This window comes from Pseudophryne corroboree, chromosome 4 (assembly GCF_028390025.1).
Source record: "Pseudophryne corroboree isolate aPseCor3 chromosome 4, aPseCor3.hap2, whole genome shotgun sequence".
Classification (NCBI taxonomy): Eukaryota; Metazoa; Chordata; class Amphibia; order Anura; family Myobatrachidae; genus Pseudophryne; species Pseudophryne corroboree.
This window is the reverse complement of record NC_086447.1, coordinates 426,150,980-426,223,068: the sequence shown is the minus strand read 5'-3', so window position 1 is coordinate 426,223,068 and position 72,089 is coordinate 426,150,980. Positions and strand designations below refer to the sequence as shown.

The window sequence follows — 72,089 nt, the reverse complement described above, 5'->3', positions numbered from 1 at the left end:
AGCGCTATATAATGCAGGGATTAACACTATAACTGAGTGATTTTTTCCCCCAATAGCTGCTTGTATAAACAATATTGCGCCTAAATTTAGTGCCCCCCCTCTCTTTTTAACCCTTTGAGCCTGAAACTACAGGGGAGAGCCTGGGGAGCTGTCTTCCAGCTGCACTGTGAAGAGAAAATGGCGCCAGTGTGCTGAGGGAGATAGCTCCGCCCCTTTTTCGCAGACTTTTCTCCCGCTTTTTTATGGATTCTGGCAGGGGTATTTATCACATATATAGCCTCTGGGGCTATATATTGTGATATATTTGCCAGCCAAGGTGTTTTTATTGCTGCTCAGGGCGCCCCCCCCCCCCAGCGCCCTGCACCCTCAGTGACCGGAGTGTGAAGTGTGTATGAGGAGCAATGGCGCACAGCTGCAGTGCTGTGCGCTACCTTGGTGAAGACTGATGTCTTCTGCCGCCGATTTTCCGGACTCTTCTTGCTTTTGGCTCTGTAAGGGGGCCGGCGGCGCGGCTCTGGGACCGAACATCAATGGCCGGTTCCATGCGGTCGATCCCTCTGGAGCTAATGGTGTCCAGTAGCCTAAGAAGCCCAAGCTACCACCAGTTAGGTAGGTTCGCTTCTTCTCCCCTTAGTCCCTCGCTGCAGTGAGTCTGTTGCCAGCAGATCTCACTGTAAAATAAAAAACCTAAAATATACTTTCTCTCTAGGAGCTCAGGAGAGCCCCTAGTGTGCATCCAGCTCAGCCGGGCACAGGATTCTAACTGAGGTCTGGAGGAGGGTCATAGTGGGAGGAGCCAGTGCACACCAGGTAGTCCTAAATCTTTCTTAGCTGTGCCCAGTCTCCTGCGGAGCCGCTATTCCCCATGGTCCTTACGGAGTCCCCAGCATCCACTAGGACGTCAGAGAAAATCCCGACGCCGGAATCCCGACCACACAATCCCGACAGGGGTGGCGAGCGTTACGCAGCCCCTTGTGGGCTCGCTGTGCTCGCCACGCTCGGCACACTAATTTATTCTCCCTCTATGGGTGTCGTGGACACCCACGGAGGGAGAATATGTCGGGATTGTGCCGGTCGGGATTCCGGCGTCGGTATTTTGACCGCCGGGATTCCGTCCGGCGGGATCTTGACAGCATCCCCCATGTAGGTAAAGAAGTTAGATGTCTTTAAAAAAAAAACCTCTATATGCACTTTTCTGGTTACCTGGGCTGGGCCTGTGGTGTTAGCGTGTGGCAGCAGTGGCAGGGCACACGTGGTTTGGAGCGCACTGGCAGGGCAGACATGCAGTGTGGCATCAACAGTGCCAGTCAGAGTGTAACGTCTGTCCCCCTCTGTGCGGCCGTATATACTGTATGTCATATGATACTCGGCGGCGCAGAGGGTTGTAGGCTGGGTACCGCCGGCGGCGTCCCGTGGGCTGCGGCAATCATCACAGACTGTGCCGCTGTAGGCAGCAGTCGTGGCGGGTCGGGGTTGCCGGATATTCACCCCCTGTGCGCACGCGTTCTTTCCCAATGCGGGTAGCGCGTATCGATTGTTGTCCTTAACAGGGAGTGCAGTATGCTGAGGCTGGGAAGGCATGCTAGACGATGACAGCGCCGCTGCCTTTCATACCATTTGACAGGCACTGCGCTTGTCAAATGGTATGACAGGCAGTGGCGCTGTCAGTGTCTAGCAGCAGATGCGAAATACAGTAGAGTTGCAGAGCGGGGAGAGCGCCTCCCTGCTTTGCAGACTCTGCTGACCAGTACAGAGGGATCCGTTGCAACTGGTGGCGGCATGAACTGAACACACAGGTGATTGATCAGGGTGGATGGCGCCTCTCTCATGTTTGGGGGGAGCGAGCTGCCCCCTCCCCCCCCCCCCCCATTCTGACGCCCCTGGGTACAATATATCTTTTTAGTAAGTGTGAGAAGAAGACATTATCTGATGTCAACTTTACTCCCCAGTTTAAAATACAAGTGCACTTGATATCATCATCCATTAATACAGAAATTATATCATCACGGTCACCTGATAAATACCAGTATCTGAACATTAAAAGTACAACTATTTCTCTGACGTCCTAGTGGATGCTGGGAACTCCGTAAGGACCATGGGGAATAGCGGCTCCGCAGGAGTCTGGGCACAACTAAAAGAAAGCTTTTAGACTACCTGGTGTGCACTGGCTCCTCCCACTATGACCCTCCTCCAAGCCTTAGTTAGATTTTTGTGCCCGGCCATGCTGGATGCACACTAGGGGCTCTCCTGAGCTCTTAGAAAGAAAGTATAATTTAGGTTTTTTATTTTACAGTGAGACCTGCTGGCAACAGGCTCACTGCAGCGAGGGACTAAGGGGAGAAGAAGCGAACCTGCCTGCTTGCAGCTAGCTTGGGCTTCTTAGGCTACTGGACACCATTAGCTCCAGAGGGATCGACCGCATGGAACTGGCCTTGGTGTTCGGTCCCGGAGCCGCGCCGCCGTCCCCCTTACAGAGCCAGAAGCAAGAAGAAGTCCGGAAAATCGGCGGCATGAAGACTTCTGTCTTCACCAAGGTAGCGCACAGCACTGCAGCTGTGCGCCATTGCTCCTCATACACACTTCACACTCCGGTCACTGAGGGTGCAGGGCGCTGGGGGGGGGGCGCCCTGAGCAGCAATAAAAACACCTTGGCTGGCAAAACAATCACAATATATAGCCCCAGAGGCTATATATGTGATAATTACCCCTGCCAGAATCCTTAAAAAAGCGGGAGAAAAGTCTGCGAAAAAGGGGCGGGGCTATCTCTCTCAGCACACTGGCGCCATTTCTCCCTCACAGTTCCGCTGGAAGGAAGCTCCCTGACTCTCCCCTGCAGTCTACACTACAGAAAAGGGTAAAAAAGAGAGGGGGGGCACTAAATTTAGGCGCAGTAAATATTATAGCAGCTATAGGGGACATAATTCAGTTAGTCCCTGCATTATATAGCGCTCTGGTGTGTGCTGGCATACTCTCTCTCTGTCTCCCCAAAGGGCTTTGTGGGGTCCTGTCCTCTATTAGAGCATTCCCGCTGTGTGTGCGGTGTGTCGGTACGGCTGTGTCGACATGTTTGATGAGGAAAATTATGTGGAGGCGGAGCAGATGCCCATAGAAGTGATGTCACCCCCTGCGGGGCAGACACCTGAGTGGATGGTTTTATGGAAGGAATTGCGTGCAAGTGTCGACTCCTTACACAAAAAATTTGACGACATGCCAAATGCGGGACAGCCGGCTTCTCAGCTCGTGCCTGCCCAGGTGTCTCAAAGGCCGTCAGGGGCTCTAAAACGCCCGCTACCTCAGATGGCAGACGCAGATGTCGACACGGATACTGATACCTGTGTCGACGATGATTAGTCAAATCTAATGTCCACTAGGGCCATTCGTTGCATGATTGAGGCAATGAAGGAGGTATTACACATTTCGGATATAAACCCAGGTACCGCTAAAAAGGGTATTATGTTTGGGGAGAAAAAACTACCCGTAGTTTTTCCCCCATCTGAAGAATTAAATGAAGTGTGTGAAGAAGCGTGGGCTTTCCCCGATAAAAGATTGGTAATCCCTAAAAAATTACTAATGGCGTTCCCTTTCCCGCCAGAGGATAGGGCACGTTGGGAAACACCTCCTAGGGTGGATAAAGCGCTCACACGCTTGTCTAAAAAGGTGGCACTTCCGTCTCCGGATACGGCCGCCCAGGCATTATACTTAGACCAGCTATTGCGTCAGCATGGATGTGCAGTGCTGCCGCTGCATGGTCAGATTCCCTGTCAGAAAATATTGACACCCTAGACAGGGACACTATTCTCCTAACCATAGAGCATATAAAAGACTCAGTCTTATACATGAGAGCTGCACAGAGGGAGATCTGCCGGCTGGCATCTAAAATAAGTGCATTGTCCATTTCTGCTAGGAGAGGCTTATGGACTCGACAGTGGACAGGGGATGCAGATTCCAAAAGGCACATGGAAGTTTTGAGGAGTTATTCGGGGATGGTCTCTCAGACCTAGTTTCCACAGCGACAGCTGGGAAATCAGCATTTTTACCCCAGGTTCCCTCACAGCCTAAAAAAGCGCAGTTTTATCAAGTACAGTCCTTTCGGACCCAGAGAAACAGGCGAGGAAAAGGCAGGTCCTTTCTGTCCAGAGGCAGAGGTAGGGGAAAAAGGCTGCAACAAACAGCAGGTTCCCAGGAGCAAAAGTCCTCCCCCGCTTCTTCCAAGTCCGCCGCATGACGGTGGGGCTCCACAGGCGGAGCCAGGTACGGTGGGGGGCCGCCTCAAAAATTTCAGCGATCAGTGGGCTCGCTCACAGGTGGATCCCTGGATCTTGCAAGTAGTATCTCAGGGGTACAAACTGGAATTTGAGGCGTCTCCCCCCCGCCGTTTCCTCAAATCTGCCTTGCCAACGACTCCCTCAGGCAGGGAGGCTTTGCTAGAGGCAATTCACAAGCTGTATTCCCAGCAGGTGATAGTCAAGGTGCCCCTACTTCAACAAGGACAGGGTTACTATTCCACACTGTTTGTGGTACCGAAACCGGACGGTTCGGTGAGACCCATTTTAAATTTGAAATCCTTGAACACATACATAAAAAAGTTCAAGTTCAAGATGGAATCGCTCAGGGCGGTTATTGCAAGCCTGGACGAGGGGGATTACATGGTATCCCTGGACATCAAGGATGCTTACTTGCATGTCCCCATTTATCATCCTCACCAGGAGTACCTCAGATTTGCGGTACAAAATTGCCATTACCAATTCCAGACGCTGCCGTTTGGACTATCCACGGCACCGAGGGTGTTTACCAAGGTAATGGCGGAAATGATGATACTCCTTCGAAAAAAGGGAGTTTTAATTATCCCGTACTTGGACGATCTCCTAATAAAGGCGAGATCCAGGGAGCAGTTGTTGGTAGGAGTAGCACTATCTCAGGAGGTGCTACACCAGCACGGTTGGATTCTGAATATTCCAAAGTCACAGCTGGTTCCGACAACACGTCTACTGTTCCTGGGAATGATTTTGGACACAGTCCAGAAAAAAGTGTTTCTCCCGGAGGAGAAAGCAGAGGAGCTGTCATCTCTAGTCAGAGACCTCCTGAAACCAAAACAGGTGTCGGTGCATCACTGCACGCGAGTCCTGGGAAAGATGGTGGCTTCTTACGAAGCAATTCCTTTCGGCAGGTTCCATGCCAGAATCTTTCAGTGGGACCTGTTGGACCAATGGTCCGGATCGCATCTTCAGATTCATCGGCTAATAACCCTGTCTCCAAGAACCAGGGTGTCTCTGCTGTGGTGGCTGCAGAGTGCTCATCTACTAGAGGGCCGCAGATTCGGCATACAGGACTGGGTCCTGGTGACCACGGATGCCAGCCTTCGAGGCTGGGGGGCAGTCACACAGGGAAGAAACTTCCAAGGACTATGGTCGAGTCAGGAGACTTCCTTGCACATAAATATTCTAGAACTAAGGGCCATTTACAATGCCCTAAGTCAGGCAAAACCCCTGCTTCAAAACCAGCCGGTACTGATCCAGTCAGACAACATCACGGCTGTCGCCCATGTAAACCGACAGGGCGGCACAAGAAGCAGGACGGCAATGGCAGAAGCCACAAGGATTCTCCGATGGGCGGAAAATCACGTGCTAGCACTGTCAGCAGTGTTCATTCCGGGAGTGGACAACTGGGAAGCAGACTTCCTCAGCAGGCACGACCTCCACCCGGGAGAGTGGGGACTTCATCCAGAAGTCTTCACACTGATTGTAAATCGTTGGGAACGGCCACAGGTGGACATGATGGCGTCCCGCCTAAACAAAAAACTGGAAAGATATTGCGCCAGGTCAAGGGACCCTCAGGCAATAGCGGTGGACGCTCTAGTGACACCGTGGGTGTACCAGTCAGTTTATGTGTTCCCTCCTCTGCCTCTCATACCAAAGGTACTGAGAATAATAAGAAAACGAGGAGTAAGGACAATACTCGTGGTTCCGGATTGGCCAAGAAGAGCTTGGTACCCGGAACTTCAAGAGATGATCTCAGAGGACCCATGGCCCCTGCCGCTCAGACAGGACCTGCTGCAGCAGGGGCCCTGTCTGTTCCAAGACGTACCGCGGCTGCGTTTGGCGGCATGGCGGTTGAACGCCGGATCCTGAAGGAAAAGGGCATTCCGGAGGATGTCATTCCTACGCTGATTAAAGCCAGGAAAGATGTAACGGTAAAACATTATCACCGCATATGGCGGAAATATGTTGCTTGGTGTGAGGCCAATAAGGCCCCAACAGAGGAATTTCAGCTGGGTCGATTTCTGCACTTCCTACAGGCAGGAGTGACTATGGGCCTAAAATTAGGCTCCATTAAGGTACAGATATCGGCTCTGTCAATTTTTTTCCAAAAAGAACTAGCTTTACTACCTGAAGTTCAGACATTTGTAAAAGGAGTGCTGCATATTCAGCCCCCATTTGTGCCTCCAGTGGCACCCTGGGATCTCAATGTGGTGTTGAATTTCCTAAAATCACATTGGTTTGAGCCACTAAAGACCGTGGATCTAAAATATCTCACGTGGAAAGTGGTCATGTTATTGGCCTTGGCTTCGGCCAGGCGTGTATCAGAATTGGCGGCTTTGTCATTTAAAAGTCCTTATCTGATTTTCCATATGGATAGGGCAGAATTGAGGACTAGTCCCCAGTTTCTCCCTAAGGTGGTATCTGCTTTTCACTTGAACCAACCTATTGTAGTGCCTGCGGCTACTAGCGACTTGGAGGATTCCAAGTTACTGGACGTAGTCAGGGCCTTGAAAATTTATGTTTCCAGGACGGCTGGAGTCAGGAAAACTGACTCGCTATTTATCCTGTACGCACCCAACAAACTGGGTGCTCCTGCTTCTAAGCAGACTATTGCTCGCTGGATTTGTAGCACAATTCAGCTGGCGCATTCTGCGGCTGGACTGCCGCATCCTAAATCAGTAAAGGCCCATTCTACAAGGAATGTGGGCTCATCTTGGGCGGCTGCCCGAGGGGTCTCGGCTTTACAACTTTGCCGAGCTGCTACTTGGTCAGGGGCAAACACGTTTGCAAAATTCTACAAATTAGATACCCTGGCTGAGGAGGACCTTGAGTTCTCTCATTCGGTGCTGCAGAGTCATCCGCACTCTCCCGCCCGTTTGGGAGCTTTGGTATAATCCCCATGGTCCTTACGGAGTTCCCAGCATCCACTAGGACGTCAGAGAAAATAAGAATTTACTCACCGGTAATTCTATTTCTTGTAGTCCGTAGTGGATGCTTGGCGCCCGTCCCAAGTGCGGATTGTCTGCAATACTTGTACATAGTTGTTGTTCACAAAAGGGTTATTGTTATGAGCCATCTGTTGAGAGGCTCAGTTAAATTTCATACTGTTAACTGGTTATGGTATCACGAGTTATACGGTGTGATTGGTGTGGCTGGTATGAGTCTTACCCGGGATTCAAAATCCTTCCTTATTGTGTCAGCTCTTCCGGGCACAGTATCCTAACTGAGGCTTGGAGGAGGGTCATAGTGGGAGGAGCCAGTGCACACCAGGTAGTCTAAAAGCTTTCTTTTAGTTGTGCCCAGACTCCTGCGGAGCCGCTATTCCCCATGGTCCTTACGGAGTTCCCAGCATCCACTACGGACTACGAGAAATAGAATTACCGGTGAGTAAATTCTTATTTTCTGAGGGACTTTACTAAATCAAGGGGACCTTTATATCGTATGATCCTCTCAATTTTATAATTGATATTCACCTCGAGGATCCTATTTATCATATACCCTCCATTTCATCAGTTATTGATTGGTTATTTGTGATAGATGTGCTTATATAAATTGATAAATGCATAATTAATTCAGTCTATAAATTCTATGTTATGGGTCATTTTAATAAATTTTTACCAATTATTTCAATCAATACGGTTTGTCTGTTTGTGCTCCCTATTCTTTCCTTCTATTTTGCATAGACAATGATTATGGGGGTCATTCAGATCTGATCGCTGCTGTGCATTTTCGCATAGCAGGCAATCAGATCTGAACTGCGCATGCGTATGCACCGCAATGCGCCGGTGCATCGCACAACAGCAACAGGCATCGGCGCCTAGCAACGGGATGGTGCGAAAATCAGAACGCACGAGCATTCGCAAGTTGATTGACAGAAAAAAGTCATTTGTGGGTGGCAACTGTTTTCCGGGAGTGTCCGGAAAAACGCAGGCAGGCTCAGGTGTTTTCAGGGAGGGTGTCTGACATCAGCTCCGGCCCCGATCAGCAGGAATTAATCGCACGGGAAGAGTAAGTTCTGGGCTGCGCAGAAACTGCCCAAAATCAGTTTGTGCAGCTCTGCTACACATGCGATCACACACTTGCACAGCGATTAAACCCTCCCCCTGTAGGCTGCGACTATCTGATCGCAGGGCTGCAAAAAACGCGATCAGATCTGAATTAGGCCCTATTTCTCCAACATTACTAAGTAATTTGAAATAAGAAATGTGCCTAACACATGTTAATTTTAATTCATCGGTCATCTTGTATTTTATAGCCTTTGTTTCACTGCAGTTCAACCTCATAAATGCTAATTTTAATCAATCAATCAATCAATCAATCAATCGATAGATCAATCATTTTTTTGCTGGTAGGCCTCACAGAGAATATTTAGTCAGTCACATCATTCTCTGCCCTAGTGGGCCATACAGTTGACTACCACAAAAATCAATCAATCAATTAAAAAAAATGTATTCTTCTTTTATTGTATTTTTGCCAATAGATCTCACAGAGACTATTTATTCATTCACATAAGTCTCTGCCCTTGTGGACTATACATTTTCCTACTACATGGACACACACCAATCAGTCATTTATTACTTCCATTTTCCTGTACTGCTCTCAGGTCTCTGAGCTAGTTCTTGATTAATTAATACATTCTTGGTTACTTTCTATGGGGTCATACAGTTTATTAAAATACAATTCTGCCTACCACTGCACTGCCACTCTGTTCCCCAGCTGTGCCATATTTGAAGTTGAAGAACTACGTGTGTGCTCCCACTAACTGCTGTTGCTTAGCTTAGCCAGCTAGCTCAGTGTAAACTATTGGCCTGAACTGGATGAAAACAATATTTTTGATTAAGCTGTTAGGTAGTCAGATTGAATGGAAATCAATGTTATTAAAGCTAATAATACTGTAGGAACCAAACAAAGTCCACATTATTTGATTTTAGCAGTTTTTATCGATTTAAAAAAAAAATACAGTTCCAAAAGCAAAACACATGATTGCAGTTTTGGCAAAATCAAAATGAAAACAAAGTTATTACAGGTGCAAAACCAAAACATGGGGGTTCAGCGCACATCCCTAGCAACAAGCAGGCCTCCTGCTGCTGTGGAACTATACATCCCAGCATGCCTTGACAGATTTAAAATGTGTCCCTGGTCAAACTACAGTATGGCATGGCATGCAGGGATGTGTTGTTCCACAGCAGCAGCTTATTGGTCACCCCTGGTCTAACACTAACAGCAAACTGAATTATGATGGTATAGATATGTAAAGAGCAAAAACTTACACTCACCGGAACGGGCCTGGGTTGGAGGATAGTCTGTGTCCTCTATTTGGGATCCCAGGAGAACTTCAGCTGGAATTATCTGCTTTAGTTCTTCTTCATAAGCAGTATACTGGATGGGTATTCTGCGCCGACCCACTGTACTGTGGGCCTCCCTAATTTCATCAGCCAACTTGGCCTTTAAGATGCCCTTTATATCATTAAAGTGCTTCTTTACATTGGCCACATCACGCTGGTTGGTGCTAATGGCATTTACTACTTCAGTGAAGCCCACCCACATTGCATACTTTCTTACCAGGGGAGTACAGTGAGCCTGAATACCAAGGAGGCAGTGAAATACAGGCACTATTGCATGAATGACCACACTGTTTTCTTCATATGCAGTGGCGGGTGTGTGGGCTGCACCCAGGTGTCACCCTACCATGGGGTGACACCAAATAGAGCCGCCCACTCACACCCGCACCCCCATCCCATCCACTGACCTGGCAGAGAGATACATCCACGGCGGGCGTCCACACCCCCTCCTCCCCGGCACCAAGTGCCGCAATCAAGCCCGCACCCCCACTGACTCCATGAGCCAGCTACACACCCGCCCACGGCTGGGTCTGTCCAACTGGCACACAGCCAAAAGTCTTCCTTGTGCAGTGCTGCGTGCTGGGAGCGCAGCATCATAGCAGGAAGGAAGAGCCGCTGCTTCCTCCTGCTGCATGCATGCCTGCCTTGCTTTGCCCAGAGTGGAGGGTAAGTGAGAGAGACACAGAGTTAAGGAGGGGGGGACGCAGGCTGAGAGAGACAGAATGAAGGTGGGGGGAATGCAGGCTGAGAGAGACGGAAAGAAGGAGGGAGGGATGCAGGCTGAGAGAGACAGAATTAAGGTGATGGGGGAATGCAGGCTGAGAGCGACAGATTGAAGAGGGGGATGCAGGCTGAGAGACAGAATGAAGGTGGGGCGCAGGCTGAGAAAGTTACAATGAATGGTGGGAACGCAGGCTGAGAGGCACGGAATGAAGGAGGGGGATGCAGGCTGAGAAACAGAGAATGAAGGAGGGGGAAATGCAGGCTCAGAGACACAGAATGAAGGAGTCGGGGAACGAAGGCTGAGAGACGCTAGGGGGAGATGACGGTGTGGCTGAGAGATGCAGTGGGAATATAATGGTGTGGCTAGGAGAAGCAGGGGAGAGGATAATGGTGTAGCTGAGAGAGACAGGGGGTAGAAGGTGACACAGCTGGTATAAATCTTAACTTTGGTTATATTCCTACACAAACAGGCATTTTCCGGACCATGTGATTTCCTACATGAAAAGTGAATACCGACTTAAGACGCTGTCTGACCAGGTAGGATACATTTCTTCAGAGGTTCTCCATTCTTCAGAGAGACCACCATAAAGGTAAGGTGCATATGGAATGTAAATTAATGTTCCCAGAGTGATGAAAAAGGGGGGCGTGTCATGTTGACATTAGAGATGAGCGGGTTCGGTTTCTCTGAAACCGAACCCGCACGAACTTCATGTTTTTTTCACGGGTCCGAGCAGACTCGGATCCTCCCGCCTTGCTCGGTTAACCCGAGCGCGCCCGAACGTCATCATGACGCTGTCGGATTCTCGCGAGACTCGGATTCTATATAAGGAGCCGCGCGTCGCCGCCATTTTCACACGTGCATTGAGATTGATAGGGAGAGGACGTGGCTGGCGTCCTCTCCATTAGAAATTAGATTAGAAGAGAGAGAGAGATTGTGCAGAGTCAGACAGAGTTTACCACAGTGACCAGTGCAGTTGTTGTTAGTTAACTTTTATTTATTTTAATATAATATATCCGTTCTCTGCTATATCCGTTCTCTGCCTGAAAAAAAACGATACACAGCAGCAGCCAGTCACACAGTGTGACTCAGTCTGTGTGCACTCAGCTCAGCCCAGTGTGCTGCACATCAATGTATAAAAGGCAAAGCTTATAATAATTGTGGGGGAGACTGGGGAGCACTGCAGGTTGTTATAGCAGGAGCCCCCAGGAGTACATAATATTATATTAATTTAAAATTAAACAGTGCACACTTTTGCTGCAGGAGTGCCACTGCCAGTGTGACTAGTGGTGACCAGTGCCTGACCACCAGTATAGTAGTATATTGTTGTATGTATTGTATACTATCTCTTTATCAACCAGTCTATATTAGCAGCAGACACAGTACAGTGCGGTAGTTCACGGCTGTGGCTACCTCTGTGTCGGCAGTCGGAACTCGGCAGGCAGTCCGTCCATCCATAATTGTATTACAATATATACCACCTAACCGTGGTATTTTTTTTTCTTTCTTTATACCGTCGTCATAGTGTCATACTAGTTGTTACGAGTATACTACTATCTCTTTATCAACCAGTGTACAGTGCGGTAGTTCACGGCTGTGGCTACCTCTGTGTCGGCAGTCGGCAGGCAGTCCGTCCATCCATAATTGTATTATTATTATAATATATACCACCTAACCGTGGTTTTTTTTTCATTCTTTATACCGTCATAGTGTCATACTAGTTGTTACGAGTATACTACTATCTCTTTATCAACCAGTGTACAGTGCGGTAGTTCACGGCTGTGGCTACCTCTGTGTCGGCAGTCGGCAGGCAGTCCGTCCATCCATAATTGTATTATTATTATAATATATACCACCTAACCGTGGTTTTTTTTTCATTCTTTATACCGTCGTCATAGTGTCATACTAGTTGTTACGAGTATACTACTATCTCTTTATCAACCAGTGTACAGTGCGGTAGTTCACGGCTGTGGCTACCTCTGTGTCGGCAGTCGGCAGGCAGTCCGTCCATCCATAATTGTATTATTATTATAATATATACCACCTAACCGTGGTTTTTTTCCATTCTTTATACCGTCGTCATAGTGTCATACTAGTTGTTACGAGTATACTACTATCTCTTTATCAACCAGTGTACAGTGCGGTAGTTCACGGCTGTGGCTACCTCTGTGTCGGCAGTCGGCAGGCAGTCCGTCCATCCATAATTGTATTATTATTATAATATATACCACCTAACCGTGGTTTTTTTTTCATTCTTTATACCGTCGTCATAGTGTCATACTAGTTGTTACGAGTATACTACTATCTCTTTATCAACCAGTGTACAGTGCGGTAGTTCACGGCTGTGGCTACCTCTGTGTCGGCAGTCGGCAGGCAGTCCGTCCATCCATAATTGTATTATTATTATAATATATACCACCTAACTGTGGTATTTTTTTTTTCTTTCTTTATACCGTCGTCATAGTGTCATACTAGTTGTTACGAGTATACTACTATCTCTTTATCAACCAGTGTACAGTGCGGTAGTTCACGGCTGTGGCTACCTCTGTGTCGGCAGTCGGCAGGCAGTCCGTCCATCCATAATTGTATTATTATTATAATATATACCACCTAACCGTGGTTTTTTTTTCATTCTTTATACCGTCATAGTGTCATACTAGTTGTTACGAGTATACTACTATCTCTTTATCAACCAGTGTACAGTGCGGTAGTTCACGGCTGTGGCTACCTCTGTGTCGGCAGTCGGCAGGCAGTCCGTCCATCCATAATTGTATTATTATTATAATATATACCACCTAACCGTGGTTTTTTTTTCATTCTTTATACCGTCGTCATAGTGTCATACTAGTTGTTACGAGTATACTACTATCTCTTTATCAACCAGTGTACAGTGCGGTAGTTCACGGCTGTGGCTACCTCTGTGTCGGCAGTCGGCAGGCAGTCCGTCCATCCATAATTGTATTATTATTATAATATATACCACCTAACTGTGGTATTTTTTTTTCTTTCTTTATACCGTCGTCATAGTGTCATACTAGTTGTTACGAGTATACTACTATCTCTTTATCAACCAGTGTACAGTGCGGTAGTTCACGGCTGTGGCTACCTCTGTGTCGGCAGTCGGCAGGCAGTCCGTCCATCCATAATTGTATTATTATTATAATATATACCACCTAACCGTGGTTTTTTTTTCATTCTTTATACCGTCATAGTGTCATACTAGTTGTTACGAGTATACTACTATCTCTTTATCAACCAGTGTACAGTGCGGTAGTTCACGGCTGTGGCTACCTCTGTGTCGGCAGTCGGCAGGCAGTCCGTCCATCCATAATTGTATTATTATTATAATATATACCACCTAACCGTGGTTTTTTTTTCATTCTTTATACCGTCATAGTGTCATACTAGTTGTTACGAGTATACTACTATCTCTTTATCAACCAGTGTACAGTGCGGTAGTTCACGGCTGTGGCTACCTCTGTGTCGGCAGTCGGCAGGCAGTCCGTCCATCCATAATTGTATTATTATTATAATATATACCACCTAACCGTGGTTTTTTTTTCATTCTTTATACCGTCGTCATAGTGTCATACTAGTTGTTACGAGTATACTACTATCTCTTTATCAACCAGTGTACAGTGCGGTAGTTCACGGCTGTGGCTACCTCTGTGTCGGCAGTCGGCAGGCAGTCCGTCCATCCATAATTGTATTATTATTATAATATATACCACCTAACTGTGGTATTTTTTTTTCTTTCTTTATACCGTCGTCATAGTGTCATACTAGTTGTTACGAGTATACTACTATCTCTTTATCAACCAGTGTACAGTGCGGTAGTTCACGGCTGTGGCTACCTCTGTGTCGGCAGTCGGCAGGCAGTCCGTCCATCCATAATTGTATTATTATTATAATATATACCACCTAACCGTGGTTTTTTTATACCACCTAACCGTGGCAGTCCGTCCATAATTGTATACTAGTATCCAATCCATCCATCTCCATTGTTTACCTGAGGTGCCTTTTAGTTCTGCCTATAAAATATGGAGAACAAAAAAGTTGAGGTTCCAAAATTAGGGAAAGATCAAGATCCACTTCCACCTCGTGCTGAAGCTGCTGCCACTAGTCATGGCCGAGACGATGAAATGCCAGCAACGTCGTCTGCCAAGGCCGATGCCCAATGTCATAGTACAGAGCATGTCAAATCCAAAACACCAAATATCAGAAAAAAAAGGACTCCAAAACCTAAAATAAAATTGTCGGAGGAGAAGCGTAAACTTGCCAATATGCCATTTACCACACGGAGTGGCAAGGAACGGCTGAGGCCCTGGCCTATGTTCATGGCTAGTGGTTCAGCTTCACATGAGGATGGAAGCACTCAGCCTCTCGCTAGAAAACTGAAAAGACTCAAGCTGGCAAAAGCACCGCAAAGAACTGTGCGTTCTTTGAAATCCCAAATCCACAAGGAGAGTCCAATTGTGTCGTTTGCGATGCCTGACCTTCCCAACACTGGACGTGAAGAGCATGCGCCTTCCACTATTTGCATGCCCCCTGCAAGTGCTGGAAGGAGCACCCGCAGTCCAGTTCCTGATAGTCAGATTGAAGATGTCAGTGTTGAAGTACACCAGGATGAGGAGGATATGGGTGTTGCTGGCGCTGGGGAGGAAATTGACCAGGAGGATTCTGATGGTGAGGTGGTTTGTTTAAGTCAGGCACCCGGGGAGACACCTGTTGTCCGTGGGAGGAATATGGCCGTTGACATGCCAGGTGAAAATACCAAAAAAATCAGCTCTTCGGTGTGGAGGTATTTCACCAGAAATGCGGACAACAGGTGTCAAGCCGTGTGTTCCCTTTGTCAAGCTGTAATAAGTAGGGGTAAGGACGTTAACCACCTCGGAACATCCTCCCTTATACGTCACCTGCAGCGCATTCATAATAAGTCAGTGACAAGTTCAAAAACTTTGGGTGACAGCGGAAGCAGTCCACTGACCAGTAAATCCCTTCCTCTTGTAACCAAGCTCACGCAAACCACCCCACCAACTCCCTCAGTGTCAATTTCCTCCTTCCCCAGGAATGCCAATAGTCCTGCAGGCCATGTCACTGGCAAGTCTGACGAGTCCTCTCCTGCCTGGGATTCCTCCGATGCATCCTTGCGTGTAACGCCTACTGCTGCTGGCGCTGCTGTTGTTGCCGCTGGGAGTCGATGGTCATCCCAGAGGGGAAGTCTTAAGCCCACTTGTACTACTTCCAGTAAGCAATTGACTGTTCAACAGTCCTTTGCGAGGAAGATGAAATATCACAGCAGTCATCCTACTGCAAAGCGGATAACTGAGTCCTTGACAACTATGTTGGTGTTAGACGTGCGTCCGGTATCCGCCGTTAGTTCACAGGGAACTAGACAGTTTATTGAGGCAGTGTGCCCCCGTTACCAAATACCATCTAGGTTCCACTTCTCTAGGCAGGCGATACCGAGAATGTACACGGACGTCAGAAAAAGACTCACCAGTGTCCTAAAAAATGCAGTTGTACCCAATGTCCACTTAACCACGGACATGTGGACAAGTGGAGCAGGGCAGGGTCAGGACTATATGACTGTGACAGCCCACTGGGTAGATGTATGGACTCCCGCCGCAAGAACAGCAGCGGCGGCACCAGTAGCAGCATCTCGCAAACGCCAACTCTTTCCTAGGCAGGCTACGCTTTGTATCACCGCTTTCCAGAATACGCACACAGCTGAAAACCTCTTACGGCAACTGAGGAAGATCATCGCGGAATGGCTTACCCCAATTGGACTCTCCTGTGGATTTGTGGCATCGGACAACGCCAGCAATATTGTGTGTGCATTAAATATGGGCAAATTCCAGCACGTCCCATGTTTTGCACATACCTTGAATTTGGTGGTGCAGAATTTTTTAAAAAACGACAGGGGCGTGCAAGAGATGCTGTCGGTGGCCAGAAAAATTGCGGGACACTTTCGGCGTACAGGCACCACGTACAGAAGACTGGAGCACCACCAAAAACTACTGAACCTGCCCTGCCATCATCTGAAGCAAGAAGTGGTAACGAGGTGGAATTCAACCCTCTATATGCTTCAGAGGTTGGAGGAGCAGCAAAAGGCCATTCAAGCCTATACAATTGAGCACGATATAGGAGATGGAATGCACCTGTCTCAAGTGCAGTGGAGAATGATTTCAACGTTGTGCAAGGTTCTGATGCCCTTTGAACTTGCCACACGTGAAGTCAGTTCAGACACTGCCAGCCTGAGTCAGGTCATTCCCCTCATCAGGCTTTTGCAGAAGAAGCTGGAGGCATTGAAGAAGGAGCTAACACGGAGCGATTCCGCTAGGCATGTGGGACTTGTGGATGCAGCCCTTAATTCGCTTAACAAGGATTCACGGGTGGTCAATCTGTTGAAATCAGAGCACTACATTTTGGCCACCGTGCTCGATCCTAGATTTAAAGCCTACCTTGGATCTCTCTTTCCGGCAGACACAGGTCTGCTGGGGTTGAAAGACCTGCTGGTGACAAAATTGTCAAGTCAAGCGGAACGCGACCTGTCAACATCTCCTCCTTCACATTCTCCCGCAACTGGGGGTGCGAGGAAAAGGCTCAGAATTCCGAGCCCACCCGCTGGCGGTGATGCAGGGCAGTCTGGAGCGACTGCTGATGCTGACATCTGGTCCGGACTGAAGGACCTGACAACGATTACGGACATGTCGTCTACTGTCACTGCATATGATTCTCTCAACATTGATAGAATGGTGGAGGATTATATGAGTGACCGCATCCAAGTAGGCACGTCACACAGTCCGTACTTATACTGGCAGGAAAAAGAGGCAATTTGGAGGCCCTTGCACAAACTGGCTTTATTCTACCTAAGTTGCCCTCCCACAAGTGTGTACTCCGAAAGAGTGTTTAGTGCCGCCGCTCACCTTGTCAGCAATCGGCGTACGAGGTTACATCCAGAAAATGTGGAGAAGATGATGTTCATTAAAATGAATTATAATCAATTCCTCCGCGGAGACATTGACCAGCAGCAATTGCCTCCACAAAGTACACAGGGAGCTGAGATGGTGGATTCCAGTGGGGACGAATTGATAATCTGTGAGGAGGGGGATGTACACGGTGATATATCGGAGGGTGAAGATGAGGTGGACATCTTGCCTCTGTAGAGCCAGTTTGTGCAAGGAGAGATTAATTGCTTCTTTTTTGGGGGGGGTCCAAACCAACCCGTCATATCAGTCACAGTCGTGTGGCAGACCCTGTCACTGAAATGATGGGTTGGTTAAAGTGTGCATGTCCTGTTTTGTTTATACAACATAAGGGTGGGTGGGAGGGCCCAAGGATAATTCCATCTTGCACCTCTTTTTTCTTTTCTTTTTCTTTGCATCATGTGCTGATTGGGGAGGGTTTTTTGGAAGGGACATCCTGCGTGACACTGCAGTGCCACTCCTAGATGGGCCCGGTGTTTGTGTCGGCCACTAGGGTCGCTAATCTTACTCACACAGCTACCTCATTGCGCCTCTTTTTTTCTTTGCGTCATGTGCTGTTTGGGGAGGGTTTTTTGGAAGGGACATCCTGCGTGACACTGCAGTGCCACTCCTAGATGTGCCCGGTGTTTGTGTCGGCCACTAGGGTCGCTAATCTTACTCACACAGTCAGCTACCTCATTGCGCCTCTTTTTTTCTTTGCGTCATGTGCTGTTTGGGGAGGGTTTTTTGGAAGGGCCATCCTGCGTGACACTGCAGTGCCACTCCTAGATGGGCCCGGTGTTTGTGTCGGCCACTAGGGTCGCTAATCTTACTCACACAGCTACCTCATTGCGCCTCTTTTTTTCTTTGCGTCATGTGCTGTTTGGGGAGGGTTTTTTGGAAGGGACATCCTGCGTGACACTGCAGTGCCACTCCTAGATGGGCCCGGTGTTTGTGTCGGCCACTAGGGTCGCTTATCTTTCTCACACAGCTACCTCATTGCGCCTCTTTTTTTCTTTGCGTCATGTGCTGTTTGGGGAGGGTTTTTTGGAAGGGACATCCTGCGTGACACTGCAGTGCCACTCCTAGATGGGCCCGGTGTTTGTGTCGGCCACTAGGGTCGCTTATCTTTCTCACACAGTCAGCTACCTCATTGCGCCTCTTTTTTTCTTTGCGTCATGTGCTGTTTGGGGAGGGTTTTTTGGAAGGGACATCCTGCGTGACACTGCAGTGCCACTCCTAGATGGGCCCGGTGTTTGTGTCGGCCACTAGGGTCGCTTATCTTACTCACACAGCGACCTCGGTGCAAATTTTAGGACTAAAAATAATATTGTGAGGTGTGATGTGTTCAGAATAGGCTGAAAATGAGTGTAAATTATGTTTTTTGAGGTTAATAATACTTTGGGATCAAAATTACCCCCAAATTCTATGATTTAAGCTGTTTTTTAGGGTTTTTTGAAAAAAACACCCGAATCCAAAACACACCCGAATCCGACAAAAATAATTCGGTGAGGTTTTGCCAAAACGCGTTCGAACCCAAAACACGGCCGCGGAACCGAACCCAAAACCAAAACACAAAACCCGAAAAATTTCAGGCGCTCATCTCTAGTTGACATGCCCTGTTTTCACTGACAATTACCCTTTGTAGCACATGTCCATGCCCATTTTTTCGGGCTCGCACGCACAGTACCACTAAGACTTTTTTTTTCTACTTGCACTACTGGAGGCAAGCAATGTTCCTGAATGGATTTTGGGCTTAATTCAGACTGGAGATGAGTGGGTTCGGTTCTCCGAGATCCGACCCCCCCCGAACTTCACGTATATTACACGGGTCCGAGGCAGCCTCAGATCTTACCGCCTTGCTCGGTTAACCCAAACGCGCCCGAACGTCATCATCCCGCTGTTGGATTCTCGCAAGATTCGTATTCTATATAAAGAGCCGCGCATTGCCACCATTTTCACTCATGCATTGGAGATTGAACGGAGAGGACGTGGCTGCGTTCTCTCCCTGAAAAGCTCCGTAATCTGTGCTCAGTGTGCTGCAAATATCTGTGCTCAGTGTGCTGAAAATATCTACATTCTCTGCCTGAAAACGCTCCATATCTGTGCTCAGTGTGCTGCAAATATCTGTGCTCAGTGTGCTGCATTGTGGGGACTGGGGACCACCAGTATATAATTATAGTAGTACAGTACAGTAGGCCATTGCTGTATCTTGCAGCTCTGTGTCAAGTATACTATCTCTGTGCTGCATTATTGTAAGCAGTATATAGTAGAACAGTGCAGCATTTTGGTGACCAGCAGTACACATATATAGTACAGTACAGTACAGTAGGCCATTGCTGTATCTTGCAGCTCTGTGTCAAGTATACTATTTCTGTGCTGCATTATTGTGAGTAGTATATAGTAGGACAGTGCAGCATTTTGGTGACCAGCAGTACACATATATAGTACAGTACAGTAGGCCATTGCTGTATCTTGCAGCTCTGTGTCGAGTATACTATCTCTGTGCTGCATTATTGTGAGCAGTATATAGTAGGACAGTGCAGCATTTTGGTGACCAGCAGTACACATATATAGTACATTACAGTAGGCCATTGCTGTATCTTGCAGCTCTGTGTCACGTATACTATCTCTGTGCTGCATTTTGGTGACCAGCAGTATACATATATAGTACAGTACAGTAGGCCATTGCTATTGATATATTACTGGCATATAATGCCACACATTAAAAAATGGAGAAAAAAAATGTGGAGGGTAAAACAGGGAAAGATCAAGATCCACTTCCACCTTGTGCTGAAGCTGCTGTCACTAGTCATGGCCGGGATGATGAAATGCCATCAACGTCGTCTGCCAAGGCCGATGCCCAATGTCATAGTAGAGAGCATGTAAAATCCAAAAAACAAAAGTTCAGTAAAATGACCCAAAAATCTAAATTGAAAGCGTCTGAGGAGAAGCATAAACTTGCCAATATGCCATTTACGACACGGAGTGGCAGGGAACGGCTGAGGCCCTGGCCTATGTTCATGGCTAGTGGTTCAGCTTTACATGAGGATGGAAGCACTCATCCTCCCACTAGAAAAATTAAAAGAATTAAGCTGGCAAAAGCACAGCAAAGAGCTGAGCGTTCTTCTAAATCACAAATCCCCAAGGAGAGTCCAATTGTGTCGGTTGCGATGCCTGACCTTCCCAACACTGGACGGGAAGAGGTGGTTCCTTCCACCATTTGCACGACCCCTGCAAGTGCTGGAAGGAGCACCCACAGTCCAGTTCCTGATAGTCAAATTGAAGATGTCACTGTTGAAGTACACCAGGATGAGGATATGGGTGTTGCTGGCGCTGAGGAGGAAATTGACAAGGCGGATTCTGATGGTGAGGTGGTTTGTTTAAGTCAGGCACCTGGGGAGACACCTGTTCTCAGTGGGATGAATATGGCCATTGACATGCCTGGTCAAATTACAAAAAAATCACCTCTTCGGTGTGGAATTATTTTAACAGAAATGCGGACAACAGGTGTCAAGCCATGTGTTGCCTTTGTCAAGCTGTAATAAGTAGGGGTAAGGACGTTAACCACCTAGGAACATCCTCCCTTATACATCACCTGGAGCACATTCATCAGAAGTCATTGACAAGTTCAAAAACTTTGGGTGACAGCGGAAGCAGTCCACTGACAACTAAATCCCTTTCTCTTGTACCCAAGCTCCTGCAAACCACACCACCAACTCCCTCAGTGTCAATTTCCTCCTTAGACAGGAACGCAAATAGTCCTGCAGGCCATGTCACTGGCAAGTCTGACGAGTTCTCCCCTAACTGGGATTCCTCCGATGGATCCTTGAGTGTAACGCCTACTGCTTCTGGTGCTGCTGTTGCTGCTGGGAGTCGATTGTCATCCCAGAGGGGAAGTCGGAAGACCACTTGTACTACTTCCATTAAGCAATTGACTGTCCAACAGTCCTTTGCGAGGAAGATGAAATATCACAGCAGTCATCCTGCGGCAAAGTGGATAACTCTGGACTTGGCAGCTGTGTTGGTGTTAAACGTGTGTCCGGTATCCACCGTTAATTCACAGGGAATTAGAGAATTTCTTGAGGTAGTGTGTCCCCGGTACCAAATACCATCTAGGTTCCACTTCTCTAGGCAGGCGATATCGAGAATGTACACAGACGTCAGAAAAAGAGTCACCAGTGTCCTAAAAAATGCAGTTGTACCCAATGTCTACTTAACTACGGACATGTGGAAAAATGGAGCAGGGCAGACTAAGGACTATATGACTGTGACAGCCCACTGGGTAGATGTATTGCCTCCCGCAGCAAGAACAGCAGCGGCGGCACCAGTAGCAGCATCTCGCAAACGCCAACTCGTTCCTAGGCAGGCTATGCTTTGTATCACTGCTTTCCATAAGAGGCACACAGCTGACAACCTCTTACAGAAACAGAGGAACACCATCGCGGAATGGCTTACCCCAATTGGACTCTCCTGGGGATTTGTGACATCGGACAACGCCACCAATATTGTGCGTGCATTACATGTGGGCAAATTCCAGCACATCCCATGTTTTGCGCATACTGTACATTTAATTTGGTTTTGCAGAATTTTTAAAAAAATGACTGGGGCGTGCAAGAGATGCTGTCGGTGGGCCGAAGAATTGCGGGCCACTTTCGGCATTCAGCCACTGCGTGTCGAAGACTGGAGCACCAGCAAACACTCCTGAACCTGCCCCGCCATCATCTGAAGCAACAGGTGGTAACGAGGTGGATTTCAACCCTCTATATGCTTCAGAGGATGGAGGAGCAGCAAAAGGCCATACAAGCCTATACATCTGCTACGATATAGGCAAAGGAGGGGGAATGCACCTGACTCAAGCGCAGTGGAGAATGATTTCAATGTTGTGCAAGGTTCTGCAACCCTTTGAACTTGCCACACGTGAAGTCAGTTCAGACACTGTCAGGTCATTCCCCTCATCAGGCTTTTGCAGAAGCAGCTGGAGAGATTGAAGGAGGACCTAAAATGGAGCGATTCTGCTCGGCATGTGGGACTTGTGGATGGAGCCCTTAATTCGCTTAACCAGGATTCACGGGTGGTCAATCTGTTGAAATCAGAGCACTACATTTTGGCCACCGTGCTTGATCCTAGATTTAAAGCCTACGTTGTATCTCTCTTTCCGGCAGACACAAATCTGCACATGTTCAAAGATCTGCTGGTGAGACACTTGTCAAGTCAAGCGGAACATGACCCGTCAACAGCTCCTTCTTCACATTCTCCCGCAACTGGGGCTGCAAAGAAAAGGCTAAGAATTCCGAGCCCACCCACTGGCGGTGATGCAGGGCAGTCTGGAGCGAGTGCTGACATCTGGTTTGGACTGAAGGACCTGCCATCTATTACTGACATGTTGTCTACTGTCACTGCATATGATTCTGTCACCATTGAAAGAATGGTGGGGATTATATGAGTGACCGCATCCAAGTAGGCACGTCAGGCAGTCCGTACGTATACTGGCAGGAAAAAGAGGCAATTTGGAGGCCCTTGCACAGACTGGCTTTATTTTACCTATGTTGCCCCCCGGCCAGTGTGTACTCCGAAAGAATGTTTAGTGCAGCCGGTAACCTTGTCAGCAATCGGAGTACGAGGTTTCTTCCAGAAAATGTGGAGAAGATGATGTTCATCAATATGAATTATAATCAATTCCTCCGTGGAGACATTCACCAGCAATTGCCTCCAGAAAGTACACAGGGACCTGAGATGGTGGATTCCAGTGGGGACGAATTAATACTCTGTGAGGAGGAGGATGTACACAGTGAAAGGGGTGATGAATCGGACGATGAGGAGGAGATGGACATCTTGCCACTGTAGAGCCAGTTTGAGCAAGGAGAGATTGATTGCTTATTTTTTGGAGGGGGCCCAAACCAACCAGTCATTTTAGCCACAGCCCTGTCGCTGAAATGATGGGTTTGTTAAAGTGTGCATGTCCTATTAATACAACATAAGGGTGGGTGGGAGGTCCCAAGGACAATTCCATCTTGCACCTCTTTTTTTTTTTTTTATCTCTGCATCATGTGATGTTTGGGGCTAATTTTTTAAGCGCCATCTTGTCTGACACTGCAGTGCCACTCCTAGATAGGCCAGGTGTTTGTGCCGGCCACTTGGGTCGCTTAGCTTAGTCATCCAGCGACCTCGGTGCAAATTTTAGGACTAAAAATAATATTGTGAGGTGTGAGGTGTTCAGAATAGACTGGAAATGAGTGGAAATTATGGTTATTGAGGTTAATAATACTATGGGATCAAAATTACCCCCAAATTCTATGATTTAAGCTGTTTTTGAGGGGTTTTTGAAAAAAAAACACCCGAATCAAAAACACACCCGAATCCGACAAAATAATTTCAGGGAGGTTTTGCCAAAACACGTCCGAATCCAAAACACGTCCGCAGAACCGAATCCAAAACCAAAACCCGAAAAATTTCCGGTGCACATCTCTAATTCAGACCTGATCGCAAAAGGAAAATCTTTCTCTAATTGGCAAAACCATGGCCCTCATTCCGAGTTGATCGGTCGCAAGGCGAATTTAGCAGAGTTACACACGCTAAGCCGCCGCCTACTGGGAGTGAATCTTAGCTTCTTAAAATTGCGACCGATGTATTCGCAATAATGCGATTACTAACTACTTAGCAGTTTCAGAGTAGCTCCAGACTTACTCTGCCTGTGCGATCATTTCAGTGCTTGTCGTTCCTGGTTGACGTCACAAACACACCCAGCGTTCGCCCAGGCACTCCCACCGTTTCTCCGGCCACTCCTGCGTTTTTTCCGGAAACGGTAGCGTTTTCAGCCACACGCCCCTGAAACGCCGTGTTTCCGCCCAGTAACACCCATTTCCTGTCAATCACATTACGATCGCCGGAGCGAAGAAAAAGCCGTGAGTAAAAATACTTTCTTCATAGTAAAGTTACTTGGCGCAGTCGCAGTGCGAACATTGCGCATGCGTACTAAGCGGATTTTCACTGCGATGCGATGAAAAATACCGAGCGAACAACTCGGAATGAGGGCCCATGTGCACAGTAGGTGGGGCAGATATAACACGTGCAGAGAGATTTAGATTTGGGTGGGTTATATTGTTTCTGTACAGGGCAAATACGTCTGCTTTTTTTTTTTTCAATTCAATTTAGATTTCAGTTTGAACACACCCCACCCAAACCTAACTCTCTCTGCACATATTATCTGCCCCCCCTGCACTGCACATGGTTTTGCCCATTAGACAAAAAAATTGCTTTTGCGATCAGGTCTAAATTAGGCCCTTTGTTGGCTGTGGGAGGCTATGGCATGCTGCGATGCAGCAGCACCAGGATAATCTGCCTCCCGCAGCAAGAGTGTAAGAGGACACATCTGTAAGTGCAAGTCTGCAAATGCATTTTTTTTTAAATAAAACAGACTTCTGCATGAATGTGCATACCTGAAGGTGGCCATACAAAAATTAAAAAGATGAATTGCATGTGATGATTACATGTTATTTCCCTAACCTTTTACTCCCCAGAGGCTCCCCAGCAGTCCTGGACTCACGATATTGTGCACATGTGATCTAAAACTAAAACTAGTACAAAAACATTACTAAGGGTTCCGTGTGGTGTGATATGGAAGGAGGTCCATGGGGGTGACACCATGAGTTACCATACCGGGTGACACCAACCCTAGTGACGCCTCTGCTCATATGTTCATTTTCCCAGGCAAAGGAGCAGGTGGCTCATCATCATCTTCCGCATTCTCATTCTCCTCCACTTCCTCCACCTGTCTGTCCTGTTATTCCTCCTGTGCCTCCTTGCAGAGTTGGATTTAGATCACATGGGGCCCTAAGCAAGATACCGATTTGGGGCCCCCTCCCTCAAATAATCCATAGAACTATATTTTCATTCCGATATATGCCCCTTACATTATCTGTCATTTTTCCTCCTTTAATATTCTATTACTTTCCCCCTCAACCGATTGCACTATGTCACCTCCTCTTAATTTCCATTATTACACCACTTAATGTGTGCTCATTACACAGCACAGTAGTGTCCGTTACTTACATTACACAGCACAGTAGCGTCCGTTAATCACATTACACCGCACAGTAGCGTCCGATACTCACATTATACCGCACAGTAGCATCCGTTACATTGCACCGCACAGTGGCATCCGTTAGATTACACCGCACAGTAGCGTCCGTTACATTACACTGCACAGTAGCGTCTGTTACATTACGCCACACAGTAGCGCCTGTTACATTACACAACACAGTAGCGTCCGTTACATTACACTGCACAGTAGCGTCTGTTACATTACACCGCACAGTAGCGTCTGTTGCATTACACCGCACAGTAGCGTCCGTTGCATTACACCGCACAGTAGCGTCCGTTACATTACACGTACAGTAGCATCCGTTACATTATGCAGCACAGTAGCATCTGTTACATTACACCGCACAGTAGTGTCCGTTACATTACACCGCACAGTAGCGTCCGTTACATTACACCGCACAGTAGCGTCCATTACATTACACCGCACAGTAGCGTCCGTTACATTACACTGCACAGTAGCATCCGTTACATTACACCGCACAGTAGTGTCAATTACATTACACTGCACAGTAGCGTCCGTTACATTACACGTACAGTAGCATCCGTTACATTATGCAGCACAGTAGCATCTGTTACATTACACCGCACAGTAGTGTCCGTTACATTACACCGCACAGTAGCATCCGTTACATTACACCGCACAGTAGCGTCCATTACATTACACCGCACAGTAGCGTCCATTACATTACACCGCACAGTAGCGTCCATTACATTACACCGCACAGTAGTGTCCGTTACATTACACCGCACAGTAGCATCCGTTACATTACACCGCACAGTAGCGTCCGTTACATTACACCGCACAGTAGCGTCCATTACATTACACCGCACAGTAGCGTCCGTTACATTACACCGCACAGTAGCATCCGTTACATTACACCGCACAGTAGTGTCAATTACATTACACTGCACAGTAGCGTCCATTACATTACACTGCACAGTAGCGTCCGTTACATTACACAACACAGTAGCGTCCGTTACATTACACCGTACAGTAGCATCCGTTACATTATGCAGCACAGTAGCATCTGTTACATTACACCGCACAGTAGTGTCCGTTACATTACACCGCACAGTAGCGTCCGTTACATTACACCGCACAGTAGTGTCAATTACATTACACTGCACAGTAGCGTCCATTACATTACACTGCACAGTAGCGCCTGTTACATTACACAACACAGTAGTGTCCGTTAGCTTACACGTTACATTACAGTAGAGCATAATGCAATGCTATAGCCCATAATACAAATTACACATTGCCCACCCCTAGAACGGCCACTGACTGGATAAACTAGACTTAATTATAAATGGCATAACTAGTGAGAAAAACAGTGGTGGTGGAGACAGAGGGGAGAGAGAGGGGGAGATGGGAGGGAGAGAGAGAAAGGGGAGAGAGAGAAAAGGGGGTGAGAGAGGAGAAAGAGAGAGAGAAGAGTGAGAGAGAGAGAAAGGGGAGAGTGAAGGGGGGGTGAGAGTGAAGGGGGGGTGAGAGAGTGAAGGGGGGTGAGAGAGTGAAGTGGGGGTGAGAGAGAGAGAGAGAGAGGAAAGAGACCTTCTCTGACATGGTACCAGCTACCTGCCCCATGTCCCTTCTGCAGCTATTTGCCTATGTGTCCCACAGCAGGTCATCTCCCTATGTTCCCTTCCCCCAGAACCCTCAAACCCATGTCTTGTGTGAGTCACAGGAGTGGAGGGCCAGGCGGAGGAGGAACTGCCACCATGGATCCGCTGGGAGCCGGCAGACAGGCACATAGATGGGTGGAGGAGCACGTTGAGCCGCTGGGTTTCGGCGGGTGGGCACACAGGTGGGTGGGAAGGTAGGGCTGCGCGGAGGAGCACCGTGGAGCTGCGTGCTGTACAGTGAGTGAAAGTGACTCACTCGCTGTCAGCAACAGCAGCCCCCCATATGTATGCATCAGGCTGGCACTGAATAAGACACCTGCACACACTGTAATAGCCTCGGAGCAGAGAGCACAGAGAGCGCGGCACCCGGAGCGGGCACAGACACCAGTAGTGTCTCTCTCCCAGGCAGCAGCAGCAGCAGTCACAAGTGGGAGGGCCATGTCATGCCCATTGCTCTCCCCATTCTCATCATCCACTCTCCCATTAAATGAAAGTCCTCTGCAGCGCGGCTCCTTATCACCATCAGTGGGCGCGGCTGGGCCCTAAGCACGTGCCTCGGATGCGTAGCAGTAATTCCGCCCTTGCCTCCTTGTCATCACTACCTCCCTCCTCCTGCTTCCTCTCACCCTGCCTCACAAACACCTCCTCTTCCTCCTCTATCTTCTGCTGAAGAACAGCTCTTCTCCTGTATGACATGCTGCTGCTTTTTCTCTGCTAATAACTCTCTTCTCCTTCACAAAATGCCTCACAACATATTAAAGGATAAAATGGTGGATCATGGGCTTACTGTATATAGGGTGTGTGAGGTACAAACCATGGGACTTTTGGGTGCCAGTTGGTGACTTTGGGGTCTGTTCATGAAGCAGTGAAAAGATTTGAGAAGTGAATCAGAGGAAATGTTGCCCATGGCAACCAATCAGCTGCAACATATAATTTTATAGAATTCACTTGATAAATGTTACCTCAAAGCTCATTGGTTGCCATGAAAACTTTTCCACTGGTCCACTTCTACACTGCTTTCGCTGTGCCATTAATCTACCCGTTTATATTAAACAGGGCAACTCACACAGTGAAATTCAGTCTCTGGTTGGTCTAAAAACTTAGATGCTTCCTGGTGTGAATTCTCGCGAGAAGTCTTATGCGAGTTGCATTTGTGCCTGAAAACTTACACCCTATTACATTGTGGGAGTTGTGGGACAAACTCAAATCTTCCAAATGTACAAGAAGGTGCAAGTTTGAACTCACACAAAAACTCGGACCCTGTTACATTTGACCTTAGGTGTTTCAGGACATATCTGTAAACCAGAAAGATCTTGGAAGAAACTCTCGTGTGTGAAAATGGCATTTCAGGTGGGGCAACTGTGTGATAATGTTGTGGTCGCATGCAAGAGATCTGTTGTGGGTATGTAGCTATATTTCCATGGTACTCTGAGTCATTCATACAGTAAAGGGAAACCTGTTTCTGATGGATCACAACTGCTGACACTAATGATAGCAGTAGTGGATGGAAAAATGGGCATTACGGCTTCCTGATTGAAGCAGCATGGATACTTGGTGATATGTCCTATTGGCATAGAACAACAGACAGCAGTGTAATGTGATATGCAGTTGAGGCCAGTTTAACCTTCAGCAGTCTGGAGGTTTATTTAGGAGTTGGTTATCAGAGTGACAGAGTAAGCGATAGTGTTACCAGAGACAGTGGTAGCATTATCGGTAATGCTGCTAAGAGTATCAGTAACAAGACTTCCCCATAGGAACACGTGCTGCATGCTGCTGCAGTGTATCACATCCATGAAGGCATCTATGATGGCACAAGGGCATGGGGTTACATATGCTCAGTAGAGATTGCAGCGGCCAGCTTGTTTAAGGTGGTTGCCTGGCTTTACGGTAAAGGAGCAGGAGATGGTAATAGAACACACTCCTCTTTAACAGTACTCTATCTCCAGCACCATCACGCAAAGTGAGACACTTTACATCCAACTCAGAATCAAGCCCAGAGTGTCCAACTCTATGTGAGCCCCAATGTGGTCTGTATGTTAAAAAAAATACAGTTTCCAGAGCAAAGCAAAGAGGAATCACTAGTACCCTAAAGATGGCTACATGTCTGTAATGTTTGGAGGAATGAGTTGAAATTCTAGTAAACTCATTCTTGGTTTCAAACTTGCTATCTTAATCTTCAATAATGTTTATGGTTTAGTTCTCGGGTCATAATCTCACATATTTGTTTTACGGGGGTAATTCTGAGTTGATCGCAGCAGCAAGTTTGTTAGCAATTGGGCAAAACCATGTGCACTGCAGGGGGGGCAGATATAACATTTGCAAAGAGAGTAATTGGGTGGGTTATTTTGTTTCTGTGCAGGGTAAATACTGCAAATTAGATTGCAGATTGAACACACCACACCCAAATCTAACTCTCTCTGCACATGTTAAATCTAACTCCCCTGCAGTGCACATTGGGGATAATTCCGAGTTGATCGCAGCATCAAATTTGTTAGCAGTTGGGTAAAACCATGTGCACTGCAGGGGGGAAGATATAACATTTGCAGAGAGAGTTAGATTTGGGTGGGTTATTTTGTTTCTGTGCAGGGTAAATACTGGCTGCTTTATTTTTACACTGCAATTTAGATTTCAGATTGAACACACCCCACCCAAATCTAACTCTCTCTGCAAATGTTATATCTGCCCCCCCTGCAGTGCACATGGTTTTGCCCAACTGCTAACAAATTTGATGCTGCGATCAACTTGGAATTACCCCCATGGTTTTGCCCAACTGCTAACAAAATTCCTGCTGCGATCAACTTGGAATTACCCCCTACATTCCAACAAACTGATGTGCATACTAAGTGATGCAAAGCTCCACTTTCCTTGACACCGCCAAAAGCTATATTGAATTTAAAATATTGTTGTCATACACATGATAAATGTTAACATTAAATCAGACAAGCACTTAAAATTTTAAGAATTGCAAAGTTGGTGCTGCTTTTCTATCTTCGTGTCAGTTATGTGGTCTTTTGCAAAGTATGGCTCATAATATTTTAATGAGATATATAATATAGACTGTGGAACATTGTATACCGCAGGATTTAGAACACTCTTTGTAACCTCCAGCCTTTTTTGCAATTACCACAATGAGTTGAAACAATAATTATCATACATACTGAATGAGGTGTACAGTACAGCACTAGTCATAGCATTAGTAAATTGAATATTTTTGGGAGAGTTTCACTACCATTTAATGCATATTTTATTTTATACTGTAAGCTGATTTTTTTTAAGTTACCAAATGATACCATTGCTGTTTGGTTTATGAAAAACTTTCTGTCTGGCACACAAGCATGCAATTTTAAAACAAGTAATAAAAAAAAAATATATATAGTGTTTAGTAAAGAACAGTACTTTTTTTTTTTAATGCCATAGAAGTATTTCAAATACTTGATACTGTATATTTATTTTTATAAATATTTGTGCAACATCATTAACACCCCCTTCACACAGAACTGAGAGCGTGGCTTAGTGCCAGGGCAAGCCAATGTGAGCCATGTCCAGGCTCGGTGTGAAAGGGTCAGCCTGGTCATGCATCCTCGGTCTGTCCCCGGTCCACTACCTGGGTCATGACTTGTGTTATTCTGGGGTCTGACATGGGTCGAGTGCAGTGTTAAAGGCAGACATGGGTCATTGATGACCAGAGTCATGTCTAAAAGCCAATAGACTGGCTCAGGAAAGCTTGGGCATCACATCATCTCCAAGCAATCTGTGTGAGCGGTGATAACCCGGGACCATCTGGCGGTGTGAAAGGGGTAAGTATATCCCATGTACAGTATCCTGGGTTGGACAGGGGTTAGAGCTGGGGCTCCAGTGTGAAGAGGGTATAACTGATCAGATTTCATGCCACCTGCAAAACTGCTTTAGGAACAGAAAACTAATAAATAAAATTAAAATAATACTAAAAATCAGTTTAAATATTGATGTTAAAGATTCATATACACTGATATACAGTATTTACTGAGCATGAATTCATCCAAACATTTCCATTTTTTAATATTAATATAATATATACACAGAAATACGTGCAGGTGGTCAGTGCCATAGCAAGGCTCAGAGGAGCCAGGTGCGGAATGCTTGTCCTCTGCTCATGGGATATCATACAAATTATACCACGAAGATGGTGCTGGGTGTGTCTATAGATGCACCCTGCATTTTTCTCTGTAACACAGTGCCACCCCAGGCACCCAGCCAGCTGTAAATATGTATTGTCATTTGTCAAACAGCAACCGTGTCACCCACTCAGTATTTCACCCTGCGCAGTGGCATAAGTTGCACACCCCTCATAACAGCCCTTTATGGTCAGCTCAAGCACACCCTAATGTGAACTAGAATATTGGTAGCGTCTTCATAAATAAAGCAAACTAACAACTTCAGTGGTAAAGTTAGATCTGTTTTGGTGCCAGCACAATATTTCCACAGCTTTTCATCTGGAGGGAGGTCAGGGGTCATCTGGGTTCCAATCAATTGTATCCTGACCCTTTTACTGCTTCTTCTCTTCTGCTACCATGCTACATCTGTGAACTGTCCTCCTCTCACTAAAGCAAGGAGTGAAAAACTGAAGGAAAGTAAGTGTGTATTAGGGGTAAATTTACTAAGAAATGTGTTTCACCCTTGTTTGACCAAGATCAAATATGGGTGATTTTGATCAGACAATGTTGGTGTTTGGCTGCAGTGTTTGCCAGCAGCCAAATGTAACCCTGATTTAGGGTTTAAACAACACTTATACTGAGGTAGTTATAATATGGTGATTAAAATGGAGTATAAGCATATATATTATTCATATAAAAGTTAATGGATGTTGTAATACTGTATGCATGTTTTGAGGTAAATAATATACTTCACATATATGTAATTGTATGTACATTGATGTAAATGTAGTGTTGAATACAATTAAGGTTTATTTTATGGTTTCACGGTGTATCTAAAGGGTTAATGTCCTTGTGCTCCTAACTGTCAATCACCTAGTGGGGTGATTGCCAGTGGGCGGGGCATCACCTCAGAGTGGGTCATGTGATTACTAGAGAGGGGTGGATAGGCCACCCGTGCTGTGAGTGTAGCTGAGGGAGAGACTGCATATCTCTTGGTGAGAGGACAGAGTTTTTTGTTGCTCCGGCCGTCGCCCGCATTAGAGCTGAGCGGTATATATTTCGGCGGCCGGAGGGGGCTTAGTGTGTGTAGCCAGAACAGGGCTTCCTTACTGTAAAGGTGGTGACAGCAGCATTGAGACTAAGAACTGTTCATAGAACCCGGCATCAGCGCTAGTCAACTCACCCAGCAGTATTGGAAGGGCGCATCTGTGACAGGGAGACAGAGAGGGTTCCTTCCTACCTATTACCGGCACAGACTCTGACAGCCACAACAAAGAAGCCAGGACCAGCAGCAGAGGCTCCATTCTGTGTGGCTGTAAGTGTAAGGGAGGAGTCGGGGGAGAAGCCTGCAGCAGCATCACTAGATCGTAGAAGTGTGAGTGTATAATCCAGCCATTTATATTACACCTACACTAAGTACAGCAAGCCATAGGTGACTATTGTACATAGTCAATTTCATATTGGGACTAAGGACTCCAGGGCTAGGCCGCAATAATGGCTATTAAGCAGGAGGATAGTAATGGGTCACAGTAGTCAGAGTGACCTATAATGACAGTTCCATGTATGGCTTAATCATAGTGCTAAGGAGAAGGTAGAAAGCACTGGGTATATATATGTAACAGGAGGAGTGGAGTGAAACTTGAACTGTTTAACGCTTCATAAATAGTTTTAAAGCTCCCCCATATATCAGCATCACATCAGTCAAAGGAGAGCCAGAGACATTGTTCCGCAGCGCTAAATAGAAAGTAACACCCTAAAGCTGCCACCTAATGTGTGTATTTATGCCCCTGAATTAGCAGAATTAGAGTCAAGGACATTAAAGGTAGCCAAACTACAGTGACATTGGATTAATATTAAAGCCTCTTAGCCACAAAGGATTAGACTATCATCCCGATTCAAGGACTAGCTTGTGGCACTTTAATACTACTGTGTTATATGTATATTCGTGAACCCGTAAGAAGGACTGACACGTAAGAGACTATTAGTTATAAAGTTAAAGGATTTGAGTTCACTGTGACTATGAAAAGAGAAACCATCTCTTGCAGATATATTTAATATAGACTCATCGTAAGAGACAACAATAATTTGAGCCATACAGGAATCGAAAAGCTATATATGCTCTGAAATATAGAAAGCATCAGCTACTTCAAATGGACACAAGGACGCAGCATAACAAAGGTTTATCATACCAGCTTCTAAGGAGTTTAGTTTAATACTGGACAACTACTGTTACATTTTTACTGAGGAAAGGCTACAGATCCCTTGGTAATCAACTGTTGATGTTACTATCTATGAGCTAAATAGATACTTTCTGTTATCTGCCAATGAGGAACTATAAGTAACCTTATAGGAGAAAGTAATCGCTACCATAAGTAGACTGAGCCAAACATCTTTCTCTTTAACTGAAGGGAGAACTGATAGTTGATACTAAAACATAGTGTCAGACATTCTGTATTAACTGCTGTTATTTTTAGGAAATTTATGGGCCCTTATAGTGCACTATCATATTAAGAGTACCCGGGTCACTCTAACACCTAAGGGTGTATTGAAAAGAAAAAGGATTTGTTGTATTGCATGCAGGTGCTGTGTATAGGCCTAATTGACCGGGGGTTAGCATGGATTAATGACTTAAAGGGGAATGTGTAATTGATGAAATGTTAATGTATACTTAATCCATTTGGTACTGGTCATTAAAGTGTTATACTTGCCATGTGTGTCTGGTCCGTCTGGAAGTTGATCTGAAGATCCTGGAAGAAAGAGACAGGTATATTAGATAATATATCTATGATATAAGGGAATCATCCCCTAAGGATAGAGATCAGGCTTACTCAAGCAAGCCTTAACAGTAGTTAAATACTACACATAGCTTGAGTGGAGGCACAACTATTAGGTAACCATCCCTTAATAGAATACATAGACAGCTCTTGTTCAAGGTATTGAGGGTAGGGTTACACAAACACTACCATATATGAAGCCTGCACAGATCAGTGAGATCCATACAGAGTTCTGTATTAAAATTTGTAAAGAAAAAAGGTTAAAAATAGGAAATAAAGCTGTGTGAGGTCCCCCATAAGCATAACCAGTCATGGGCTCTTTGAGACAGTCCTGGTTCTAAAATACAGAGGAAAAAATGTATGAGGTCCCCCTGTATTTAAAGAACCAGCACTGGGCTCTTGGAAATGTCTTACTGTAGTTCCAAGAATACGGGATTTTTGAAACCAGCACCGGGCTCCATTAGCCAGGGAGGTAATTCTACAGCCAGAGGACACGTGTATATTAGTCCCAGCGACTGTAGCATTACCACCCAACTAGTCAGCCCTTGCCAGGGGAGTGGGGCACCCCAATAAAGGGGTCCCCTCCTCCAGGGCACCCAAGACCAGGGCTGAAGCCCGAGTTTATCCCCGGCACCCTTGGGCAGTGGGAACAGAGTTGATAGCAATTCAGATGTAAAAAAATAGAATTTATATAGGTGGTAATTCAGACCTGATCTTAGCAGCAAATTTGTTAGCAGTTGGGCAAAACCATGTGCACTGCAGGGTGGGTAGATATAAAATGTGCAGAGAGAGTTAGATTTGGGTGGGGTGTGTTTAAACTGAAATCTAAATTGCAGTGTAGAAATAAAGCAGGCTGTATTTACTCTGCACAGAAACAAAATAACCCACCCAAATCTAAATCTATCTGCAAATGTTATATCTGCCCCTCTTGCTGTGCACATGGTTTTGCCCATCTGCTAACAAATTTCCTGCTACGATCAGGTCTGAATTACTCCCATTGTCTTTTATCAGTGAGATCTGTGCATGCTTCTATGATCATGCTACTGAGAGGGATGTCTATTTGAAAAGTGCATTTTGATCTGAGTTTGCTCAATTCACAGGTGTGTTTGCAGAAACAATTCTAGGTAAATTCCTGTATTTCAGCGTTGTTCATGGAAATTATATAGTAGTTTGTCCAATGGTGTATGTGGTCATTGGTCCCTGTCCACCCATATTTGAGACTTCTTTTTCACCTAACATTACTGTGTTTGGTAAATTTCCAAGTTTTTAAAAATGGTCAAATACTCCCATATTTGCCAACTTGGGCAAACAAGCTCTCTGCACATGTTATATCTGCCCCACCTGCAGTGCACATGGTTTTACCGAAGTGCTAACAAATTTGCTGCTGCGATCAACTCTGAATTACCCCCAATATCAACCCACTTCATGAGTGTCTGTAGGCACTGCATAATCTAAGCCTGATTTTGTTATAGCTTCTCGACTCTGGCAAGAAGATGCTCTAGCTGCTTATTTGGTGACAGATTACCAGCGACATCAATGTTCGCCAAGAGTATTCTGTCACAAACCATGGATTAATAAATGAATGCTAACCATACTTTGGAATTGACTGAGACCCAGAACAGAGGCGCTTGTTGGTTAGTGTGCTGGTGGGGTTCACCAGGGGCCCCCGCAAGGAGGTTTGGGCTTCACTGTGCCCAACACACAGGTTGCTGCTCTCTGTCTGGTTTCTTAGTATGAGGCTGCTATGCATTGGAGCTGGCATAGGTAATTTGCTGTGAAATGAATAGACATGGGGACGACAGACAGACTGGGTTTGAGAGACATGGGGGATAGATAGAGGTAGGGGGAGAGAGAGATGGGGAGAAAGCTAGAGAGACAAGGGCACAGAGACATGGAGAAAGGGAGATAGTAGCAGAATAAGACTGGGGAGAAGAGCTTACACTCAGAGCTGTGGATTTGCCAGGTAGAGCAGTTATCTGGAGGTCTCTGGGAGCAGGCCACATAGTCTCTCTGGCCAGGCACCTGGAATATGCAGTGGTTCTGGTGGGCTCCCGGGCCGTCACACACCTATAGGCAGCAATTCAGGCTGTACTCAGCCTGGCAAAGCCTACTCATCCGGGGGGCCCATTGCAGGACTGTGTGATTGAGGAGAGGAGCCCGCTTGCCTGCCAGTGATGTTTTGGGCATGGTGTCGCAGACTTAGGGAAGGAAGTAGAGATGTAGATCTATGAGAGCTGGTCATGGAGGAGAGAACAACCATTGAAGTTTGATCAGGTTTAATCATTTTTGTTAAACATCTGAATAATGAACATTTGTTAAATTATGCATTCAATTAATAATCCAGTTTGCACACAGACACAGTAATGGGTATTGAGACACAGTTTGTCATGGATTCCTTATTAAAATGTAACATACATTAATGGTGAAGTGCTGGAAAAATAATCAGAATTCCAACACGTTATGGTCACACATTTTATTTTTTACCTTCATAGCGGTGCACTGGAAAACGTGCTGCGTTATCTACCATATTGAATTTCACTGCCTGGCATCCCTGAGCATTGAATAGCCCCCTAAAAGGCTAATTTATCCCTGTGGGATGACCTTGCTTATTAATAGCATGACATAAAAAAAAAAGTGCTACATGCAATCTCTGGGTGTTTCTAGATATGCCCCTTGGTGGTTTTGACACCCCCATAGGTGGAGCTAGACACTCCAATTTTTCAGTCCATACCTAATGCAATGTGATGCACACACCTCTGAGTGGTATACTGAGTTGTTGTGCCTTCTTTGTTTACCACAGGTGACACTCTTCCAACCCACAGTACTCATTGTACTAATCAGAATTTGTTCATTGCAGGAATAAGAGGGGCAACTGATATGGTCGATTATCTTACAATTTTCACACACTCATATCACTGTGCAGACATTGTATGTATAATACTATATCATAACAAATATGAAAATTGTTTAATTTGTAAATAGAAATCCAACAGATAAACTAGAACCAGGCAAATTGAATATTCTTATTATTGTGTTATCAAAGTGTTAAAGTGTTTTAAGTAGTGATGAGCGGGTTCGGTTTCTTGGAAACCGAACCCCCCCGAACTTCACCCATTTTACACGGGTCCGAGGCATACTCGGATTCTCCCGTATGGCTCGGTTAACCCGAGCGCGCCCAAACGTCATCATCTCGCTGTCGGATTCTCGCGAGATTCGGATTCTATATAAGCAGCCGCGCGTCGCCGCCATTTTCACTCGTGCATTGGAAATGTTAGGGAGAGGACGTGGCTGGCGTCCTCTCCGTTATTGTTGAACTTGATTGTGCACTATTGCTTAATTGTGGGGAGGGCTGGGGAGCAGCTGTATAATATAGGAGGAGTACAGTGCAGAGTTTTGCTGATCAGTGACCACCAGTTATCCGTTCTCTGCCTGAAAAAAATGCTCCATATCTGTGCTCAGTGTGCTGCATATATCTGTGCTCACACTGCTTAATTGTGGGGACTGGGGAGCAGCTGTATTATATAGCAGGAGTACAGTGCAGAGTTTTGCTGACAGTGACCACCAGTATACATTGTCTGCCTGAAAAACACTCCATATCTGTGCTCAGTGTGCTGCTTTATTGTGGGGACTGGGGACCACCAGTATAATATTATATAGGAGGAGTACAGTGCAGAGTTTTGCTGACCAGTGACCACCAGTATATAATATATAGCATTACGGTACAGTAGGCCACTGCTGTACCTACCTCTGTGTCGTCATTAAGTATACTATCCATCTAGATTCTATACCTGTGGTGCATTTCAGTTGTGCAGTTTGCTGACACAGTGACCACCAGTATATATAGCAGTACGGTACGGAAGGCCACTGCTGTACCTACCTCTGTGTCGTCATTAAGTATACTATCCATCTACATTCTATACCTGTGGTGCATTTTAGTTTTGCAGTTTGCTGACACAGTGACCACCAGTATACTATATATATATAGCAGTACGGAAGGCCACTGCTGTACCTACCTCTGTGTCGTCATTAAGTATACTATCCATCTACATTCTATACCTGTGGTGCATTTTAGTTTTGCAGTTTGCTGACACAGTGACCACCAGTATACTATATATAGCAGTACGGAAGGCCACTGCTGTACCTACCTCTGTGTCGTCATTAAGTATACTATCCATCTACATTCTATACCTGTGGTGCATTTTAGTTTTGCAGTTTGCTGACACAGTGACCACCAGTATACTATATATAGCAGTACGGTACGGAAGGCCACTGCTGTACCTTCCCTTTGTGTCGTCATTAAGTATACTATCCATCTACAGTCTATACCTGTGGTGCGCCTCTTTTTTTTCTTTGCATCATGTGCTGTTTGGGGACAATTTTTTTGAAGTTCCATCCTGTCTGACACTGCAGTGCCACTCCTAGATGGGCCAGGTGTTTGTGTCGGCCACTTGTGTCGCTTAGCTTAGTCACACAGCGACCTTGGTGCGCCTCTTTTTTTCTTTGCATCATGTGCTGTTTGGGGACAATTTTTTTGAAGTGCCATCCTGTCTGACACTGCAGTGCCACTCCTAGATGGGCCAGATGTTTGTGTCGGCCACTTGTGTCGCTTAGCTTAGTCACACAGCGACCTTGGTGCGCCTCTTTTTTTCTTTGCATCATGTGCTGTTTGGGGACAATTTTTTTTAAGTGCCATCCTGTCTGACACTGCAGTGCCACTCCTAGATGGGCCAGGTGTTTGTGTCGGCCACTTGTGTCGCTTAGCTTAGTCACACAGCGACCTTGGTGCGCCTCTTTTTTCTTTGCATCATGTGCTGTTTGGGGACAATTTTTTTGAAGTGCCATCCTGTCTGACACTGCAGTGCCACTCCTAGATGGGCCAGGTGTTTGTGTCGGCCACTTGTGTCGCTTATCTTAGTCACACAGCGACCTTGGTGCGCCTCTTTTTTTATTTGCATCATGTGCTGTTTGGGGACTATTTTTTTGAAGTGCCATCCTGCCTGACACTGCAGTGCCACTCCTAGATGGGCCAGGTGTTTGTGTCGGCCACTTGTGTCGCTTAGCTTAGCCATCCAGCAACCTCTGTGAAAATTTTAGGACTAAAAATAATATTGTGAGGTGTTCAGAATAGACTGGAAATGAGTGGAAATTATGGTTATTGAGGTTAATAATACTATGGGATCAAAATGACCCCCAAATTATATGATTTAAGCTGTTTTTTTAGGTTTTTTTTAAAAAAAAACACCCGAATCCGACAAAAAAATTTCGGTGAGGTTTTGCCAAAACGCGTCCGAATCCAAAACACGGCCGCGGAACCGAATCCAAAACCAAAACACAAAACCCGAAAAATGTCCGGTGCACATCACTAGTTTTAAGGAGATTATATGGACTTTCATCAAAATTTAAATTTATTGATTATTATTTTACATGGGAATTCTTGAACGTTTGAATCCAAAGGGAAAACTTGTATTACTTAGTCCAAATTGAAATTCCCTTAATTTGTATAAGAAAGGATAATCCTCACCAGAGCTGCTTTTTTTAACCCGATGGGAGACCCAAGACAGATCTTTTTTTTATGTATAGTGAAATCAAAGACAGATTTCCTTCTAGTAATCCATTAGAAACTAAAACTGTCCTAACATCATAATAATAATAATTTTATTTATATTGCGTTCTTTCTCCAAGAGGACTCAAGGCAAATTGAAATTAGAATCAATTGACCAGGGATTAAATTAGCAGCTCAGCCAATCATAACTACTTTCCTATATCACTATCTGCTTGTGATTGGCTAGTGATGATTGGGAATCCTATGGACCCCAGTAATTGAAATCAATGGGAAAACACAGAATAATGTTGAAAAACTTGTGATAACACTTAATTGTTAAGTATGCACACACTGTGCTACGTAGGACATGTTTGTACGTTCATTCTCTATCCTGTTTTCAATTCTTCTGTACTCACAAAAAAAAAGCATGCTTGAGAATTTTTCAGCATCTACAATTCACTATTATGTAACCTTATGAAAGATATATATCATGAGATAAATTTCATGAGATTCACAACCCAAAGTAAAAATAAAACCTTACTGTGTCCTCTAATTCTATGAACAAAACAGTGATTTACAGAGTGAGCAATATCTGTCATGAGATTAATATTTTGAGATTGTGCAAACAAAAATTGTTCTTATACTGTAGTCTAGCCTTTAAGATTTTTCTAGAGAAATATCTAGGGATAAAAACAAACAAACATCTGAAGATAAATATTAAATGAATATAATGCATAAAGGTTTAGAACTAATAATAAAGTGCTCACATAGGGATCAGTACACTTATTGAAATGCAGTGACTTTAAATCCACTGAAATGGAATAAGCAGTATCCAAAAAAAAAAAAAAAAAACACTTTGCAGACGCACAAAAACTTAAGTTTGAACATAAATAGGCATGGAACATAGAACACACAAGTCATGTGCAGTGGTTAAACACTAGTCACTAGTGATGTGCACCGGACATTTTTCGGGTTTTGGTTTTGGATTCGGTTCCGCGGCTGTGTTTTGGATTCGGACGCGTTTTGGCAAAACCTCCCTGAAAATTTTTTGTCGGATTCGGGTGTGTTTTGGATTCGGGTGTTTTTTTACAAAAACCCTTCAAAAACAGCTTAAATCATAGAATTTGGGGGTCATCTTGATCCCATAGTATTAGTAACCTCAATAACCATAATTTCCACTCATTTTCAGTCTATTCTGAACACCTCGCAATATTATTTTTAGTCCTAAAATTTGCACCAAGGTCGCTGGATGACTAAGCTAAGCGACCCAAGTGGCTGACACAAACACCTGGCCCATCTAGGAGTGGCACTGCAGTGTCAGACAGGATGGCAGATTTAAAAAATAGTCCCCAAACAGCACATGATGCAAAGAAAAAAAGAGGTGCAATGAGGTAGCTGTGTGACTAAGCTAAGCGACCCAAGTGGCCGACACAAACACCTGGCCCATCTAGGAGTGGTACTGCAGTGTCAGACAGGATGGCACTTCAAAAAAATAGTCCCCAAATAGCACATGATGCAAAGAAAAAAAGAGGTGCACCAAGGTCGCTGGATGGCTAAGCTAAGCGACACACGTGGCCGACACAAACACCTGGCCCACCTAGGAGTGGCACCGCAGTGTCAGGTAGGATGGCACTTCAAAAATATAGTCCCCAAACAGCACATGATGCAAAGAAAAATGAAAGAAAAAAGAGGTGCAAGATGGAATTGTCCTTGGGCCCTCCCACCCACCCTTATATTGTATAAACAGGACATGCACATTTTAACAAACCCATCATTTCAGCGACAGAGTCTGCCACACAACTGTCACTGAAATTACTGGTTGGTTTGGGGCCCCACCAAAAAAGAAGCAATCAATCTCTCCTTGCACAAACTGGCTCTACAGAGGCAAGATGTCAACCTCCTCCTCATCGTCCGATTCCTCACCTTTTTCACTGTGTACATCCCCCTCCTCACAGATTATTAATTCGTCCCCACTGGAATCCACCATCTCAGGTCCCTGTGTACTTTCTGGAGGCAATTGCTGGTGAATGTCTACACGGAGGAATTGATTATAATTCATTTTGATGAACACTATCTTCTCCACATTTTCTGGAAGTAACCTCGTACGCCGATTGCTGACAAGGTGAGCGGCTGCACTTAACACTCTTTCGGAGTACACACTGGGGGGTGGGCAACTTAGGTAAAATAAAGCCAGTTTCTGCAAGGGCCTCCAAATTGCCTCTTTTTCCTACCAGTATACGTACGGACTGTCTGACGTGCCTACTTGGATGCGGTCACTCATATAATCCTCCACCATTCTTTCAATGGTGAGAGAATCATATGCAGTGACAGTAGACGACATGTCAGTAATCGTTGGCAGGTCCTTCAGTCCGGACCAGATGTCAGCACTCGCTCCAGACTGCCCTGCATCACCGCCAGAGGGTGGGCTCGGAATTCTTAGCCTTTTCCTCGCACCCCCAGTTGCAGGAGAATGTGAAGGAGGAGCTGTTGACGGGTCACGTTCCGCTTGACTTGACAATTTTCTCACCAGCAGGTCTTTGAACCTCTGCAGACTTGTGTCTGCCGGAAAGAGAGATACAACGTAGGTTTTAAATCTAGGATCGAGCACGGTGGCCAAAATGTAGTGCTCTGATTTCAACAGATTGACCACCCGTGAATCCTGGTTAAGCGAATTAAGGGCTCCATCCACAAGTCCCACATGCCTAGCGTAATCACTCTGTTTTAGCTCCTACTTCAATGTCTCCAGCTTCTTCTGCAAAAGCCTGATGAGGGGAATGACCTGATTCAGGCTGGCAGTGTCTGAACTGACTTCACGTGTGGCAAGTTCAAAGGGTTGCAGAACCTTGCACAACGTTGAAATCATTCTCCACTGCGCTTGAGTCAGGTGCATTCCCCCTCCTTTGCCTATATCGTAGGCAGATGTATAGGCTTGAATGGCCTTTTGCTGCTCCTCCATCCTCTGAAGCATATAGAGGGTTGAATTCCACCTCGTTACCACCTCTTGCTTCAGATGATGGCAGGGCAGGTTCAGGAGTGTTTGCTGCTGCTCTAGTCTTCGGCACGCGGTGGCTGAATGCCGAAAGTGGCCCGCAATTCTTCGGGCAACCGACAGCATCTCTTGCTCGCCCCTGTCATTTTTTAAATAATTCTGCACCACTAAATTCAATGTATGTGCAAAACATGGGACGTGCTGGAATTTGCCCACATGTAATGCACGCACAATATTGGTGGCGTTGTCCGATGTCACAAATCCCCAGGAGAGTCCAATTGGGGTAAGCCATTCTGCGATGATGTTCCTCAGTTTCCGTAAGAAGTTGTCAGCTGTGTGCCTCTTCTGGAAAGTGGTGATACAAAGCGTAGCCTGCCTAGGAACGAGTTGGCGTTTGCGAGATGCTGCTACTGGTGCCGCCGCTGCTGTTCTTGCTGCGGGAGGCAATACATCTACCCAGTGGGCTGTCACAGTCATATAGTCCTGAGTCTGCCCTGCTCCACTTGTCCACATGTCCGTGGTTAAGTGGACATTGGGTACAACTGCATTTTTTAGGACACTGGTGACTCTTTTTCTGAGGTCTGTGTACATTTTCGATATCGCCTGCCTAGAGAAATGGAACCTAGATGGTATTTGGTACCGGGGACACAGTACCTCAATCAAGTCTGTAGTTGCCTGTGAATTAACGGTGGATAACGGAAACACGTTTCTCACCTCCCAGGCTGCCAAGGCCTGAGTTATCCGCTTTGCAGCAGGATGACTGCTGTGATATTTCATCTTCCTCGCAAAGGACTGTTGGACAGTCAATTGCTTACTGGAAGTAGTACAAGTGGTCTTCCGATTTCCCCTCTGGGATGACGATCGACTCCCAGCAGCAACAACAGCAGCGCCAGCAGCAGGAGGCATTACACTCAAGGATGCATCAGAGGAATCCCAGGCAGGAGAGGACTCGTCAGACTTGACAGTGACATGGCCTGAAGGACTATTGGCTTTCATGGGTAAGGAGGAAATTGACACTGAGGGAGTTGGTGGGGTGGTTTGCAGGAGCTTGGTTACAAGAGAAAGGGATTTAGTGGTCAGTGGACTGCTTCCGCTGTCATCCAAAGTTTTTGAACTTGTCACTGACTTATGATGAATGCGCTGCAGGTGACGTATAAGGGAGGATGTTCCGAGGTGGTTAACGTCCTTACCCCTACTTATTACAGCTTGACAAAGGCAACACACGGCTTGACACCTGTTGTCCGCATTTGTGTTAAAATAATTCCACACCGAAGAGGTGATTTTTTTTGTAATTTGACCAGGCATGTCAATGGCCATATTCATCCCATGGACAACAGGTGTCTCTCCGGGTGCCTGACTTAAACAAACCACCTCACCATCAGAATCCTCCTTGTCAATTTCCTCCTCAGCGCCAGCAACACCCATATCCTCATCCTGGTGTACTTCAACAGTGACATCTTCAATTTGACTATCAGGAACTGGACTGCGGGTGCTCCTTCCAGCACTTGCAGGGGGTGTGCAAATGGTGGAAGGCGCCACCTCTTCCCGTCCAGTGTTGGGAAGGTCAGGCATCGCAGCCGACACAATTGGACTCTCCTTGGGGATTTGTGATTTAGAAGAACGCACAGTTCTTTGCTGTGCTTTTGCCAGCTTAAGTCTTTTCATTTTTCTAGCGAGAGGATGAGTGCTTCCATCCTCATGTGAAGCTGAATCACTAGCCATGAACATAGGCCAGGGCCTCAACCGTTCCTTGCCACTCCGTGTCGTAAATGGCATATTGGCAAGTTTACGTTTCTCCTCAGACGCTTTTAATTTAGATTTTTGGGTCATTTTACTGAACTTTTGTTTTTTGGATTTTACATGCTCTCTACTATGACATTGGGCATCGGCCTTGGCAGACGACGTTGATGGCATTTCATCGTCTCGGCCATGACTAGTGGCAGCAGCTTCAGCACGAGGTGGAAGTGGATCTTGATCTTTCCCTATTTTACCCTCCACATTTTTGTTCTCCATTTTTTAATGTGTGGAATTATATGCCAGTATCAATAGCAATGGCCTACTACTATATATACTGCGCACAACTGAAATGCACCACAGGTATGGATGTATAGTATACTTGACGACACAGAGGTAGGTAGAGCAGTGGCCTACTGTACCGTACTGCTATATATTATATACTGGTGGTTAGCAAACTGTGCAAAACTGAAATGCACCACAGGTATGGATGGATAGTAGACTTGACGACACAGAGGTAGGTAGAGCAGTGGCCTACTGTACCATACTGCTATATATTATATACTGGTGGTCAGCAAAATTATGCACTGTACTCCTACTATATACTACAATGCAGCACAGATATGGAGCGTTTTTTAGGCAGAGAACGTATAATACTGGTGGTCACTGGTCAGCAAAACTCTGCACTGTACTCCTATATAATACTGCTGGTCCCCAGTCCCCACAATAAAGCAGTGTGAGCACAGATATATGCAGCACACTGAGCACAGACATGGAGCGTTTGTCAGGCAGAGAACGTATAATACTGGTGGTCACTGGTCAGCAAAACTCTGCACTGTACTCCTCCTATATAATACTGCTGGTCCCCAGTCCCCACAATAAAGCAGTGTGAGCATAGATATATGCAGCACACTGAGCACAGATATGGAGCGTTTTTCAGGCAGAGAACGTATAATACTGGTGGTTACTGGTCAGCAAAACTCTGCACTGTACTCCTCCTATATAATACTGCTGGTCCCCAGTCCCCACAATAAAGCAGTGTGAGCACAGATATATGCAGCACACTGAGCACAGATATGGAGCGTTTTTCAGGCAGAGAACGTATAATACTGGTGGTCACTGGTCAGCAAAACTCTGCACTGTACTCCTCCTATAATACTGCTGGTCCCCAGAATAAAGATATTTGCAGCCCCCTGAAAGTTCTGAAACAAAGTGAGAGGACGCCAGCCACGTCCTCTCACTATCATTTCCAATGCACGAGTGAAAAATGTCGGCGACGCGCGGCTCCTTATATAGAATCCGAATCTCGCGAGAATCCGACAGCGGGATGATGACGTTAGGGCGCGCTCGGGTTAACAGAGCAATACTGGAGTATCCGAGTATGCCTCGGACCCGTGTAAAATGGGTGAAGTTCGGGGGGGTTCGGATTCTGAGGAACCGAACCCGCTCATCACTAGTAGGAAGGACTTCAAATGATCATTGACAACACAAAAGGTCTGTGAACCATCTTTAATATATTTAGCTGTGTTATAAATAGAGATGTGCGCTAACCCCTGTGTTTTGGATCTGTACTTTCTGACCTGTTTCACATTTGGTTTTGCCAAAACTGCCCTTGCGTGTTTTGGTTTTGGATCTGTATTTTCTTTCCCCCCAAAATCATAAAAACAGCGAAAAATCACAAAATGTGGGCCTCTTTTTGTTCCTACAGTATTATTAACCTCAATAACATTAATTTCCAGTCATTTCCAGTCATTTCCAGTCAATTTTCACTACCTCCCAGCTCACAATATTGGCCAATGGCTGGTTGGCTAAACAAAGTGACAGAGCAGCAGCACAAACACATGGTATGGAAACATAGAAAAATAGAGTTTGACTGCTGATAAGAACCACTTCTAGTATGCCCTGTTTTACCTCAAACCTTATTTGATCCTTCTTTCTTTGTAAGGATATATTTATGTCTATCCCATGCATGTTTAAATTGCTCTATTCTCTTAACCTCTACTACCTCTGCTGGGTGGCTATTCCATTTGTCCACTACCCTTTCTGTGAAGTAATTTTTCCTCAAGTTTCCCTCCAGATTCAGTGCATGTCCTCGTGTTCTAATACGTCTTTTCATTTGAAGAATGTTTTCTTCCTGGACTTTTTTAAAACCGTTGATATATTTATAGTTTCTATCATGTTCCCACTTCCTCTTCTCTGCTCCAAACTATACATTTTGAGTTGTTTTTTTTTAGTCTTTCTGGGCATGTTTTGTGTTGTAGGCCATGCACCATTTTATTTGCCCTTCTTTGTAAAGTCTCTAATGTATTAATATCCTTCTGAAGATATGGCCTACAGAATTGAACACAGTATTTTAGATGAGGCCGTATTTATGACCTATAAAGTGACATTATTCTTTCTTTCTGCTGCTGATTCCTCTCCCTATGCAAGCAAGCATCTGACTAGCCTTCCTCATTGCTTTGTTACATTGATTACCTGCCTTTAAGTCACCTGAAATAGTTACCCCTAGATCCCTTTACTCCTCAGTAGTTTCCAGTGCCATTAATACTATATTTAGCCTTTGGATTTTTGAGACCCAAGTGAATGATTTTGCATTTTTGGCATTAAACTGTAATTGCCAACCTTTTGACCATTCATCTAGTCTACCTAGATCATTAATCATTTGTTTTACCCTTCCTGGTGTGTCTACCCTGTATGCATACCTTTGTCTAATCTGCAAAAAGGCATACTTTACCATTAATGCCATTTGCAATGTCACCAATAAAGATATTAAAAAGCACTGGTCCAAGTACAGATCCCTGGGGTACTCCACGGGTAATATTTCCATCCTGTGAATGCACTCTATTTACTACAACTATCAGTTTTCTATCCTGCAACCAAGATCTTATCCATTCAACCATCTTAGTCTCCAATCCCATGCTTTCGAGATTATTTAGCAATCTGTAATGTAGGACAGTGTCAAAAGCCTTACTAAAGTCTAGATAAGCTATATCTAACCTTTATCGATTACTTTAGTCAAATAGTCAAAAAAGTCAAAAAGGTTTGTTTGACATGATTTACCCCTAGTGAATCCATGCTGTTTGGGATCCTGTAAATTGCTGAATTTGAGGTAATCTACAGCTCTTTCTTTTAACAATGTTTCCATCAATTTTCCTACTACTAATGTACGTAAGTCTCGCTGGTCAGTAGTTGCTTGCCTCTTCCTTTCTTCCCCTTTTGTGCAGTGGAACTACGTTCTCTCTTTTCCAGTTCTCTGGAATTACTCCTGTAGCTAGTGACTGGTTTAATAATTATGTTAATGATGCTACCAGCACCCCTTTAAGTAACATAGTAATTGAGGTTGAAAAGAGGCAAATTGCCCGTCGTGTTCAACCTGTGTTAAATTGTGATGAATCTACATACCCGCTGAATAATGTTTTATGACTAGTTAACTACTATAACTCATGTTACCCCTGGATTAACCATGTTGATATTTTAAATATTATAACCTTGGATATCATTTTCATTCAGAAATGTATCCATTCATTTTTTAAATCCATTTACAGAGTCCGTCATTACCACCTTCCCTAGCAGGGAATTCCACATCCTGATTGCCCTAACAGTGAAGAACCCTTTCCTCCATTGCCTTCAAAACTTTCTCTCTTCCAGCCGCAGTGAGTGCCCACGTGTTCTAAACTGTGTTCTTTTAATAAATAATTCCTCTGATAACTCTTTGTGATGTCCCTTTACATATTTGAAGATATTAATAATATCTCCGCTTAGACGCCTCTTTTCTAGTGTATACATATTCAACCTAGTAAGCCTTTCCTCATAATTCAATCCCTCCAGGTCTTTAATCAATTTAGTAGCTTGCCTTTGAACCCTTTCGAGTTCACCGATATCTTTTTTTATACAGTGGTGCCCAAAACTGAACACAAATAGTTTTTTCTAGGCCAAGCTCCTTTAATTTGATGATCAGTCTCCTGTGAGGCACTGTATCAAAGGCTTTTGCAAAATCTAGGAAGACCACATCCACTGATTTTCCCTGATCAAGATTATTGCTCACTTCCTCATAGAAGCTAATTAAGTTAGTCTGACATGACCTGTCCCTCACAAACCCATGCTGGTTCTTGCTAATAATCCTAGCGGTCTGTAGATACTGCGGGATACTGTCCCTTAGAATTCCTTTCAATATTTTCCCCACTATAGACGTCAAACTAACTGGTCTGTAGTTACCTGGAAGATTTTTGGATCCTTTTTAAATAATGGCACTACCTCAGCTATACGTCAGTCCTTCGGTACCATGCCTGATCTAATTGAACTATTGAAAATCAAGTATAGGGGTCATGCTAGTTGTGAACTAAGCTCCATAAGAACCCTTTTAGTATTTTTGGATACTAAAGTATACGGCACTTACTCTAAGACTATAGCACATCTATGAAACATTGCGGCTTATAATTTGACTCAAAAAAACTAAGACAATCGTCTATTTGCAAATTGTAAGAAATAATTCCTTTTTGGGGCACTCTTTTCATACATATTGTATGTAGATCTGATATGAATTGAAACATAAACTTTAATGTGATCCTTTTTTTTAAATAAAGGGGCATTGTGACTATATCAGGAAATATTTTTTTATAGGTCAACCCTAAATAACCATAAAGAGAAACATTTAGTGTAAATATTCTAAATCACTATTTATACTTAATTACTGACCAATTTCCTGGGAGCACCTCCAGCTAGCTCAAAATAGAAAACTGCATTCTTGCAGCATTAGATGATTGGAAATATATTTTGGTTACATATTGTATATAAAAAAAAAGTCAGTCCAGTACTAGATATTCCATGATCTAGGCATAGAGTTTGTTGGCAGATAGAAACTACATGGCCCATCTAGTCTACCTGGATTTATACATTTGTGTTTGGACCTTTCCCTGTCTTTAGGGTTCCCTACATGTCTATATGGACTTCTCAATGTCTATATGGACCTCTATATTTCTATGTGGCCTTAGTACGCTACAATTCCTTCATGACATGCACAAGATTTACATACAATGGGCTTATTTCAAGGTTGATTGCAAAACAACATTTTCCTCTACTGGGCAAAACCATGGCCCTCATTCCGAGTTGTTCGCTCGGTATTTTTCATCGCATCGCAGTGAAAATCCGCTTAGTACGCATGCGCAATGTTCGCACTGCGACTGCGCCAAGTAACTTTACTATGAAGAAAGTATTTTTACTCACGGCTTTTTCTTCGCTCCGGCGATCGTAATGTGATTGACAGGAAATGGGTGTTACTGGGCGGAAACACGGCGTTTCAGGGGCGTGTGGCTGAAAACGCTACCGTTTCCGGAAAAAACGCAGGAGTGGCCGGAGAAACGGTGGGAGTGCCTGGGCGAACGCTGGGTGTGTTTGTGACGTCAACCAGGAACGACAAGCACTGAAATGATCGCACAGGCAGAGTAAGTCTGGAGCTACTCTGAAACTGCTAAGTAGTTAGTAATCGCATTATTGCGAATACATCGGTCGCAATTTTAAGAAGCTAAGATTCACTCCCAGTAGGCGGCGGCTTAGCGTGTGTAACTCTGCTAAATTCGCCTTGCGACCGATCAACTCGGAATGAGGGCCCATGTTCATTGCAGGTGGGGCAGATATAACATATACAGAGAGAGTTAGATTTGGGTTGGTTATCACTAGAAAGACTGACAAATTTTTCTTACTAGAAAGACTGGAAGGGGTCATTTTGACCCCTGTCATAAAACAGAACATTTTTAATAGAATTTTTATTCAGAACAAGTTAGGTTTTTGTATATCACTTGAACTTTTAATTTAACCTAAGACCTATTGAATTTGAAAATTTATATTCACTGCAATTAGGTCTGTAATTAATATAAATTCAGTCTGACAGCTCAGAAAAAAACAAAAATGGATTTGTTATGTATTTATTCCAGTGATTGGTAGAAAACAATACTAACATCTGCAGTTTAATGTTAAATAGAACTCCAAAAACATAAGTATGTCGAAAAACATAACAAATTATGAAAACTGAAAAAATGACCGAACACAACAAGTACCATGAAACAAAATGATCACCTTTCTTGACATTGTCTTTGAGTCTAGGTCACACAGTTTTTGCCACAATGGGGTATATTTACTAAGATTCGTATTTGTGTCGATTTGGTGGGAGTTTCATCTCGAATTGTATCCGTCCTGTTTTTTTGCAACTTTTTGAATTTTGTGCATGTTATTTACTAATCTGCCGAGATGTGATGATTCGTGTTTTCCGATGTCGATGTAATTCGTATTTTACACATGCCTTTTACAGACGATTTGTGTGTTTTCGTCCGTATTTTCCAGATTTGGATTACAGATTTGTACTTAGCATTTGCAGCAGTGTTTGTTTTAATTTTGTGGCCGTATTTTTCACTACTTTCGTTTTTGTCACTCGAATATGATTGGTTATGTTTGTGATTGAGGAGTGTCTATGCTGCTTAGTATAAATATGCTCCAAACCGGACGGACCTCGTGGGTTTAGCTAGTGGAGAGGTGAGAGGTAGTGGTGTGCGCAGTTGGTGAGTTGGATAGTGGTTTTGGTGATTTAAATTGATTGAGTGCTGTATTGTGATTGAAAGTCATCTTGTGATTATTGTTGTGTGGTTTTTCAAAGTTTGTCTAATTTTTTGTGGTTGTTTTTATTCTTCAGTCTATTGTCCTTGTTTGTGTGTGTGGTTGTGTGTGGTTGGTGTGTGGTATGTAGTGGTAGTGGAAAAGTGTGTTTTTTGTGTTTTTTAATTAGTGTTAATTGTTTGTGTCTAATATGTCACAGTCAGAGGTCAGTGAAGTGGAGGAGGTGAGTGAGGTGGAGGCGGTGAGTGAGAGGGAGGCGGTGAGTGAGGCTGAGGGTGTTAGTGAGAGGGAGGAGGTTAGTGAGGCGGAGGGGGAGAGTGAGGTTGAGGAGGAGGGTGAGGTTGCTGCTGCGGCCTCTAGTGAGAGTGACAGTGATTGTGCTCTTGCTCCGCAGCCACGCACCACTATGAAGACGGGACGCAACGTTAAATTTAGTTACACAGAAAATGTGTTGGTGCATGAGCTGGTGCACCATCATCGCCAGCTCTTTGGCCGTGAGTCCTCCAAGGTCACATCTAGGAGAAAAAGTGTGCTTTGGGGGAAAGTTGTTGCCGCTGTGAACAGCGAGGGTGTGATGAGAAGGACCGAGGACACGTGTCGTAAGCGCTTTTACGAAATAAAGTGACGTGTCAAGGCAAAGATGGCCAAGGAGGCAAAGTCTGCCTGGCAAACCGGGGGAGGCCATCCGTTTATAGCGACATATGCTGAGAGGGAGGAGCCAGTGCAGACCTTAATTCCTGCAGAAGTGGTTGGTGCCACTTATGTACAAGATTCAGATTGGCCCAGGCAGGATGGTGAGTTGTGTCAAATATTTCTCACAAACATGTTTTATTTTTATTTTTTAATTTATAATCAGTAAAGTACTCTTTTTCCAATTATTTTGCATATGCTTGTTTTGTGTGGATTAGTTTTTGCTCTTGGGCCTATCAGTATTGTTTGTGTAAATGTTCCAGTCTGTTTTGAATTTCTGCTACAAATTATGTTCTTTGCTTGTTTGTTTTGATTGTGAAACGGACCTTATTTTTTTTGTTTGGTGTGGATAATGGGGCCAACACCATTTATCTTTGAATGTTTTGGTAAGATGGTTTTTCATTATTTTATAAAGGGAACATGATCGCATGATGTTGTATTCTTTTTTTGTTGTAGGATGTGATTTGTGTAGGTTTTTTTGGCTAAATATCCAGGTGATGTATTTTGGCCATTTCTGTACTATGGGGATCATTCCAACCCGCTCGCTGCAGTTTGTTGCAGCGCAGTGATCAGGCTGAAACTGCGCATGTGCTGGCGCCACAGTGCACCAGCGCATGGGAGCTTTCGTTACCTAGCGATCGCCTCTGAGACAGAGGCGGTCACTAGGCGGGAGGGGGCTGAACGGTGGCGTTAAGCCGCCGTTTAGGGAGAGCGGTCCGGCCAACGCAGGCGTGGCCGGACCATTGGGGGGGCCAGCGGGAGCGATGAGCAACTCCCGGCCAGCCGCATGAGCTGCGCTGGCCGGGAGTTGCTCCTCAAATACAAAGCCATCGCCTCTGTGCAATGCTTTTGTATTTGTGCGGGGGGGCCGGCACTGACATGCGGGGCGGACTAGCCCTGTGCTGGGTGTCCCCCCGCATGTCTGAGTTAACGATCGTAGCTGTGCTAAATTTAGCACAGCTACGATCAACTCAGAATGACCCCCTATGTGCTTAGCATGTTGTAAAAGTTTTGGGCAAAGAGGTTATTCTTGGTGAAGATTGGCTATTGTAATAATAGTGTTAGTGTACCTAAATACCTATTTGGATAATGAATGTTGCATTTGTTATGTAGTCTATTAGTGTTGCTTAAATGTATGTGCACCAAATTGTTATTGTAACAATCATCTGTGTGGCATTGTAAGCTACGCACGTGTGTCCATGTGTGTTGCATTGTTTTTGGGGGTTTTATCAGAAGTGGCATCACACAATATAGACATAATGTAATATCCGTGTTTGTTTTGGGTTAGGTATGCATTTGTCATTCATAATGAAGAAATGGTTAATGTTTGTTATGTTATTTACAATTACATTTGTGTCTACAAACCTAAAACTAATTTTTATTACAGTGGCCAAAAAAAGAACACACCACACTACTAGCACAAATGTCGCACATGAGGATGCTGCTGCTGCAGGTAAAGTATTATTGAAATTACACTTTAGGTGGCGGAAAGTAAATGTACCAAACCAATAATGTTCCATTTTTACAAATAGGATCATCACGGCCACATCCGAGTGCACAAATGCGCACAAGCCATGGAACAGCCACGGGGAAACACGTGGCACATAAAAGACAGCATCCAGATCTGCCGATGCCACAATCTGCATCTCCGTCAACGCGACTCATATCAACGGTTTCATCAATGCCACCGGTCGATTTGATTGAGCCTTTCCCAACACGGGAACCACAGTCCCCTCATCTTCCTGGTGAGTCCAAACAAATTTACATTGCAACACATACTAACACACTGAACATTACACAGAATTAGCTAATAACCAAACACACACAGTAATCCAATGACCTAAAAAAAAAAAAAAGGGGTTTGGAAATGTCAAGGCCTTTAAAACACCTTGTAAAATCTAGTTAGTTTTATGTGTGCACATTTGAAGCATGCACTAGCATATTTATCTCAAGTATGCAAACAAATCCGAAATACAAGATTACACACAATATAATATTTTAACATTGTGTATTGTTTACTTATTTTCAAGCAGTGTGTTTTTAGTGTATTACCATCATATATGTACTCTAACCTAGGCACATAGTGATTTATGTGTAATCTGACTTCCACAGGGATAGCCTTTTTTTATAGATATTGCTTCCTGTTTGGTTAGTGTTTTTAACACAAGCTAAAGCACAAACAAGATACGACATAGGGCATGCCATAATGGGATGTTTTTTTATGGCTTATGTAGGTAAGGAATTGTCATCAATACGTTTCTGGCATGTTGTTATACCAAAAACAATTTGCCAAAACTTACAAATAAAATTTGCAGATAGTAATAAAATGTTCTCACATTAAATCACACACAGATGATGCCAGCATGACCCCGGCCCACCAGCCATCTGAAATGGAGTATACTTTTGTGCTTGACCTGCAGCCACTAGACACTACCAGACCAAGCACGCCACCTATGTCTCCGCAACGAACTCCTCCACCACCACAAATGAGCCCAGCCACAACACAGGCTCAAAACCAACAGCAGGCATTTTGGGACAGCGGGGCCACACAACAGTTGAACAATTTAGAGTGTCTTCGCAGACAAACTCAACTGCTCTCAAGTCTGCCACATTACCTGCCTAGAATCAGTCACACTATGAGCCAACAAAATAGCGAGAGGAGTAGAATCGCTACTTGCATGGAGCAAATGCGTGCTGACAACAGCCACATGATGAACACTTTGGCACGTATTATGGATGACCAAATGAGGCAGCACCAAAGCGACCTCAATCTGCTGGAAACCAACAATAGGCTTACTGAAAGCCTAGGCAGAATAATTGAGAACAACACGGCCTCCAATACTCAACTTAATGCCACACTGACTAACCTCAGCCACAATATAACTTTAATACACACGCAACAAGCGAGCACCAGCTCAGAAACAACCACCCCTATAAATACTCCAGTTACCTCCCCAGTAAGGAGATCAGGCAGAAGAATATCAAATGTGCCTGGCCAGGACTCTGCCGGCTCAAAGGGTTCACAAAAAAAATAAAGTAGGCCGCTTCAGGTGTAATCTGCTTAGGTGGGTGAACAATGTCAGGTTGACAGAACTATTAGGTGTTTTATTTACAAAGTTAATAAACAGATTTGTTCAAATATGAGTTACCTGATTTGTGTCCTCCTGAAATATAGTTACAATGAGTAAATTTGGGGAATTTTATTATTTAGACAATGTTGCTCACACAATTTTATAAACTTACTGTCTTTACATAATGGCTTGCCTAGAATAGGCCACATATGTTGAACCAATTCTAGGCCTAAAATATTAAGTACCTAATGAGCATCATCCTCCTTATTTGCATGAATAAGTCTCTATTACTACAAATATACTGTCTGGCCCTAGGTGGATTATGCTCAACGTTTGTTAAAACTCTGACACCTGTGCACATTGGCCATGCCAGCAAGCCCATAGAAAGCTTACATGACTGTATGCCACTCACACTCCTGGGTCTGCCACCATATTGTTCAATCTAGGTTGCTTTGCAATACAGACAACACGTGTGTATATTTTAACAAATAACGTGAGGTGAGTAATATTATTTTTTAAACTGTGTTAAGACACATTACACATGTAATATTTAAAAAATCCGGAGTATATTGGTTAAACTTCAACAAATGAAATTTTTGGCAAAGGTGGCCTGTGCGAATGAAAGGACATCGACACACACAGCCTGAAAGCTGCCATTTTAATGTAAGTTCAACATAGTCAGGAGTGTGGTCAAGCCTAAGACAGAGTGATAGTGTGTTGTTTCGGGATGTAAGTCAAAATTGTAAAGGTCAGACACACGGTTAATGTGTATTCTATGTAGTCTGGAGCAGCTGTATGGCCTGTTAATCGGCCACATAAACAAAAAAGGCCTGCACAGCGTCCGCCGAGCCTATTCTACCTGTGGACCATCATCAGTTTCATGGCCCTGGTTTATGCGAAAATGATGGAGCAGTGTCAGGAATACATCTAAACACAAAAATTTACATCAACAGACATTTGTGAGGGTGGGATTGTAATCATGTACTTATGTTCATTTTTATGTTGCCAAAAATGTAGGGGTAATTTATGTTTAAGATGAAATACATCTAAACATGCTTTTCAAAAGCAGGTCTATTTTATTTTCGTATTTTTTTAGGAATCTCTAATTTTCACGGACGCAATGGTCCTTTCACAGTAGTAATCACAATTACGAATTCTTGGTAAATTACCGTGTTCAATACCTAAACAGCCGTGTTTGGCCGATGGTGTATTCATTCGTATTTGTAAACTCTGTTGTGAAATACATTACGAATACCCTCATCACTGCTGAGATTTGTAATTAGTAAATTCCTGAGATGACACTTTGAAAAGAAAAAACAAATCAAACAAAATCGGGAGCTTAGTAGATATACCCCAATGATTTTACTCACAATTGCTGTGCATTTACCACACACAAACTTCCTGCATTGGTCACAACTTTTGCATGTTTTATTTCCCTTACAATTATTTCCAATCTGACATTTGTGTCGTTTTTGGCTTAAATCATCATTTTCTGTACATTGAGCTGGTGACATTATTGCTGCTTGACCCTTTCTAGTTGTAACGTATTTCTGACGAAGTTCCTCTGCTGGTTGTAGAATAAATGTAAGACGACTGATTTTTTTTTTACCTGTGACACTGTTATACAAAATCCTTGCATTGACAGCTGCCAAATCGAGGGTGCTGTAGAGGACTTGTACAGGCCATCTTCTACTTCCAGCCTTTACACTGTATTTTCTTGCCATCTGATCAACTGTATCCACTCCAACTTTTGTTTTGTTGTGATATTATACAGTTTCGGGAAGCTTCTTTGCATCTTTACCAATATCAACATCTGGATAAAGTGAGCTAAGAAGGATGACATTCTATTACTTTTTCCCCGGGTACACGGTCAATGTACACTAGTCATGTTTCAAAACATAAGTGTCGTACAGGGTTGCACCTCCTTCCTTTACTTTACTGAACCTCTGTTCTCTTACGATTCATTGTTCCCACAATGCTTGTTTTCTTCTTTTGCAGTTGGTCAGTGAGTTGTAGAGAAGTAAAATAGTTTTCCATTGTTATGCTTCTACCCTTGTTCAAATATGGTTCCACCAAACGCAGGATGACATGAGTTGAAACACTTTCATCAGGTGGTTTCAGTTCAACCTTTCCCTGATAGGGGTGTCCATTTACAAGATACTTGGATTCGAAATCTGCTGCAAGCCAGAATTTTATTCCATCTTATCTGGCTTGTTGGCCATGTACTGTGTAAAGGGGCATCTTGCTTTTGAGGGGAATAACTGCTCATCCACAGTGATATTTGATCCTGGAGTGTAGAACAGAATGCTGTTTGTTATGAACCTATTCCAAATTTCAGAAGCCAAAGCAGATGTGTCATTTTTCAGTCACTCTGACCTTGTTGACTTGATGTCAAATCGCAAGAATCTCATAATGTCTTTGAATCTATCCCTGGACATTGTATCACCAAAAAAGCGATGACCCCATTTTTCAGACCACAGATGATTCAGAAGTAAGCCCTTTGTGGTATATGCACCCTTGCCATACAGAAGAGCAATGAATGCATCCAATTCTGCCAAAGAAATAGTCTATGTATTATTATTCAATTGTCTTTGGGCTTCTGTCTCTGTACAATTCTTTATATGATGCAGCATTGGTTCATCTATCAATAAGCGCCACGCACTAGCCAAACTGTAATCTGAAATTATTCGTTTGGAATAAGGAGTTGGACCAGGATTTTCTCGCAGCACATTTTGTTGAGATAATCTTCCTGGAGCATGTCCAATCCCAATAACATCCCACTGTGTTTTGTCAGGTGCAGTGTACTTCTTCCCAACTGCAGGTGGCACATATTACTTTCTACCACGACCTCTTACTTGAAATTGAGCTGGAGGTGCTTGTAGTATTTGTGACTGAACTCTACCTCTCCCTTGACCCTACCCTGAGGTAGAGGTGGCTAGTACCTGCTTGGTCTTTTCCAGACTCATTGTCATCAGTGTCAGTCTCATAACTTTCACTGGCTTCAGATTCCTCAGGTATGTATGAAACGTCACTCTCTGAATCAGACTGTATATCTTCAGTTTCCAACTCTGCTTGTACTGCTGCGTCATCTTCTCTTCCTGAGTCTTCTTCATCTATATTTTGAAGACATACACAGAACTTAAAGCTAGGACTTACAGACCCTCACTTTGCAACTGCTGAAAAGTAAAAAAAGAACCTTATCAATTCAATATAACTCTTGAAAATAGTTTAACTTGTTAGCCTATAACTTTAGTAGGCACACATACATCACTTTAAAGGAATTTATATGCAAAACAACTCAAGGGTCATTTTGTCCCCTTCAGTCTTTCTAGGTATACTTTGAAATATTTTCCCAAATATTGATCCTACACAAACGAAATTTTGGTGGCTTGTATGACATTTAATTATGAAAAGTCACAAAAAAAATCAGATTAGCAGTAAACCAGATTGCTGAAAAGCAACAAGTTTTTCATTGCTAAGGGGTCAAAATGACCCCTTCAGGCTTTCTAGTGTTATATTGTTTCTGAGCAGGGTAAATACTGGCTGCCTTATTTTTACAACTGTCAGGCTGTCAGGATTCTGATTAGTCTGTTACCGGAGGGGGCACTAGTGGGTCAGTGTTGGAATGACGTATGAAACGTGGAGACTGAATAAAGACCTGCGCATATGCGCTGATGTTTAATAAACACAAAAGTCACAGAACAATAATATAATAATAGATGGTACGTAGCATTGGTAGTAGCAAAAATTAGATGATAAACGGTAACTGAATCCAAGGTACTGATAAAAAGTCTTTGGCAACACAGATATATCTTGGTGATAAGTTGATGGCTGAATGCAGAAGGTTTAAAGCAAATAAAGTCTGACAACAAAACGTGAAAATAACTTGATAACTGGATGCAAATGGTTTTAAGCAAAATAAAGTCACTGGTAACACAAATGTGAAATAACCTGTTAGCTGGATGTAAACGGATTTGTAAATAATAATTGAAACAAAGCAAAACTCCGGGAACGTGGAATAACTTGATAAATGCAAATGGTTTAGGAAACAGAACTCCGGTAATACTTGCAAAGCACACAGTCTCTGTAACATAAAGTTCTTTAGCCAAGCAAGGCCCAGGCAGGAGACAGTCCTAACTCAGCATGCTTGTTAACTGCTGGATGCAATGCACAGAATGGAATGCTGGTAATAAGGTGCACAAGTTAGGCAATGAATAACACCTGAGGAGAGTCTCTTACTGCTGATGAACTGTGGCAGGCTGTAGCTGGAATCTGGAACAAGCAGGAGAAATGCAGAATGATGAATGGAATGAAATGATGAGAGGAACCACTGGAGACAGGAACACGGGGAACCACTGGAGACTGGAACACGGGGAACCACTGGAAACTTGACACACCAAATGTGACTCATTGTCTGAGGCGATGAGAATGAGCCAGGAACTGGAGTTTATACCCCTTGCTCTGTGATGATTGGATGAATCTCTGTGAGAACACACCCTCCTGGATTGGGTGCCCAGATCAGCTGAGAGTTAACTAGAGCTGGTGATTAACCGGGAGAATAATTCTGTAGACAGTTAATGCAATGCACTGCTGGTTGCTGGCTGGGATCAGTAGTGCACCAGGAATTAATGCTGTTTAACTAGAAGCACTGTGTACTCCAGACTGCTGGCTGAAACCAGTGGTTACCAAAAGATAGAACTGGTTAGGTGGAGCACAGTGAGCTGTATGCTGCAGAAGACTGGAAATGGAACTGCTGGGACCTGTAGTTCCATAGGTCCAATTCACAGGGGATACTCTGAGGAGAGAGGATTGAAGCCAGGAGACGCCTGTTCACTGGAAGTGATGCGATGGAGAATGTAGATTCCTGACAGTACCCCCCCCCCCTTTTATGGGTGGGCACCGAACACCCACGCTGGAACTTGGAGGATCTTTGAAAAGGAACTTAGGAATACACAAAAGCAGAGGTCCTCAAAAGTCTTCCCAACTTTCATCTTCAGAACAAGTAGACCATTCATGGTCATTTGAGACAGAATTTACTTCCTGGGAGAAGGCATAGCTCGGAAGGATAGAACCCCCCATAATGTAACTTGAGTCGTCATCAACAAACTCACTTTCAGAGTCAGAGTCCAGGTCTAGTGTGGTCATGGGAGCCTTTTGTTTAGGAACAACAGTATCTGAGACAACCTGTGGACCAGTAAATTTGAAGCTATATAGGACACCAGGACTAGGGTTTATGGCAGCATAGCCAACACTTACGTCAACAGATGGCAGAGTTTGAACTGGTTTTGGAGCTCTCCAATTCCTGTAATTCTTGAAATCTATGATACATTGATTCAACAGAACCTGATCGTGTTTGGAGTTGAGTCGAAAAACTGAGAACTGGAAGACTGAGCAGATGTTGAATCCAGGGAGTCAATACTTTCAGAAGTGTTGCTGTAGGATAGAGACACGGAAGTATATGCAACTTTCAAATCTAAAGTCTGAGAACCTTGTCTTGAATTTGCAGCTTGGAAATCTTTAATAACTTGGTCTAATGTATCCTGATTTTGCACAGACAGAGGTGTTGGAGAGAATTTAGCAGTAGACAGACTGTTGACAAATTGGCCAGAATGCCCAGATGACTTTGAATGCATTAACTTTGGAGCAAACTCCTGTTTTACTGCTTCGCAGAAAGCGGGAAGATCACTCAGTAGCGGATCTTTAGATTCAATGAGAGGATTTGCCCAGTCCAGTGCTCTACCTTTGAAGAACAGGAGGAAGTATCTGATTGCATTGGCTGGAGTAATACTCACTGAAGATTCCGACTCAGTAAAAGTGAGGTATTGGCTCGCCACTGCACGGAACTGAGCATAGTCACCATCAAAGTAGACTGGAGCTTGTGTATCTAGTGGACACTTGGAAGGCTGAATGTCAGTTGAAGTCTCAGAAGACAATGTAGGACACGGGGAACCACTGGAGACTTGACACACCAAATGTGACTCATTGTCCGAGGCGTTGAGAATGAGCCAGGAACTGGAGTTTATACCCCTTGCTCTGTGATGATTGGATGAATCTCTGTGAGAACACACCCTCCTGGATTGGGTGCCCAGATCAGCTGAGAGTTAACTAGAGCTGGTGATTAACCGGGAGAATAATTCTGTAGACAGTTAATGCAATGCACTGCTGGTTGCTGGTTGGGATCAGTAGTGCACCGGGAGTTAATGCTGTTTAACTAGAAGCACTGTGTACTCCAGACTGCTGGCTGAAACCAGTGGTTACCAAAAGATAGAACTGGTTAGGTGGAGCACAGTGAGCTGTAGGCTGCAGGAGACTGAAGACTGGAAATGGAACTGCTGGGACCTGTAGTTCCACAGGTCCAATTCACAGGGGATACTCTGAGGAGAGAGGACTGAAGCTTTTGATCAGGGTCATTTGGGTAGTTTATGTTGTCATTATGATTTAAAAAGAGTAAATACAGTTGTTTGACAATAAATGCCTTCACCCAACCACTAACCATGAGTGAAAGAAAAGTTTGTGAGTTATCATTCAAATTCTCTGACAAATGACCTGAAAATCACAAATTCTGCTAGGGTATGTAAACTTATGAGCACAACTGTATATATATATATATATATATATATATATATATATATATATAGTACAAATTATATAATATATAATGTATATACATTTTAGTGATATGCCGGTCCGGTTTTCCGAAATCCTGACCCACCCGAACTTCACGATCCAAGTCTTAACCTTAGTCCGGCTTGTGGTTTCCCACTAGACTCGGATTCCAAAACTAGGCAAAACGCCATCATCCTGCTGTCGAATTCTCATGGCTTTTGGATTCTATAAAGGTCCCCGGTGATTGGCACCATCTTCACTACGGCTGTGGAGAGTGTACTGGATGGACGTGCTGTGTCTGCTGTATCAGTCCAGGGGTGCTAAGCCTACTGTATTAGTCCAGGTGGGGTGCCCTGTCTGCTGTATCAGTCCAGGGGTTATCTGTCTACTGTATCAGTCCAGGGGTGCCCTGTCTGCTGTATCTGAAAGGGGTGATCTGTCCATCCATCCAGGGGCTCCAACTCAGGGGTATATTTACTAAGAATCGTATTTGTGTCGATTTGGTAGGAGTTTTATCTCGAATTGTATCGGTCGTGTTTATTTGCAACTTTATGAATAAATTACATGTAATTTACTAAGCTGCCGAGTTGTCTTCTTTCGTATTTTCCGATGTCGCTGTGATTCGTATTGTCGGGATGTTTTTTACAGGAGTGATAAGTAAAACACTGCTGGACCTACAGTAACACAATGAATCCCGGCCGGATAAGTGAGATCCGTGCAGGGCTTCATTGTGTGAATTATGAGAAGTGTTTAAAGAGTTGAACAAAAAAAAAAAAATTGCGTGGGCTCCAAACTCCTATGCATAACCAGCCTCGGGCTCTTTGAGCAGATCCTGGTTGTAAAAATACAGGGGAAAAATGACTGGGGTCCCTTCATATTTAAACAACCAGCACCGGGCTCTGCGTCCGGTCCTGGTTCAAAAAATACGGTGGACAAAACACGTAGGGGTCCCCTGTATTTTTTAAACCAGCACCGGGTTCCACTAGTCAGAGAGATAATGCCACAGCCGGGGGACGCTTTTATATAGGTCCCTGTGGCCATGGCATTACCCCCCCAGCTAGTCATCCCTGGCTGGGGTACCCTGGAGGAGTGGGGACCCCTTAAATCAAGGGGTCCCCCCCTCCAGCCACCCAAGGACCAGGGGTGAAGCCCGAGGCTGTCCCCCCCATCCTTGGGTGGTGGATGGGAGGCTGATAGCCTTTGTGTAAAAATAAAGAATATTGTTTTTTGTAGTATAACTACAAGTCCCAGCAAGCCTTCCCTGCAAGCTGGTACTTGGAGAACCACAAGTATCAGCATGCGGGGAAAGAACAGGCCCGCTGGTACCTGTAGTTCTACTACAAAAAAATACCCCCCCCGCAAAAAAGTACAGACACCGTGACAATACAATTTTAATTACACACACACACTCACATACTTACCTACATCCAATTCTGCGATTCACGTCCACTTGTCCAGTAGAATCCACGGATTACCTGTAAAAATAAAATTATACTTACAAACAATCCAGTGTAGATCTGTCCTCTTCTTTCCCGTCGTAATCCACACACTTGTTTAAAATAAAAAAACGAAAATCCGATCTTCGCAACTTAAGGGCTTCCATGTTTACACCCCGTGGAACCCCTTTAGTTGCGAGGCGGGACCGGCAGGACTCCCCGTGACTTCTGTCAGGGAAGGTCCCACCAGCCAATTAGGGAGCACCACATCATGGCACTCTCCTGATTGGCTGTGCGCTCCTGCACTGTCAATCAGGAGGAGCGCACTGGTTACAATGTAGCTTAGCGCGGCTCCATTGTAACCAATGATGGGGACTTTGCGGTCTGCGGTTAACCGCAAAGTTAATTGGTGTCACCCACAAGAGTAGAAATATTTTCTTAGTGGTATTGAGTGTGCTGAAAAATGGCCATGGTCACGTTTCATGAGGGGACATGACCATGTGACACTAGCAAGAGTGGCTACATTACACTAGGGGTGTGGCCACACAGCATAGTCCCTTTTCTTTCACTCTGGAGGCAAGGCTACAATATATTGTACTGCCTCCAGTATAATAGAAATATATAGTAATAACCCCAGTATAATAGAAATATATTGTAATGCCCCAGTATAATAGAAATATAGTGTAATGCTCTAAATGTAATAAAAATACATAGTAATGCGCCCATTATAACAGAAATATACACTATGATAGTGGCCCCGGTATAATAGAAATATATAGTAGAGTCCCACATTACAGTATAAATATATAGTAATGTCCCATATGGCAGTATCCACACATTACAATAGAAATACATAGTAATGCCCCCATAATAATAGACATATATAGCAGTGTCCCTCATTACAAAAGTAACATATAGCTATGCCCCCATAATAATAGAAATATATAGTAATGTCCAGTGCTGTAACTAGGCATTTTAGCACTGTGTGCAAGAAATGTATGTATATTACGGCAGACAGCGTCCCCCTTTTTACACATTACAGCAGACAGTGTCCCCTTTTAACACATTATGGCAGACAACGTCCCCTTTTTACACATTACGGCAGACAGCGTCCCCCTTTTTACACATTACGGCAGACAGCATCCCCCTTTTTACACATTACAGCAGACAGTGTCCCCCTTTTTACACATTACGGCAGACAGCGTCCCCCTTTTTACACATTACGGCAGACAGCGTCCCCTTTTTACACATTACGGCAGACAGCGTCCTTCTTTTTACATATTACGGCAGACTGTGTCCCCCTTTTTACACATTACGGCAGACATGATAGATAAATAGAGCGATAGACAGACAGAGATAGATACAGTAGATAGAGAGAGATAGACAGATAGATAGATAGATAGATAGATAGATAGATAGATAGATAGATAGATAGATAGATAGATAGATAGATACTTACCATCTCTGCTGGCTCAGGCTCCTCGGTGCTGGCAGATCCCGGGCAGGGGAGAAGGAGGAGGAGGGAGGGGGACTGGAGCCACAGCAGCGCTATGTAATTGGTAGAGGTGCTGCTGCAGCTGTCCCTCTGCTTCCGCATTGGCTGCCCGCCACCGCTGTGAATGCTGGGATGAGGGAAGCGCATACCAGCATTCACAGTAGCGCCGGCCACCCAATGCGGAAGGAGAGGGACTGCTGCAGCGGCACCGCTACCAATTACATAGCGCTGCTGCTGCTCCAGTCCTCTTCCGGGTCCTCCCCTGATGCTGCTCCTCTCCTCTTCTCCTCCGGCGGCGCACACAGCACAGGCGGCTTGTAATGAGTCAATTTGACTCATTACAAGCCGCTGACATAGTTGCTGGCCATGCGCCCTCAGGGCGACTGCGCTGTGTGTCAGGCACACCTGGCACACACGTAGTTATGGCTCTGGTAATGTCCACATTACAATAGAAATATATAGTAATGCACCATAATAATACACATATAGTAGTGTCCCACATTACAATAGGAATAAACAGTAATGCTCCCATAATAAGAGAAATATATATTAGTGTCCACATTATAGTATAAACTTAAATACCCCACACAGTGAAGCCAGAGACATGCCCAGCCTGTGAAGAACAAAAGCTGCTCAGTGCCAATGCATCACTCAAGCCGAGTGAAGGGAAACAGCTGGACACTGCAAGAAAAGGCATCCAACCCAGTTCCTAGGCTCCCCTCATTATCCTCGCTGCAGCCACCAGGAGAGGAAGCATGATGTGATGTCATGATGTCACATCACACTCCCTGTAGCCTTGGCAAAGTGGGAGGCACCATCATGCTGCCAAACACCATGGTCTTGTTGCTCAGCAGCACATTCAAATTGCAGTAATGGCAGTCACAGGTGCAAAGTGTGCAGTGGGTGGTACTGTGTACCTGCTGCAAAATTCTTAAGGGTACTCCATACCTGAGCATACCTGCATACTTGTGCCACTGGTGGTACCATGGTAACATTTTATTTCCTACTCATACGTGTATTGTGTGACACTGTTGGTGAATGTCACCCACATTGTTCTATCACTATTTTTGATGCACACACGCATTGTGTGATGCTGTGGGTGAAGGTGGTACCACAATAATATATTTTATTTCCTACTCATACATGCATTGTGCAACACTGTTGGTGAAAGTCAACCAAAGTGTTCGATTACTATTTCTGATGCACACATGTATTGTGTAACTCTGTGGTTGAATTTGGTACCACAGTAATATATTTTATTTCCTACTCATACACATATTGTGCGACATTGTTGGTGAATTTAAACTGCTTTGTTTGATCACTATCTCTGACTCATACACATATTGTGCACACAGTTGATGATATTAAACTGCAGTGTTTGATTACTATTTCTGACTAATACATGTATTGTGCCACACTGAAGGTGTGAACAGGATGCACATACTAGTGGGCAGGTGCTTCCAGCGTCATCTACTAAGGCCGATGCCCAAGGGCAAAGATGGATTAAGCCAGGGCATGTAAAATCAAAGAAGCATTATAATTTTACAGTGGAAAAGAAAAAAACATAAAAAATAAAGTTAGCTCCAGACAAAAATAAAATTTACAACATGCCATTCATCACACACAGTGGCAAGGAAAGGCTAAGGCCTTGGCCTTTATTTATGTCTGGAGGTACTGCCTCTTATGATGATGTAAACCCTTCTCACTGCAGAAGGGTAAAAAAAATGAAACTCATTAAGGCACAGGAAGCAACTGTGTTCTCAGAAAAATCACAAATCCCTTAGGAGAGTCGAAGTGTGTCCGCAGATTCCATGTGTGAGCCTGACCTTTACAATACTGTACTCAAAGAGGAGGCTCCTTCCACCATTTGTGCTCCCTCTGCAAATGTGGAGATGAGCAGCACAAGTCGACAAGCTGACATAGAAATAAGGATGCTTCTGTGGAAGTGCACCAGGATGAGGAGGATATTTGTGTAGCTGGCACTAATACGGATGTTGATGAGGTTGTTTGTGTAAATCAGGCATCAGTGGAAACAGTTGTTGCTCTTGATATAAAAAAGCCCATTGTCATGCCTGGGCAAAAAAAAAAAAATCTACCTCTTCCGTGTGGAATTATTTCTACCCAAATCCAGACAAGTGTCAAGCCATTTGTAGCCTTTGTAAAGGTAAAATAATTAGAGGTAAGGATGTTAAGCAACTAGGAAAGTCCTCCCTCTTATGTCACTTTAGTGCATTCATCAAAAGTTATTGTCAAATTTAGAAACTTTGGCTAAAAAAAGGTAACAGGCAGCCCAATGTCACCTAGCTACTCCCTTTCTCAGTTAAATCCAAGGGCCTGCAATCTCCACCAGCAACAACTTCATCATCAAAATCCTGCTTCCAATCTTTAAGCATGACTAACTCCTATCCGTGCTTCCTCAGAAGCATCCTTGAGTCCTACGCCTGTTGCTGCTGCTGTCCAGATGGGGACCAGGAAGACTACTTGTAGTTTAACGCTACAATTGACTGTTAAACAATCCTTTGCAAGGGCCTCAAGTATGACAGCAGTCACCCAGTTGCTCAGTGGATTACTGATGCCATAACAACTATGCTGGTATTAGACGTGCGCCCACTATCCGCCATTAATGCAGTGGATTTTAGACAGTTGATTGAGGTCCTGCATCCCCTACACAAATCCCATCTAGATACCACTTCACTAAGAAAGTAATTCCCAGCCTGTACAAGGACATTTAAAAAAGCGTTATTAGTGTCCTCAGAAAACCATTGTACTTAACCACAAATATGAAGACAAGCGGAACAGGGAAAACTAAAGACTACATGACTGTGACTGGGCAGATGTATTGCCTTCAGCAGCAGCATCTTACAAATGCCAGCTCATTCAGAGGCAGGCTACACTGTGTATCGCTGGTTTCACAAAGAGGCATACCACTGACAACCTCTTAGAATAACTCAGATAAATTATTGTAAAGTGGTTTAACCCACATTGACTCTCCCCAGGATTTGTGATATCTGACAATGCCACCACTATTGTGAGGGGTGGGTATGTGATGCCAGTGGCCGGGATCCAGTAGGTGAGCATAATGACAACGGGATCCCAGGCACCAGAATGCTGGTGGGGGGTGAGCTGAACGAAGACCCTTATGGGGTCAGTGGCTTGCTGCGCTTGCCACAGGTTCTATTCCCACTCTATGGGTGTTGTGGACACCCACAAGTTGGAATAGTCCCTATAAGTTGGCATGCCGACTGCTGAGGATTCCTATATCATCCAGGGCCACAACTAGCACTATGTAGAATGTGCTTCACCCACAGTGCAATTGCACAATTGCAGAAAGTTCACAACCACCCCGATGATCTGACAGTATAGTGGTAGCACTGATCGCTGTTTACAGTGCAGCAGTCAGAGCTAAGCGGAGTGGTTGGTCGAGTCTCTCTGCCTGTGTGCTCAACTGCCCCCTTCTTCTGCAGTGCACATAAGGACTTTCAGGTGAGGTTCTAGCTGGTTACTACTGCTGCTGCTGTTACTGGAGAAATAATAATAGAACTGTTAAGGGAGAAATAATGAACAGTAAGTCTCTCTCTAAACACACACACACACACACACACACACACACACACACTCTCTCTCTCTCTCTCTCTCTCTCTCGCTGCCTGGCATTATGTATAGGTGCTCTACCTGGTGTAATGTATGTAAGGGCTTTACCTGGCATAATGTGTATAAGGCGCTCTACCTAGCATAATATGTGTAAGGGGCTCTACCTCGCGTAATGTGTGTAAGGGGCTCTACCGTGGCATAATATGTGTAATGGGCTCTACTATGTCATAATTTGTGTAAGGGGCTCTACATGGCATAATATGTGTAATGGACTCTACCTGACGTAATGTGTATAACATGCTATACCTGACATAATGTGTCTAAGCAGCTCTATCTGGTGCAATGTGTGTAAGGGGCTCTACCTAGCATAATGTGTGGACTCTACCTGGTGTAATGTGTGTAAGGGTCTCTGCCTGGCGTAATGTGTTTAAGTGGCTCTACCTGGCATAATATGTGTAAGGGGCTCTACCTGTGTAATGTGTGTAAGGGGCTCTATTTGGCTTAATGTGTGTAAGGGACTCATCTGTAGTGTCATTTGAATAATGGACACTACTGTGCATGTAATGTGAATTGATGCTACTCTGTGGACATGCCCCTTCCCCATGAAGCTAGGGCCCTATAGTTTTGGCACATGCCTTTGGCGTGAACTGTCCCTATTTTAAGTACTGGGGGAGGGGTCACCAATTTTATTTTTGGCACAGTGCAGCAAAATGTCTAGTTTTGGCTCTGCTTGCATCTTTTCACACTCCACATGTTCCTGAACCAAGGCTTTGCAACTACTAGCAACACAGGGTTCATATTTCATTTGCATCTCCACTTGCAACTGAGCAGGCAAAGTTCAGAGAGGGCATGCACTATAAATGGAATTATGGTCTTTGCAGAGCTGAACAGAAGTGTAAACATGCATGTTTCCAGATGCATAGTTTGTACCAAGTATAAGAAGAAGATGATGATGATGATGATGAAGATGATGACGACGACGACGACGACGACAATGATGGAATTAAACCAAGCATGTAAATAGGGAGGTCCACTTTCAAGATGCAATCTGCATATGTACAAATATACACAATTTTTCTGTGCAGTAAAGCAGGAACAGTTGTAACTGAGTTGTGTTCTACTTTGCATCAGGCCCTTTAAAATTTAGGTACGAAAAGTGACCTACAGAGATTCAGAATGGGAATCTATCTAGAGCGTATATACGGATAAACGACACAGCGAAATACTGACATTTTGAATGCAATAACACTGCAGAACTATCTGGAAAGCAAAACTTCTATAGACAATGCATCCTATTTCAGTACTTCAATGACAGTAGCAAAAAACTTTTGAACACTTTACAATATTAATAATACATATGATATGTAATTACCCTTTGACCACAAGCAAACATTAAAATTGCAGAGAAAAACAGTTTGAAAATTGCTTCCACAACAATTTATAAAAATAATGAAACAATGTAAGGAGAATAAGACTTTCAGCAAACAATCAATAAATAAATACAGTAAATACATAAATAAATATGCAAATTACATCTGTGCAGATTGAGATATCTGCAGCTAGGAATTATCATCTTCCATGTAAATTGGGACCTACAGACAGTCATTAAATATATACAAAAAAAATATAAACTCCTTTCATAAATGATGAGTGGTTCAGAATTGTAGAACTCCTACAGAATTTAATTTTGTGGTACAAGTGAACCATGACAACCTCTGGTTTTGAACACCAAATCCAGATCTAATAAAAAAAAGCAAAGTGTAATTTCTCAGAAATCTAGGATCTTGCTTGTTTAGAATTGCATAAAGTATAAACAGCTCCTTACCGATTACACTAAATAGTGTGGGGAGAGCTTGTTTCATTAGGTACAGATAGAATCTGAATGGTGAGAAATCAATGTGTACTGGACTCATTCTCATATTGTTCAGCCTTTCACTAAGCTTCTTTGGAAAATACCAAGCCTACAGTATAACCACCTTTACTTTTCAATAATCCCTCTCAGATGTAATGTTGCCCAGAATACATTCCTAAACTAGCTACAACAATTTAGGAGGGTCAAAATGGATCAGATTTACGCTACTTCTGTGCTTAACACTAGACGGGGCTGATGACACAACTTACTGTTAACCCAAAAGTAAAATAGATTTAACAACGCATGACATGAAAGGTATGACACTGCCTGTCTGGTATCACTGATACCATCTTTCAAAATCTATGAAGGTAACAGCCAAAACAGCTCAGGTACTAGTCTGAGGAACAACTTAGTCTCTCATTGCTTACAGATCTTGACCTTAACCTTATGGACATCCCCATCCTTGCTTGTTTTGGTGCCAAGACTTAAAGGCCACTCATTACCTTGTGACTGACAATCTCTGACAAGCACAATGTCACCTGGCTTTAGGTTGGGTTTGGCAACTTGCCACTTGATCCATGACTGCAAGGTAGATATATACTGTCTTTTCCACCTGCCTCAAAAGTTATTTGCAAGCTTTTAACCTGTCTCCATTGGTGTTTAATTACTAAGTTTGCTTCTTGAAGGCAACCTCCTACTCGTAATAAATCATTCTCATCAACAGGAATAGGATTTCCAGTATAATGTTGTGAATTTCTCTATAGCATAGGTTTGGTGTTGAACAACACATACATATATTTGTCCTATTAGCAGATTATTTATTTCAGCAATATCTCCCTCCACTGCCCCCCCCCCCCACCCCCCTACATTCTGCAGTGGATAATAGTTTAATGTAAAAACAATTAAGATCTGGTTAAAATCCAAATAGTTACAATTGGATATTCTTGTGTGAGAGGAAGCATCAGCACAGATCTGAAAACAGGTGGCAAATGTAACACTCTGCATTAAAGCACTGCAAAAAATAATAATTTTTAATAAAAGCAGTGGAATTGTGTTTGATGGCAGATATATACCTAAGGTCTCTGTGCAATGAATTTAAATCCCCAGGAATGTGTTTGAAAATGGCTTGGTAAAAGCTATGTCTGCTTCTGTAAAAGCTGGATAAGGGTTCTTGGGGTTATTGATGGAGAGTGAGGGAGAGTTCCATCCATTAGGCCCAGTCCGGGTCCAGAGGACCTTAGCCTCAGAGAAGGCTAATCAGTGCTTATACCTACATGGGAGTGGAAAAAGCTTGTCAGCCTGGACAGGAACTCTCTCATTGCCTGGGGTGCAAGCAGTTGGCTTACAGATAGAGACACCATTACTTCCTGAAGTGAGTGATGCATTGTATTGCTGTTTTGTGAGTTGGTCCTTCTCATACATAGAGAACTTTATGTCTAGTCAGAGCTGGATAGGCTATGATTTATGTTTATGTTTTATTTTTACTTTTGCACCAAATAAAAATAGTTGAGCCTACTTGCACCAAATACCATGGATTGGCATGTCACCATGAGATTCAGCATCTGAGTTGCAACTATTGAAATAGATGCTGACCGCTACAGTTAAACAAGCTGCAAGCCATTACAGTGATATAATGTAAATGTCAGTGTCCTATGTGGCTTGAATACCAGGGATAGCAGACACAAGGGATGGATAGGGCCTCACAACTGGTGGACCTCACACTCCAGTATTCACAGTGCTACCTCAGTGCTGCTTCTGTAAGAATGTCTTATTCACAGATAAAAAGTTGCAAATGTTCTCCACACCAACAGGTGAATCAATTCCTCCATCCTTCCATATACCAGTGTGCTTTTCTAAAACACACCTTAATTTAACATATTTACAGGAAATTATTGAAAACAAACTCTTTTCTGCAAATCTGGTGGGACATATTACACAATGACACACAGGAGTGGCCTAAGTTTGCAATTGCAAAGAATGTGCTTTTCCACAAAGGACTTGGTCATTCACACTAGGGAAACATAATTAGCATATGACTTCTTATATCAGAATGTCCCATGAAGTGTTTCCAAATGTTAATATATTTAAAACCAAAATACCTTACACATTTCTCATAAGTGCTTCATCCATGCATTCTAAACGTGCAATTCTAAGACCATGCATAGAGCACTACATATCACAAGCAAAAACACATTATTAAACAAACTTTTACAGTAAACAGTATGGCTCTTAGCTCCGATTCGTCCATTTTAAAAAAAATTGCAAATGTGCCACAAGTTTATCCTGTAAGATGGGTCTGGCCACAGTCACATATGTGTATTTATGTGACCACTTGGTTTTCACATTTGTATGGACTAAAGAGATCCTACATTTAAGTGTGGAACCTTGTACTCTGGATCCCCTTTTGCGGGCACCCGCAGGTGGAACACACAACAAACTTCTGAGTATCGGCGGTGGAACGCACATCGCCTTCCGTCCCGGTCAATGAGACTTCCGGCCGCGGATGTCCGTCCGGCGTTCTTGGACGGGAGAAAAGTACACACATGGACAT

General features: G+C 44.3%; 1 protein-coding gene across 1 annotated transcript; it reads left to right on the top strand.

Annotated features, from left to right (window-relative positions):
* The first annotated feature begins 32,133 nt into the window (after positions 1–32,133).
* On the top strand, positions 32,134–54,582 carry LOC134911470 (uncharacterized). Its single transcript, XM_063919660.1, has 4 exons — positions 32,134–32,467; positions 52,875–52,940; positions 53,020–53,232; positions 53,840–54,582. The coding sequence occupies exons 3-4, from the start codon at positions 53,049–53,051 to the stop codon at positions 54,520–54,522; spliced, it is 867 nt and encodes a 288-aa protein (XP_063775730.1). The 5' UTR covers positions 32,134–32,467; positions 52,875–52,940; positions 53,020–53,048; the 3' UTR covers positions 54,523–54,582.
* Positions 54,583–72,089: the final 17,507 nt, after the last annotated feature.

Excerpts from the sequence above, each read along its gene's own strand:
- LOC134911470 (XM_063919660.1), top strand. The coding sequence starts at position 53,049 with ATGCGCACAAGCCATGGAACAGCCACGGGGAAACACGTGGCACATAAA. Across the intron at positions 53,233-53,839 it reads ACAGTCCCCTCATCTTCCTG|ATGATGCCAGCATGACCCCG; the intron begins GTGAGTCCAAAC and ends AATCACACACAG.